This window comes from Ruditapes philippinarum, unplaced genomic scaffold (assembly GCF_026571515.1).
Source record: "Ruditapes philippinarum isolate M1 unplaced genomic scaffold, ASM2657151v2 ctg3754_1_1_1_1, whole genome shotgun sequence".
NCBI lineage: Eukaryota > Metazoa > Mollusca > Bivalvia > Venerida > Veneridae > Ruditapes > Ruditapes philippinarum.
This window is the reverse complement of record NW_026852601.1, coordinates 82,905-152,654: the sequence shown is the minus strand read 5'-3', so window position 1 is coordinate 152,654 and position 69,750 is coordinate 82,905. Positions and strand designations below refer to the sequence as shown.

The 69,750-nt window shown below is 30.6% G+C and overlaps 2 protein-coding genes across 3 annotated transcripts; one reads left to right on the top strand and one right to left on the bottom strand.

Annotated features, from left to right (window-relative positions):
• Positions 1–30,037: 30,037 nt before the first annotated feature.
• LOC132718787 (adenylate cyclase type 10-like) lies at positions 30,038–51,214 on the bottom strand. 2 transcript variants are annotated; one of them, XM_060702519.1, is made up of 32 exons: positions 51,075–51,214; positions 50,399–50,569; positions 49,915–50,052; positions 49,176–49,322; positions 48,656–48,861; positions 48,256–48,331; positions 46,629–46,889; positions 46,225–46,307; positions 45,485–45,650; positions 44,958–44,989; positions 44,540–44,658; positions 43,593–43,669; positions 43,012–43,248; positions 42,377–42,533; positions 41,677–41,863; positions 41,235–41,318; positions 40,445–40,725; positions 39,681–39,909; positions 38,995–39,211; positions 38,127–38,639; positions 37,742–37,874; positions 37,156–37,351; positions 36,637–36,753; positions 36,161–36,324; positions 34,998–35,148; positions 34,791–34,882; positions 34,374–34,492; positions 33,915–34,011; positions 32,893–33,011; positions 31,845–31,962; positions 31,465–31,645; positions 30,038–31,290 (listed from the first exon to the last, which is right to left on the bottom strand). In XM_060702519.1, exons 1-32 carry the CDS (start codon positions 51,097–51,099, stop codon positions 30,955–30,957), a joined length of 5,229 nt encoding a protein of 1,742 aa, XP_060558502.1. In that variant the 5' UTR covers positions 51,100–51,214; the 3' UTR covers positions 30,038–30,954. The 2 variants fall into 2 exon arrangements, 1 of the variants encoding a protein (XP_060558502.1); XR_009624143.1 differs by lacking the exons at positions 30,038–31,290; positions 31,465–31,645 and having other exon boundaries at positions 34,381–34,492.
• On the top strand, positions 51,171–68,969 carry LOC132718798 (ubiquitin thioesterase OTUB1-like). Its single transcript, XM_060702535.1, has 8 exons — positions 51,171–51,257; positions 53,701–53,753; positions 54,416–54,517; positions 56,915–57,033; positions 58,780–58,864; positions 59,292–59,395; positions 62,008–62,098; positions 65,087–68,969. The coding sequence occupies exons 1-8, from the start codon at positions 51,191–51,193 to the stop codon at positions 65,282–65,284; spliced, it is 819 nt and encodes a 272-aa protein (XP_060558518.1). The 5' UTR covers positions 51,171–51,190; the 3' UTR covers positions 65,285–68,969.
• Positions 68,970–69,750: the final 781 nt, after the last annotated feature.

The following is a 69,750-nucleotide window of genomic DNA, read 5'->3' as shown; positions in this document are numbered from 1 at the left end:
GTTTTTCAACTATTAACAAGTGATTGCAATTACCGTCCATACATTTTTGCACGAATCCAAAATATATATTTATCTTGATGTTTATGGTTCACGTTCGAATAAATATATAAAAAGCCTTCCAGAAATAGAACATTGAAAAAATTATATTTTTTCTTATACTCGATATTACCTTTTTTATTAGAATTACATTGTTGTTAATGTAATACGTTTTAAGAGCTACTTTGACAAGACCTTAATGTTGTTTTTTGTTTAATTATTTCTATGGCATAAAGATTCTGATATATAATGAACATGAATTTGTTAAATGTTCTTTGGAATTTTATGCCAAAGAAGGAATGTCTTTCTTTCTAAGACTTAAGGATGAATAAGTATATAGTTAGAGGGGATAGGTAACGACCAATTAGCAAAGGAAATGACCTGCTTATGTACTTCTATCCGTTTAAAGTCGAATAAACACAGAAAAGAAATTTCGATAATGTATTATATTCGTTTTTGCTTGGTTCTAGATTAATAAATAAATTGTCCCAATATTACGGATCCTGGAAATTAACATTGATACATCTGTGTTAAAACTATTTCTTACTCTTATAACTTCATAAAACTTTTTCAAAGAATGCAATATTAGATAATCAGCAGAACATTGATTCTGATGAAAGACACGTTTTATTGTGTATTTAAAGTTAAACTGATAATGTTGACAAGATGAATGCTGAGATAATGAACGCACCAGAAATCGATCGAGAGGACAAACGATAATTAATTCCAAGATTTCTTTGTGGTGATTGAACATGATGAAATAAACAGAACTTGTTTAATCCTGGGATAAAATGTAAAAAGGGACTGTGGAGTCACAACATGAGGTTTACAATTTTTTTTCTCTTGATTGCTAAATAAAATGCAAGAAAGAGAAACAAACATACATAGAATTTATGTTCTTCGAGATGAAAACATAGAAATTTAGGAATTGAATTTGAACAAGCTAGATATATAATTTTGTATATATGATCAAGAAAAGAAATTGGATGTCAGAACTTTTTTAAATATAAAAATCTGGAACTCAAGTGATCCTCGGAAGCATTGATCACAATAAAATTACAAGAGAATTGCAGACTTGGTTTAATTGAGTCTGTACATGAGTGATACTGAAAACGTGCAACATCCCTCACGCCCCCTAACACCGGCTTAAGTTGTACTCAATTCTCAACACTTAATAGTGCTGGCATCAATGATCCCGAAGAACCAGAATGATATAAGAGCAAACTACCTTACATTGCCGATACTGATTGGTAGGTAGGAGTCATGTTCTGTATACATCCCTTGTACAAAAAAGATAACTTTCTTCCCTTCTATTTAAAGAAGCCAATTTTAGCCGGAACATTTATTAAGGAAGCTGAAGAGATGAGGCACGTGTAGGTCAAACACAGTGAATTGACAGGTCGAAAACTGAGCAGACAATCTTTCTCAAGAAGATTTTTTCTCATAATGTTGAAGCTATTAAAGCATATTTTACAGCAGAAGGGATGTCCTATGCGATTCGTTTGTAATGTTAATTCAATTGCATATGTGCTAACAGTTTAAACATAATGTTAGGCGGTAGCAGATTAGTGTCTCAATGTACGACCGTGTCTTTAGATTTGAACAGGGAAGAAGAACATAATATTTAACAAACGTGTTGAAAATAACGATCATAGAACTTTATTCTACCGTAACTAATGTTTTATATATATACCTTTTATTTGGACACATATTCACTATTGATGCATGTTTTGCATTTAATAATGTACATATATATCAAATATTACTGGCGTTACCTTCTTCTAATGTAACGATTTGCATGTTGGATCAAGCACCGTTATGTTTGAAACTTTGAAAATAATATTATTTCTCCAAGAAAGTAATGATGGTTTTAAATATGCGCAAATATATTGTTAGAGTAAAACAACTAGTTCTATTTATCTATTTGATATTTACAGTAAACCTCAGCAAAATATATGAATTTTATATTGAACTAAATGTTTATTGCCGTTTGGTTCCGTTTGGTTCATTTTAGTTTATTTATAGATAAATATAAGGCAAACAATTTTTCAATTCACTCGTTTAGAGTAATTGTGATCTATAATAAATATAAGTGATATATGAACCATGAAAGTAAATTTCCATTTCCAATTATTAGACCCTTAATAAAAACACCTTTTTGCTACTATAATAAACGATATATTAAATTTGAATATATGTACATGTATGTTGATTATAGCTTTTTCTATTTCGAAAGTTAAAGCTAATTGTAAAAGATTCAGTTTTAATATATTTTGGTACATCGAGATCGTATCGCAGGGTGTTTTTCATACCGCTACTGCAATATTTGAACTTATATATTTTAGCAATTTACTCACTTCAATAGTAAGCAATATCTAAATTGTTAAAGCAACACTATGCAAGAGTCATTGTTTGTTACTAAGGCAGTAACTGGTAGTTAATGCAAAAATAGACAAGAGAAAGTGCGTATAGATAAGACAAAATAGTTAAATCAAGAATATGCTGAAGCAATTGTTTATCGTTTATTTGTACTTTGATAATTTTAATTAAAATAAGAATATGCAAGAGTGATTGTAAGATAATAATCAATTGCAGGAGCAGAGCTAGATTTCATCAAACGCAATTCGTGTATCAATGCAATGTATAAGTTTGGGTGTTGAAGTATTATTTTTATAATACAGAAGAAATCGTATTTTCTCTTTTAAGGATAAACATGTTCTATTGTTTTAACGAGGGACTTTGTTGTTATTATGTGCCACATAACGTTCATTCCGAACACTACTTATCTGTTGTGGTTTTTTATGAAAAGAAAAATTAATCCCCTTTTTACAAGCAATATGGCAATAAACGTTTGTTTACAATGTCAGTAAATATATCAACGTTGTTATGAATTCAAATGCAAATAGGGTACAAAAAGTGAATGTCCATATAGTAATTATTGTTTTACCCTATATGGTCATTATTTTATCATATTTGACACTAATGAAATGATCAGTAATTAAAAAGTTAATTCATTTATGCCCAAGTATCATTAGAATAACTTTTTTCATCCCTCATTACTGTTATTTTTCTCAATACATAATGTAATCATCTAATGTCATCTACCGTACAAATGCTTTAACTTTGCCAAGGTTTGTATTGTTCATTGTTACATGAGGACAATAAGATGATTTTCGATAAAGTTTTGTTTTTATTGGATGACGTATTGCAAGTATTTGCAATTATGACGTAGATGATTGCAAGGAATTTTCGAAGGTCACCACACGTTTGCTTCTTTTTAGTAGACTCGGACTGAATTTATCCTTCGCCTTGCGGGCTCTGACTTGATACCTCTTATCCTCAGTAGAATGACAATTCATAGGATTGTTATCCATCGCTGTTTTGTTATCAGCATTTAATGGCCTGTGTAAAAGGCGTATTGTTTCGGTAGATTTCACAAAGAGGATACAGATGTCGTATGAGTATGCCGATAGGAATATGTACTCTGATATATATCATAGTACTTCTGCATATATTAATACAAGGAAAAGGAATTCTATTTTCAACATGGTTATTTTCAGCTCAATTTAATATGATGTTATATTGAACTGAACAAAAAGTATATCTATTCCTGTTAAATATGGATGTATTCTGCATATATTAATACAACGAAAAGGAACTCTATTTTCAACATGGTTATTTTCAGCTCAATTTAATATGATGTTATATTGAACTGAACAAAAAGTATATCTATTCCTGTTAAATATGGATGTATTCGAATAGCGATAATAACTGGAATTTATTAATTGTTAGTGTAATGTTTAAGCTCTGAAATGAGAATCTTCTTTAATTGCAAATGGTGCGCTTCTTTTTATTGAATGACTTGTTACATTAAAAATTTCTATCATCATCGCCGTACTTATTTACTTATCTCTTATCTGAGGACTGTTAAAGGAAATTTACTTTCATGTTTCATAGATCACTTATATTTACTATAGATCACAATTATTCTTAAAGGAATTTGGTGCTCTTTCTATGAAAGCCGTGCATTTTAGCAACCCTTGCTAGTGGAAGATGTATGCTTTATAAATAATTCGATAATACAAATGTGCATCAAATATCACTTATTACATTAATATCACAGTGTCATTTTTCTAAAACTTGTACATACACATGTATAATGCAAAAATTGCAAGAATCGGATAAAAAATTATATTAAAAAAGATATATTTTATATAGGTAATGACTAAGAAAATAACTTTTGCTAACAGTATTTGTTACTCTTAAAATGTATTTCTTTAACAATTATGTAACGTAATTATATTATAGAAAATATTCGAAACGAATATTTGCTTTAAGGAAATACATATATATCAGAACTGCTCCAAATGAGAACTTTAAAAAAATCGTAAAAAATTGGTTAATACTGTGTCGTTATAGTAACTTTTCAGTAGTTGTATCCTTTTTGTTTACAGTTGATTACTGTCATATAATTTCCTGTCCTTTTAATATTCAAGACATTAATATTTCGAATCATTCTTGGAATATTCTTTGAGGACAAATACAATTGTTGTTTTTTATTATCCCTCATGAACATCAGTATAACAAGAATTTGACACTTGCGTCAATTTATTACTTTGTTACAAATGCACCGCGGTTATTACCACGTATTATAGTATGCAGGAATACACGTAACGTTGCAGAGTTTTTAAAGTCATACTGACAGCATTAATGGAGTAAAAAATAAAATGCTTTTAGTGAAAAGCACAACCAAGAATGATTGAAAGGTTGAGCGAGAATTAATTCCAAAAGACTTCCTAAAGCATGCTGAGCCTGTCAGTATAGAATGTCTGTATATATAGGAGATATTGTCTACTTTCATTGATTGATCAAATTTAATTAGAGAATATGTACAATGTTGGACTTTGGGTTTGTAATGATTTGTGTAAATTCTCGAAAGAGGACTAAAGAATGAAAGTTAGTGTTTTTCATGAAATTGTGTTGGAATGGAAATATTTTATAAAAATGAAATATGTCAGTACAGGCTTTTTAAATAGTTAATGTGATTAAGTTGAAGCTATATCACCGTGAAATGTGAATATATATATTTCAACAAAGAATGTCTATTGCGGAGATTTCAACTATGGACGACAATTTAAGTAATCGCGACAAATTTAATACTGATAGTAGCGGATTAAATTACATAAGCGATGCTGAACACGACCAAACATGTTCGGACATATTTACACATACAGACTGTAATAAGACTTTCAAGGTACCACTGAAAAGAAGACATTGTACTGGAACTTTTATCATGGAAACAGAATCAAACAGTTGCAAAGATGGAGAACAATTTAGTCAAAATTATAGTAAGAAAATATTGCAAACTGAGCAGACAATTTTTCTCACGAAAATTTTTAATACAGAATATAGAAGCTATAAAAATGCAGTAGATTTTAACAGCAGAAGAAATGCCCTGTGTGATCCGTTTAGAATGTTGATTCCACAGTATATGACGTGAACAGTTGGAGCATGAATGTTAAGCGGCGACAAACGTCGGTAACAACAAGAGTGGTTCAGTTCATTACAGTATCACTAGATCTGGATAGAGAAGAGGAGCTTATTTTAAACAAAAGTATTGAAAATAAGAGAGTCTAATTTAAGATATAAATTAAAAATATAAATGCATTGAAAACACACGTGATATATTTAAGCAACAAATTAGAAAAAAAGTGTGCCTTAGTAAAGCAACGCATTGAGAATATGAGGAGCTTATCTAAGCATGCAACGTATTCAAGAGGTATTTCTTAAAGCAACGTATTGAAAAGAAGTTATTGAAGCAACATAGTAAAAATAAAAGAAACTGATTGATAGTATCTATTGATGATAAAAACATACTAAATGTCAACTGGTATTCGATAAATGGTTCCGGAATTCTTGCGATTGGTAAAATATATATAAAAAAAACATTCAAAATAACATTTTTCATGTTTTATTCTTTTTTACAAGGCCTTGTTTAAAATCATTTGTTACCCTAATGATAATTAGGATGATTTTAGAATGCATGTATTGACGGCTGTTGCAACAGCATACGGCATGATGTTTTGAGCAAAGATCATTTTACATGTAGTTTATTTATATCATTTGGTGTATTTGCTGTGTGTCAAGAATGAGTGCTTCCTTTAACAAGTGTCACATAATCAAAATGATAATAAAATTAACAATAAACAGGATGATACTGTCATGCACGACCTGGCATACGACAAAAATACCCCATCACTCATGCAAATAATAATATCAGGTGTATGAATAATGTGAAGTATATTTACATATGAAAGACAAAAAACTACTAATCAATAGGTTGCTTCACAATACACTATTGCTTTGCTGCACTTTACATACTATTGGTTAATTAAATACAATTGAATTTTCAATTAATATGTCAGCCTGTTTTTTCTTTCATGTGTAAATATATTTCATCAACACATGAAAGGAACGCATTATAGTTCTGCTCGCTCATATTGGTAGAATCACGACAATTATTACAATCGTTTGTTGTGTTGATGTCACATCAGATTAACTTGATCAGTTATGATAATTTGCCCAACCCTTTACGCAATATTCAATCTAACGTTTTTATCATTAACATAATAAAGTATTTATTTTAGCTTTCAAAAAAACCCCAAAAAGTCTTTTTAAAAAATAACGGGCTTTATTGTCTCTAAAAAGCAGGGGGTTTAAAAAAAAAGTTTCCCAAAGAAAACACATTGCAAATTTTCGTAGATGTTTGAACACATAGAAAGGGGTGATTTTTTTGTTTGTTTTTTAAGCAACAAGTTAAAAAAAAAGGGTGTTTTAGTAAAGAAACGCTTTGGAATATTTTATTTGGGATTTTTAATATGGGGTCCCTAAAAGAAAAATGAAAAACCCAAAATTAAATTTTTGTTTCGGGGTTGGGGGGGGTTACCCACCCTTTACAAAAGGAAATTTTGACCCCCATTGTTCGCTTTTCCTAACTACAAAAAAAGCGAATTAAACCCAATTTAACGTTCTTAAAAAAAATTTACTTTTCCATCATATTCAGAGTTTGTAAAGACAAAATTAATTTATTTTATGTTCGTTCGCAATTTTATTTACATTCTAACCTCGTTAGTGCTTAATAGGAAATTTTTTGTTTTTATTTTTTTTTTTTAGCTATTAAGGCAGTGTTAAGTTTCAAATCATTATCTAGCTACAGAAAAAGTCCGGTTTAATCTATCTTACCTTACATTGGCATAATTATTGTTTCGACAAAAGTTTAACTGACTACATGTTGTTACTATGGTGACATAGTACCAAATGTTGCTACAATAAAACAATCAATTTTGAATTGAACTTGAACGTATGACTAATGTAATTGACTGTCTATTTTATATAACAGCATCAGTTTTCATTTTGATCTTAGCTTCAAAGCATTATTTATAATTATGCAATCAGCAAGTTTTTTGTGTTTATTTTTTACTATAATCATTAATATTCAAAATAAAGCAGCAAATATATTCTTTAAATTTTGAAGCGACTATTGATGATTTAAGGTATTCTGATATAAACAGGATAGACTTCAGCAGCTATCAGTCTAGCTGATGGCATGGACAAATGATAATCGCCGTGGTATAAATCATATAAGCTTTTATGAAATAATTTTCATCCTTAAGTTCAATTTGGTATTAATACAATGAATTTGTATACATTTTATCATGAAAGTACCATTAAATATTAATAAAATGGACATGTGATGTCATTTTATCATTAAAGTTTCATAGGGTACTAAAGCAATAGATTTGTTACATACAAATTTGATTATACAATATTATAGGTACACTATTGATTTGCTGCATTGTTCATAGTTAATTTATTACAAATCAATGTTTATTTAATATGCCACTCTGTTTTTCCTTTCATGTGTAGATATATTTTATCAACACATGAAAGGAACGCATTATAGTTCTGCTCGCTCATATAGCGAGAGTGAATACTTAAGAACATTAATGACGTTGCTTAATTGATCACCTTACAATCAGTTGCAGATCAGTTTTGATAATTTGTCTATTCCCTTAAGCAATATTCAATTTAACTTTTTATCATTGACATAAAAGTCTTCGCAATAACAAAAAGGTCGTTTCTGAATAACAGCATATTGGCTTTAACGAAGAAGTGGTACATATATAGTTTGCTAAGAAAAAACATACGAAAAGTTAATGTTTGCACACATAAGCTAAATATGCAAATATGCAAAGTAGATGTTAAATGGATTTAAAGTCCTATGGTGCCGTAAAAATAGATGTAATTTGTGTGTATTGGGGAGGGTTGGGGGTGCAGCCAGCCATACAAAAGGACTACACTTAACACGTTCGCATAACATATTCCTAGGTGAGAATTAACAGCAGTAATTTTTCATAAATAGAAATTTGCAAATATTTTACATATAAGCGCTTGTAAAGATAAATTTATTAATTTCAAGAAGATAAATTTACTTTAATATGTTCGTGGCAATGTTATTTACATTCTCAGTTCATTTGTGTTAGGAAACTATCTAGGCAGTGTTAAATTCCAAATCATTATCTGGCTACGAAAAGACGATTATCTATCTTACCTTACATGGCAGTAATTATTGTTCGACAAAAGTTTAACTGACTATATGTTGTAACTATGGTGACAAAGTACCAAATGTTTCTACAAAAAAAAAAACAACAATCAATTTGAATTGAACTTGAACGTATGAATAATGTAACTGAATTTCATTTTTGTATAACAACATCAGTTTTCATTTTGATCTTCATAGCTTTATTTATAATTATGCAAACAGCCAGTTTTTTATTTTTTTATTTTTTTTAATGTAATCATTGATATTCAAAATAAAGCAGCAAATATATTCTTTCAATATTGAAACGTCTATTGATGATTATAAACAGGAAAGACCTCAGCAACTACCAGTTTAGCTGATGGCATGGACAAATGATAATCGCCGTGGTATAAATCATGCGAGCTTAAGGACTTCCAGACCAAATAGAGTATAAGCATTGCCAAGAAGCTCTTTGGAGATCTCGTTTTTTTAAAGAACACGTATTTGTTTACCACATTATTTAATCTAATTGTGACAACTCATTGTTTTGATGAAATATTTTCAAAGCCACGTCCTTCGTTGTCTTTCTTTTTTTATTTGTTTTCAAAATAAAAGTGATTCATAAATTTAACTTACATATGATTTTACTACTACTGGATACTAGTCAAAAATCTTGGAAACAGTGTGACAAGTTTTTGGGCGATTTTTATATTATTGGTTTCAAATAAAAAAAAACAACAAATATAACAGGTAGTTAAAAGTAACAATATGATAATGCCCTATTCTTTCTTAATCGTATAACAGATATTCCTACTTCATTTTCGACAAATGTATACTTCATTACTAACAAACCCGACTGTTTTCAATAACAATCATCACAATTTTGATATAAAGTAACCGACAAAAATTTATAGTTTAACTATTTTAGCTTTATATTTGATTTGATCACACAATAAAATCTTAATTTCGGACACATCCATTGCTAATAAACGTAAAAGAGTTTATTATTTTTTACCATAAAAATTACAAAAGACCACATACTTGAGTACAGATACAGGATATGTAACTGGGCATTACTTCCAAGATGTTTCATTTTATATTACAGCTTTAAATTATAATATATACCATATGACTTTAAACGTATGCATAAAACTGAAGTTTCTTATACTTTACTTAAAATAATATGTTAATCAAATAAGGCGATTTTCGTCGATTTTCTTATTTAATAATGCAATTAATAACGTTTCAATTATAAATGTAAAATTACATATACCAATCTTTGTAAATTGATTGAAAAAAATATTAGACATTTACATGTACAATGATAGCATTGATTTTTTCTGGCGGGTGGGGGGGTATAAATTAAAATGAATGCATTTTGTGGAATGAAAAGACATTACAGTTTTATTAAACTAGCAGAAGCAAGCAAAAAAATCATTCACTTGTTATTTGAATAATTCTAAGTTCAACTTATATACAAAGATAGTTTTTTTTGAACTTCAGTAGGAAGAACTTCAATATTTAGACTGTTAGTACCAAAGTTCATTTCATGTGCATGTTTCAAAGCAACTGCATCAGAATCGATAACATGGCTGATGATAAAAACAGTAACATTGTTCTTTCACTCTTGCTTATACTTGCTTTCAGAAAACTAATGACGCAGAAAAGTGTAAAACACGAAAAAATAAAGTATTAATTCTGTTCGCATGCACATTTCAATATGAACAAATAATGTTAACAAAATGAAGTGCTTTGAATAAAAATCGATTGACTCTGTATAGCAGCACGTATTGTATATCAATATGTAGTAAACGTTGTCACAGTCAAATCTAATTAGACTATGTAAACTTCTCTACAGAGATTTGTAATGAGTCGTGTCTATCTTAAATATTTGACAGAAAGAAATACATGTTAATCGGTTATGCATCTTGATGAGTGAACAAAAGTATTAAGTAAAGCAATATATTGGCATTTTAACATTTGTGAGACTATGTTTCATAAAAGTTCGTAATTTAGGTAGAACACTTGCAATTTTGTTACCTACGTAACGTTAATAAGTCTATGTCTGAGCTTTCTTCGATGGATTTGACGGGGATAGAAAAATTAAACAAGTACAACACAGATGGAGGCGAGGCACAATCTGTAGTGGATACGTATACAGAACACGACAAAGATGGCTCCGATAAGACGTTACCTTCATCAAGAAGACATTCAACTGGAACATTTATCATGGAAGCAGAATTGAAATGTTGCAAAGATGAAGAACATGAACCAATCATGCAAACGCGAAAAATTAGCAGGCAATTCTCTCGCGAAAATTTTATACAGGATGTTGAAGCTGTTAAATGCAGCAGATTTTACAGTAGAAGAAATGCCCTATGTGATCCGTTTAGATTGTTGATTCCAAGGCAAATGCGTGAACAGTTGGGACTAAATTAGAACATAGCTATGTTGAGTAGCGAAAACTATCAGTGAGAAAAAAAGTGTGTAAGATTGAAAAATAATTTTTCTTTACTTTGTTGGACCAGGAAGACAAACTTTTACTTTTTTGAAAAAGTGGTGAAAATGACTACAACAACATATATTTATCTTTGGGATAAAATAATTGCTAAGAAACGAACAAATGTTTCGGGTGTTAAGGTCAAGAAAATAGTTTGTAATAATGGATTTATTTAAATCTTTTTCATCATTACCGTGACAAACTTTATATTTTTAAGATAACGCTATTCAATCATAAATAGAGGTTAGTCTTTTTCTGTTCCACTTGTCTAAATATATGCATATCTATAAACTATAAGCTATCTTATTACAAATAAAGTTTTGTTCTTCAATGACACCTTGACTATGAATTGAAACTTTTCAGAGATTCGGTTAAAATTAAATGCGTTGATCACAGTTTAGAACACCGCCTGCTTGGTCGAGGGGTTAGAGTCGATGAATTCTAATCCAGTTACCTCTCTGGCGTTGGTTCGATCCCCGGGAGATGCTTTGGTAGTTTAGCAGGAGGAATGTAGTCTAGTACTGGTAACTCTCCAGGAACGATGGTTAGGAAACTATCCGCCTATATGGCTGAAATACTGTTGGAAAAAGGCATTAAATGAAACAAACATACAATACCAATGCTCTTCAATGAACATCGTTAACACACACATTAAGGGTTTTGCCTTTGTAAAATGAACTTAAAACAGACACAAAACTTAAAAAAAATCTATTGTTCATCAATAAATAAATGAAAGTGTCATAATAACCATGAAGATTACATTTCGATCTGAAAGAAATTCACCGCAAGACACTGAATTCAGTGAGAATTTTAATGCAACTTCACAATAAAATGCATTTATACATTTAATTAACCAATATTACATGTTGATATTTGTACGATGAATATTTCCTTTATATTATTATATTATAGCCGCCAGTGAATATTTCCAATTATTTGCATTGTTTATTTATATGTGATAAAGAGCCCGGTTTTGAAAAAAAAATCGTTTATCAGTGAAAACAATCTCATTTTATTAGCATTTAATTTGATTGACTTGGTTCTGTTAGATTGAGCTGTTAATTGCAAGGTATCGTCCAGGCCCTAAGCAACGGCCTAAGCAGATTTTCAGCATTTAAACACAACATATTAGGAACTACAAACCAAAAAAAGAATGTTTCTCATAAATATTTGACATTGGAAATATCAGCAAGATTATCATAATAATTTTGAAGCTCATTTATTATTCCTTTCGGAAACATATTCTCTAATTTTCAGTACAATTGTACAAATACAGCTCAGATTATGGATTTATTCCCTAATGGCATACAACTTGACAAATTATTTTCCTGTACATATCACCAAAACTGTTAACAACAAATTTTGTTATTCATGTTTATAAATTTTATTTCATTTAAATTAATTTGCAAGGTATATTTATATATATAAGTTATTTAAATAATAGTAATAATAAAATTTAGAAAACGACAAATTCACAAAATTCTGGAAACAAAGTGATCCCTCGGAAGCATCAATCACAACAAAATAACATAAGAATTGCAGACTCGGTTTGATTGAGTCTGTACATGAGGAATAATGTATAAGTGCAACATCCCTCACGCCCCTTAGCACCGGCTTGAGCGGTACTCAATTCTCAACACTTTATAGTGTTGGCATCAATGATCCCGAATGACCAGAAAATATAACAACACTGAAGTGAAGTACGGGGCAACTTTTTACGGCTGCCACACGGCACTTGACACCTGCTGTTGTGAAGTACAAAATTCTGGAAACAAAGTGATCCCTCGGAAGCATCAATCACAACAAAATAACATAAGAATTGCAGACTCGGTTTGATTGAATCTGTACATGAGGAATAATGTATAAGTGCAACATTCATCACGCCCCCTAGCACCGGCTTGAGCGGTACTCAATTCTCAACACTTTATACTGTTGACATCAATGATCCCGAAGGACCAGAAAATATAACAACACTGAAGTGAAATACGGGGCAACTTTTTACGGCTGCCACGCGACACTTGACACCTGCTGTTGTGAAGTACAAAATTCTGGAAACAAAGTGACCCCTTTGGAAGCATCAATCACAACAAAATAACATAAGAATTGCAGACTCGGTTTGATTGAGTGTGTACATGAGGAATTATGTATAAGTGCAACATCCCTCACGCCCCCTAGCACCGGCTTGAGCGGTACTCAATTATCAACACTTTATAGTGTTGGCATCAATGATCAAGTATATATAGACACAAAGGTAACAAGCTTTATTGATTATATAAACGTACTTTAGATAAGCAGCTACGAACACTCATTTGAAAAACTGATTTGAAATTCAAAGATAATCGTGAATACGAAACATGTTGACAGATTTTTTTTATGATTCTAGCCTTATCTGAGTTCAAAATTCAATAAACCGCTTGTAAACTCTTAACCTTTAAATAACTATAACAAAAGTTGATAACATAAAAGTATCCAGCATAACTGAGGATGAAAACACAACACATTGTTCTTTCATCCTTGCTTATATTGGCATTCTGAAAACTAATGATGCGGAAAAATATTAAACACGAAATCGTATGTAAAATATGGTCTGTTCTAAGTCACGTACATTTCACAGTGGTTTTTAAATCAAATAATGTTAACAAATTGAAGTGCTTAGAAAATGACAATGCAAATCGATGTACTCTGTTTACCACATATTGTATATTAATACGTAGTAAACGTTGTCTACTCTCATAGAACAGTCAAATTTAATTAGACTATGTAAACTTCTCTACAGAGATTTGTAATGAGTCTTGATTATTGCTTTATTTTAATATAAACATCTGAAAGAGAGAAATGCAATTTTGTAAATCGGCTATGCATCTTGATGAGTAAACAAATGAATTGAGGAAAACAAGGTAATACAAAATGTAGCATGAAAACATTAGGATATGTGACCATGTTTCACAGAAATAAGTAATCTGGATAGAACAATTTGTAAATTTATGTAAAGTTAAAGAGTCTTTAACTGAACTATCTATGATGAATTTGATGGGAATAGAAAATTTAAACAAATTTAGTGCAGGTGGAGGAAAGGTACCATTTGTAGTGGATACAAAACATGACAAAGCATTTTCTGATATACCTGCTTGCATAGACAAAACGTCTTCTCTTACAAGAAGACATTCAACTAGAACATTTATTACGGAAGCAGAATTAAAATGTTGCAAAGATGAAAAACATGAAGGTCAAAATTATAATACAATAATGCAATTGAGAAAAGTGAGCCGGCAATTCTCTCGCGAAAATTTTATACAGGATGTTGAAGCTGCTAAATGCAGTAGATTTTACAGAAGAAGAAATGCTCTATGTGATCCGTTTAGATTGTTGATTCCACAGCATATGCGTGAACAGTTGGGACTTGGAACATACGAGGAAAGTGTCTAAGATTGAAACTATTTTTTCTTTACTTTGCTGGACAAGGTAGACAAACTCTTACTTTTTTATCAAAGTGGCGTAATCAGTGGACTTTAATTGAAATAATGGATTTATTTTTAATTTATTTCATATTAAAAATTGGCATAATTTTTATCTTTGATATATATGTTATTTAATTGTAAATAAAGTTCAAACTTCTACGATTTGCTTGACTTAATATACACATATCTGACAACTAAAAGCAATTTCATTTAATTACAAATACAGTTTTGTACATCTTCACTTAATCAACTGCAACTTTTTCAGGATTTGGTGAAATTAAAACTCACAGTTCACAATACCCCAAAAATCATCTTTTTAAAACATTTTCATGGGACTTGACTTTGTGAAAATTTAAATTTTACAGAAAATTTTGCTTAAAGCACAAAAAATTTCTTAAAAACCCCTTTTTTTTTGAATGGAAAAAAGAAATAAAAAGAAAGTGTTTTTTAAATGCAAAACGCGTGTTTTTAAATTTTAGTATGTTGGAATATACAAATTCACAAAAAATTAAAGCATTCATACCCCGTTTTGAAGCTACTTAAATTTCAAATTTTTTTAGAAAAATATTTTCCATCTGTATATTGTATATTTCATATTTTTTTTAAAGTATGATAAAAAGACCCGGGTTTTTTAACAAGTTGATCCCGTGGGACAAAACTTTATTCTTTTTTAAAATTAATTGATTTGGTTTAAAAATTTTTGGGTTTTGTTTCTTTGCTTTTCCTGCGGGTTTTTTTCTGTATAATTTGGGGCAATTTGGCATTTTCTATTTAAACCCCCACATTTTTAAAAAATTTATTTTTATTTATTTCCGCCGATTAAAAGTTTTTAAAGTTTTGTGGAATGTGCTTTTAAAAAATGCATTTTTTACCCGGGTAAAATTTTTTCAAGACTGAAATATGGGGATTTAAAAAACCCCTTTGGGTTTTGGTTTTTTTTCCCAAACATTTTGGATTAAATTTTCCGTTTAAAGGCCCCTTTTCTATATTGAAAAAAACCAAAAGTTTCTGGGAATTTAAAAAAATATATGAATGGAAGCCTTTTTTTACAAAAAAATAAAATTTTATTTAAAAAAGTACATTTTAAACTATAAACAATGTTAAAAATTTAAAAAGGGGAAAATTAAATATAAAGGGAAATTTTTTGTTTTTAAAAAAAAAATTTTTAAAAAAAACAGAAAAACCCCCTTAAAGAAACGCCCAAAACAGAAACCCAAATTTTTAAAAAATTTTTTGATGGGGCCTAGGGGAATTTGCCGGGGTTTTAAAAATTTTTGGGGAAAACCAAAAAAAACAAAATGTACAAATTTTGTTATTTAAATATTTTTAGATTTAACTTAAGTTTTAAAAAAACTATGTTTTTAAAAAAAATAAGAGCAACGGGTTTTTTAACCCTACAAAATTTTCCATATTAAAGTTGCTAGCCAAAGGGATCATAAACTTGAAACGTAAATTTTTTTTTGTGCTTATTTATTATTCCCAAGAGCAAACATTTCTCCAATTTTTCAGAATAACCCACCCCAAAAATAGTTTAGGAAACATGGAATTTTTCCCCTTTTTTGGGGATACCAAAACCCTGAAAATTTTTTTTTTCCCTGTAATTAATTTTTCATAAAACTATCAACAATCAAAAAGATAATAAAATTCGGCGGAAAATAAAGAAAACAAGGGGCCCTTTATAAGAATATTAAGAAAAATATTAATATTTTTTTGAAACCCAAATGATCTTTAGGTAAAAGGAACAAAATTTACAGAAAATACCTTTGGGCACCTTTGGAAAACCAACGTTTTTATTAAATTGAAAATGGTATTTTGAAAAATTCATTTGGGATAAACATAATTTTTTTTTTTTTTTTTTTTAAAAATTTAATATCCATCTTTTACCTTAACCCGAAAAAAATTAAATGTTAAAAAGGCCCCTTAAAGTGACAATTTGAACCAACAAAAAACAAAAATTTTATTGTGGGGTTCCGGAAAAAAATTTTCACAAAAATTTCTTTAAAACCGAATCCCCCCCTTCAAATTAAAATTTTACCCGAAAAATTTTAACAACCCTTAACGTAAATTTTTATTATATTTTTTTCCCTCTAGAAAAAATCAAAATTTAAGGGGCCATTTTAAAACGTTTTTAAAAAATGAAAAATTTATTTTTCGCCTTTTTAAAATCCCATTGTTTTAGGGTTTAAATATGTGAAAGGGAAATTTGCCCCAGCTTTTAAATTTGGGGGGACAGCGCCCTAAAAGGGTTTGGGGGGATTTTAGTATAAAAAAAAAACCCAAAACCCATAGACCCAAATTTTTTAAAATGGTTTTAAAATTTTTTGGGTTTAAAACCCCCAAAGCTCACATACTTAAGCCTTTTTTTATCAAAAATCCCCCTTTAAAATTTAAAAAAATTTAAAAAAAAAAAATAACATTTTTTGAAAATTCTAGACCCTAAAATTCCCTTGTTTGAAAACGAACTTTTTGGCAAAAACTTTTTAAATTTCAAAATTTTTAAAAAGGGAAAACCAAAACTTTCCAGTCTTTTTTCCCTTAAAAAAGCCGTTTTCTATACTTTTCTTTTTAAATGTTTTTGATTTTTCTTTTGGTGTAAAAAATTGTTTAACCTTTAAATAAGATTTTTAAAATTTTTACGATTCATTTAAATAAAAACCTTTTAAACTTTTGTCTGATGCAAAGAATTTTTTTAAATTTGAAAAAAATTAAAAAAAAATTGTTTTTTATACATTTTTTATTTTAAAATTATTTGTTTAATAAAAGTTAGTTGAGTACGCAAATTTTTGGGGGCAAGCATAATTTTTTGGGGTGTTTTTTTAAAGGTAAAAACAAGCTTTTGCCCTTTTTAACCATAATTTAAAATTACAAAAAAGGGTTTTTTTTAAAATGTTAGTCCCTTAAAACCCTGCGGGAAATTGGGTAACCTTTTAAATGGGGCCTTCCCATTATAATTTATAAAAAAGCCAGGAGGACGGGGAAAAACAATCCTTCTTTTTCTGCCCTAAAAAAACAGCCCTTTTTTTTAAGGGGTCCTTGCCCAGTTTTTAATTACTGTTATTTCCCCCAAATTTTTGTTTTTAAAAAGGGATTATGTTTTGTTTTTCCCTTAATTTTTGAAGAAAAATGGACTGTTTAAAATTTCCCCCACACAGGACGGGGAATTCCACACAAAATTTTACGGGATCAAGGGTTTGGGTTTCCTATTTTAGAATTTAAAAATGGGCAATAAAAATTTAAGGGTTTAAAAAAAAAAAAAAAAAAATATTTTTTTAAAAAAATTTTTTTGCAAAAAAAAAATTTCCCAATGCAATTATTTAAAGGAACTTCAAAGGGAAAAAAATAAACACAGAAAATATGAGGACTTTTTTGGGGGGTTTATTTCGACGGGGCCTTTTCTTAAAACAATGAGCTCCCAAGAAAATAATTAAAATTTGTTTTTGCAAAAACCGGGAGTTCCCACTTAAAATTTGATTTTTAAGGGTATTTACGGGAAATATACAGCACGAAACATTTTTTTTGATTTTCAATAAAAAAGACTCTAAAGCTAAAAAATTTTTTGGCAAAAAAATGTCTTTTTTTATGTAAATTATTAGAGGGCTAATCCCAGAAAAAAAAAAAAACGTTTTAAAAGCATTTTTAAAGGAGAAAAAACGTAAAAAATTTTTAAATTAAAACGTTTTTAAAAAAGCTTTTAAAACCCCTTTTAAAATTTTTTATTTTTAAAATTATAAGAAAAAATTTAAAAGTACTCTAAAATTAAAAATAAAATTTTTAAAAAGGTTTAAATTTAAATGTTTGGATTCCTTGTTTTAAAAATATATAAATGTAACAATTTTTTAAAGTGTTTTTAAAATTTAAATTTTAATCTCCCTGAAAAAAATTTCCCCCTTTTAAATTTTAAAATTAAATGGGGTGAAAATTGCCAAAAAAAGCGAATACGCATGCACAAAACATTGCAAACGGATAAAAAACCCTTCTTAAAATAGCGGAATAATGTTTTGTTCCGGAACTTTTTATTAAATTAACGTGCAATATTCATGTGTGTTAAATAACAAAGACATTCTTTGTTAAAACTCTTTCGAGAATAATACGTTAAATTGGTGAACCAATATAATTACAGTGTTGATAAATCTTATAAAAATTATGTTATAACATATAGCTTTATACACCTTTTTACTGACTAGGTGATTGTTAATCAACTTTTTTAAAACTTGCACCATAGGTGTTCGGGAAACAAATTAATGGCAAAATCTTACAAGATGCATACGGCGGGTAAAAATATTTCCTGATTTTCAAGCGAGAAACAAAATCGTTTTGAGACAACAAATCAAAAAAAAAAAAAAAAAAAAAAAAAAAAAAAAAAATAAAAATTACACGTAGTTTTAATATATACTCTTGTCGATCTTATTTTGAGATTTAAGGTTAATAAAATTTGCCAACTTTTAATAATCAGAACAGAACGGAACATTTATCTTTGTTATTTGATATTTCTAAATGAACATCATCATATTCAATGCAATTTTATTATTAAAAGTTATCAACCTATCTTTTTATAAAAGTATAAGAAACAATTTATACTTCATTTATCAACTAATGTGTATAATCATTTAAAAATTCACTGTTGTTCATTCTGCAGTATTTCAGTTACATTACCTGATAATTATAAATAACAATAAAATATGTTCATTTTGTAAGACTAATAATTATATCGTTATTTGTCCAATATTATCAATTTAGTCCGTCTCCATTTCCAGAGTCCAAATAATCCATATCAAAAGCATATCAACCCATATAGCCTCGTTTTCATTTTCAGAATCCAATATGTCTATATTTAATGCATATCATAATCTAACAGAAAAACAGAGAGAGAAAAATCATATGAAAATCCCTTTTGTACAAAGTTCTGTCTAAAATGTGGTATGAAATGATAGGTTGTGAACAATCATTCCACTCGACTGATACACAGCTGCAAAATCTATACCAAACTCGTCTAGCGCTTGATTCGTCCAATATAGTTTTGACATCTGTGGATTCGTTAAAAAAATTCAGTATTGCATGCACTTAGCTATGTATATCTATGTATAAGCAATTAGTAGAATGAAGAATGAGCGCAATCCTTACATTTTATAAAGTTATTATATCGTGGATACGTTTCTCATTTAGCAATTGGCAATTTCAATATTTTTTAATTAATTGAAAATTAGTATTCCAAATACTGCTAACCGGTCAATCATTGTTGTCTCTGTACTTTCTCATAAAAATGTGTCTATACATATGGTTTCTCATACATATTTTTCATTATTTCAAATATGAGGAATTAGTACATTTATATTAAAATCAGGAGGCAAACCTGACAATAACAGTAAGTGGCATTTTTAACGTTCAGTAATAGGCGTCCTTTTAGGTTCCATTTTTGGTCATTTTGTTCTAAGAATATGTATAACGAATAGATTTTTGCATTCTTACGAATCTAAAGAAATCTACGATTCTCTGAAACAGTTCGCGACTCATAATCTGTATTAACAGACAAGACATTATTAACAAATAATTACTTTCATTTAATGTTTGTTAAAGCTCTTAAAAGTGGAATGACAGGACTAATGAGACTGTTACCTACTTTTTATATCAAAACATCGGCGGGAAGAATCAATGGATTCCATTTATAAGAAATTAGATAAATACAAGGAGGTTTGCGATTTGTGATAATTTTTTTATTTTCCTCATATAATAAAAGATACGTTAAATGTGCATATTTTTTTCATATAAGAAATCAACTTAAAAGAAACTTAAAATACAATCAACGTCAGTAATATTAATAATAAATTTGTAATGAAAGTGAACTGGTCTATAATGGAAGGTCTGTAGTACATCGAATAATTACGTTGAGAGTATTTAGTATTAGTCCAGACAAATTATCCACAGAAGTTGTTGGCAAGTGTGAGATACATACTCTGAGATTACATATATTTACATAGCAAATAATAAATTGTTCTGGAACAAAAAAATATTATTATTATTATTCAATTCATCAGATAAATGGTAAAATCTAAATCACTGAGAACTTTTTCTTTTGAAGCAGTATTTTATAGGAAAATCTAAATGATGCACTTCTATCGTTTTTATCAACATGTGAAATACTACTGTAAAATGTGCCTATTGTAGACATATCCTCTTGAATAAAAATAAACCAAGTCTAAATCTACCTTTACTGTATGATATAATTATGTATCTAGTATTGGTTCAGTTAAGGCTATACCGATGTCATACATGCCCAATATATCAATATCCAATGAACTTGAATGTCAAAAAATAATGCCTAGTTAAAAATAATAAACCATAGATGTTATTTTCAAGTTTTTTAAAAATATGTATCCGGAACCGTTTATCGTATACCAGTTGACATTGACTTTGTTATTTATTATCAATATATACTATCCATCAGTTTCTTTTATTTTGACTATGTTGCTTGAATAACTTTTTAGTTAATTCTTTTTGAATTCGTTGCATGCTTAAATTTCTATCATTCTCAAAATATTGTTCCTCTTTTCTTCATGCTTTGTCATCAATGCATTGTTTAAATTAGACTCTCTTATTTTCAATACGTTGCTTAAATAAGCTCCTCTTCTCTGTCCAGATCTAGTGATACTGTAAAGAACTGAACCACTTTTCTTGTTACCGATGTTTTCCGCTGCTCAACATTATGTTCCAACTGTTCACGCATATGCTGTGGAATCAACATTCTAAACGGATCACACAGGGCATTTCTTCTGCTGTAAAATCTACTGCATTTTATAGCTTCTAAATTCTGTATAAAATTTTCGTGAGAAAATTGTCTGCTCAGTTTGTATATTTTCGTACTATAATTTTGACTAAAATGTTCTCTATCTTTGCAACTATTTGATTCTGTTTCCATGATAAATGCTCCCGTAGAATGTCTTCTTTTCAGTGGTGCATTGAAAGTCTTATTTTGTATAAATATGTCCGAACATGTTTGGTCGTGTTCAGCATCGCTAATGTAATTTAATTCGCTACTATCAGTATCAAATTTGTCGCGATTACTTAAAGTGTCGTTTCCTTTAAAGTCCATAGTTGAAATCTCCACCATAGACATTCTTTGTTGGTAAATATATTCACATTTCACGGTGTTATAGCTTCAACTAAATCACATTAACTACTTAAAAAGCCAGTACTGACATATTTGATTGTTATAAAATATTTCCATTTCAACACAATTTCATGAAAAACACTAACTTTCATTCTTAAGTCCTCTTTCAAGAATTTACACAAATCATTACAAACCCAAAGTCCAATATTGTATATATTCTCTAATTAAATTTGATCAATCAATGAAAGTAGACAATATCTCCTATATACAGACATTCTATACTGATAGGCTCAGCGTGCTTTAGGAAGTCTTGGAATTAATTCTCGCTTAACCTTTCAATCGATTCTTGGTTGTGCTTTATCATAAAAGCATTTTATTTTTACCTCGTTAATGCTGTCAGTATGACTTTTAAAACTCCTGTAACGGTACGTGTATTCCTGCATACTATATACGTGGTAATAACTGCGGTGCACAAAGTATTAAATTCTGTGAAAACTACTTAAGTCAGGTTGTACACAAGTGTTAAGTTCTTGTTTTTCTGTTGTTTTTTTTCCTCTCAAAATATAGTATTATGGTTTTTTTGTTTGTTTTAGGAAAATGGTAAAACGTTCAAGTTTAATTCCATTTGTCGGAAGCAATACTACGAGGTCTGCACCATTAAGTCATGGACAACTTCGTTTAAAATACAAAATACTTAACGGACTTATAAAAAAAAATATTAATGATATTTTTTTAATAAGTCACTGCTGAGTGGACCTGGAAAAACATGCACGATATCATTTTATTTGATTACGCAGAACACATTATTAGACTTCCTGGTAACGTAATGCTGCACAGGCATCAACTTTATGATAAAGTTTAATTTCATTAAATAAGTATTTCCCCCTTTTAAATGGCCTCCTTTGTGTACATTTTTGATGTTAAGCCACATACCTATACCAGACATGCACAAATAGTTTTTAAAAAAAATTCTCAGCACAGTCATTTATTTTACGATCTAAAATTTCTGAGATGCCACTAACTGTTTGTTGCCTACATGTCTTCATTAATAATGATTTCAAACATTTTAGATTTTACACGTTTGCTTTACTACAAGCATCCCATTTATGCCATTTTGTTTTCGTCAGTTAATTGTTACATTTTTCTTTAGACACTTGTATACTAACGATCTCAAAACATGCTGGTACTTTTTCTCAATTTATTAACTTCTTATCACGGTCATAGAATAAAAAAAAATACTGTATACGTTGTTACAAAAAGATAATTGTGTAATTTATTATGTATACTATCTATGTTGAATAAGCACAAATACAGAATACCCCCAGAAATGTTGTACAAAAAAGAATTCAGAATTAATTTGAAGAAGAATATTGACTTAATTCTTGAAAAATTTAATGAGATATTTAGTTTTTTTCATATTGTATGGAAATTATTAACATGGAGCTAGATTTAAAGGAACAACTAATAAGGTTTTATTGTTGAGAACAATACTGATTCCATTGGGCTCAACCACATCTACAAAACATATACATGTACCATACTCGGCTAGTGCATTGGTCGAATGAAGGTTTTGCATCTTATATTCGTCCAATAAAATTCCGTATTGCACTCAATAATGTATACCAATGTATAATCATAATGTATAATGAATAAATAGAAAGATAAAGATAACAATTTTTACATTTTATAAGGTATTCCAAATGCTGCTCACCGATCAATCATTTTGTCTCTATACATCCTCATACAAATGTGTCAACATATGGTTTCACACATTGCACGTTCTTCATTATTTCAAATACGAGGAATTAGTACTTTTATAGGCGTTCTTAAATGTTCCATTTTTGACCATTTTGTTCTAAGAACATGTACGAGTATAACGAATAAATTTATGCATGCTTAAGAATCTAAAGAAATGTACGATTTTCAGAAACAGTTCGCGACTCATAATCTATATTAACAGACAGTATTAACAAATAATTGCTTTCATTTAATGTTTGTTATAGTTCTTAAAAGTGGATTGACAGGACTAATGTGACTGTAACCTACTTTTTATATCAAAACATCGGCGGGAAGAATCAATGGATTCAATTTATAAGAAATAAGATAAAAAATAAGATTTGCGATGTGTGGTAAATTTTGTTTTTCTTCATATAAAAGATATGTTAAATGGGCATATATTTTCATATTAGAAATCAACTTAAAATACAATCAACGCCAATACTATTAATTATAAGTTTATAATGAAAGTGAACTGGTCTATAATGGAATGTCTGTAATACAACGAATAATTACGTTGTTAGACCAGAAAACAAACCACGAAAGAATTATCCACGGAAGTTGTTGGCAAATGTGAGATACATGATGTGATATTACATATTTAAGATCTTAACCAATGCACTTTCAACATTTGCACCACATGCACCAACAGAAATCATCATTGTTATCAGTGTAGCCTCGTTTCTCAGAGTCTGAAAATTCCATATCAAATCCATATTACACTCCTTAAAGCCCCGTTTTCATGTAAAAGGGTCGGAAGATTCACCGTTTTCATTTGTTTTGAGAATGTCCAAATTCAATATCAAACCGTTATTGTAAATGAAGTAACATAGTTTTGTCAAAGTGTCAAAAATGATGGTGTGAAATTAACAGGTCTCTTAACATGGTTGAGAAAAATACTGATTCAATTGGACTCGTAACAGCTGCAAACTCGACTAGCGCCTCGTATACACACATATGTATATACAATATACATGTAACATTTTAATGATAAAAATGGTATGTTACAAATATATTGTTATGGAAATTTAATAATAAAATGACATCACATATCCATTTATTAAAATTTAATGGTACTTAAAATTATGATATGAAATAATGATTCAAATTCATTGCATAAATACCAAAGGATCTTAAACGATTAAAATCATTTCATAAAAGCTCGCATTATAGACCACTTATGGCGAAAAGCACTTGTTCATGCCATCAGTATGAAGCAAAGCTAGACCGATGGATATTTAAAGTCTCTCCTGATTATAACAAAATACCCGAAATTATTAATAGACGTTTCAAAATTTAAAGCATATTTGCTGCTTTGTTTTGAATAATGATGATAGTAAATATAAACGTGAAAAAATAATACTTGCTGATTACATAATTATAAATAATGCTTTAAAGACCGAAATGAAAAATGTGTGATGTTATATAAAGTAGACAACCTATTGATAATTATAAATAATGCTTTGAATATCAAAATGAAAACAGAGGCCGTTATATAAAAAATACTTTCGATAACATTGTTCATACGTTCAAGTTCAATTCAAAATTGATTGTTTTATTGTAGAAACATTTGGTACTTTGTCACCATAGTAACAACGTGTAGTCAGTTAAACTTTTGTCGAGCAATAATTACTGCCATGTAAGGTAAGATAGGTAATCGTCTTTCTGTAGCTAGATAATGATTTGAAATTTAACACTGCCTGGATAGTTTCCTAACACAAACGAGGTAAGAATGTAAATAGCATTGCCACGAACATATTAAAGAAAATTTATCTTCTTGAAATAAATAAGTTTATCTTTACAAGCTCTTATATGTAAAATATTTGCAAATTTCTATTTATGAAAAATAACTGCTGTTAATTCTCAGCTAGGAATAAGTAATGCGAAAATGTTAAGTGTAGACCTTTTGTATGGCTTGCTGCACCCCACCCCTCCCAAACACACACAAATTACATCTAATTTAACGGCATCGTAGGACTTTAAATCCATTTTACATCTACGTTGCATCTTTGCATATTTAGCTTATGTGTGCAGACATTTACTTTGCATATGTGTTTTCTTAGCAAACAATGTACCACTTCTTCGTTAAAACCAATATGCTGTTATTCAGAAACGACCTTTTTGTTATTGCGAAGACATTGATTAAGACTTTATTATGTCAATGATAAAAAAGTTAAATTGAATATTGCTTAAGGGATTGGACAAATTATCAAAACTTATCAAGTTAATCGTAGGCTATATCAGTATAGCAATCGATTGTAATGACAAAATTAATGTGTTCGGTGATCGATTAACACTAATTAAGCAACGTCATTAAAGTTCTTAAGTGTTCACTCTCGCTGCTGATCCTAACCATATGAGCGAGCAGAATTATAATGTGTTCCTTTCATTTGTTGATAAAATATATCTACACATGAAAGGAAAAAAAGTGTGGCATATTAAATAAACATTCATTTGTATTAAATTAACTATGAAAAATGCAGCAAAGCAATAGTGAATTTTCAAGCAACCTATTGCATGATTAGGAGTTTTTTTTTTATCTTTCATATGTAAATGCACTTCACTGTTATGATTATTTTGCAAGAGTGATATGGTTTTACTCTTGTATGCCAGGTCATGCATGATAGTATCATCCTGCTATTTGTTCATTTATTATCATTTTGTTGATGATACGCTTGTTAAAGGAAGTACCCATTCTTGACACACAAGGAATACATGAAATGATAATAAATAAACTGAAATTGGTCTTGGCCCAAAATATCATACAGTATGCTGTTGCAATAGCCGTCAATACATGCATTCTAACAGAAGTATATCATTAGGTTTACAAATGAATTTTAACAATGCCTAGTTAAAAAGAATAACCATAAAAGATGTTATTTTCAATGATTTTTATATATAATCTATCGCAAGAATCTGGAACCGTCTATCGAATATCATGTTATTTATCATCAATAGATACTACCCATCAGTTCCTTTTATTTGACTATGTTGCTTCGATATTTTTTCCAATATGTTGCTTTAGTAAAATCTTCTCAAATACGTTGCATGCTTAAATACGTTTCTGTTATTTCCTCCAATTCTTAACGCGTTGCTTAAATAAGCTATCATATTCTCAATTTTTTTGCGTCGCTTTGTTTTCAAGGCATTGTTTAAATAAGACTCTTATTTTCAATACATTTAAATAAGTTCCTCTTCTCTATCCAGATCTAGTGATACTGTAATAAACTGAACCACTTTTCTTGTTACAGACGTTTTCCGCCGTTCAACATTATGTTCCAACTGTTCACGCAATTGCTGTGGAATCAACATTCTAAACGGATCACACAGGGCATTTCTTCTGCTGTAAAATCTACTGCATTTTATAGCTTCTATATTTTGTATAAAATTTTCGTGAGAAAATTGTCTGCTCAGTTTGTATATTTTCTTACTATAATTTTGAATAAATTGTTCTCCATTTTTACAACTGTCTGATTCTGTTTCCATGATAAATGCTCCCGTAGAATGCCTTCTTTTCAGTGGTACCTTGAAAGACTTATTTTGTGTACATTTGTCCAAACATGCTTTGTTGTTTTCAGCATCGCTAACGCAATTTAATCCGCTGCTATCAGTGTCGTCGCGATTACTTCAATTGTCGTTCTTTTTCAAGTCCATAGTTGAAATTTCCGCCATAGACATTCTTTGTTGGTATATAAACATTCACATTCCACGATGATGTAGCTTCAACTAGTTCACATAAACTATTTAAAAAGCCTGTACTGACATATTTGATTGTTATAAAATATTTCCATTTCAACATAATTTCATGACAAACACTAACTTTTATTCTTTAGTCCTCTTTCAAAAAATTACACAAGTCATTACAAACCAAATTCCAATATTGTATATTTTCCTCTAATTAAATTTGATCAATCAATGAAGGTAGACAATATCTCCTATATACATACATTCTATACTTATAGGCTCAGCGTGCTTTAGGAAGTCTTGGAATTAATTCTCGCTTAACCTTTCAATCGATTCTTGGTTGTGCTTTATCATAAAAGCATTTTATTTTTACCTCGTTAATGCTGTCAGTATGACTTTAAAACTCCTGCAACGTTACGAGTATTCCTGCATACTATATACGTGGTAATTACTGCGTTGCATTTGTTTTACAGTAATAAATTCTGTGAAAATTAAAGTCAGGTTGTACGCAAGTTTTAAGTTCTTGTTTTTCTGGGGTTTTTTTTCTCCTATCAAAATATATATTGTTGTTGTTTTTTTCTTTCTTCTTAACATTGAAATAGGAAAATGTTAAAACGTTCACGTTTATTTCCATTTCTCGAAAGAAATACTACAAGGGCACAACAGCGTTTAAATACAAAATACTCAACGGACTTCTAAATTTTTTTACTGATATTATTTAATACGTCACTGTTGAGTGGGCATGCAATAATATGCATGATATCATTTTATTTGAATACACAGAACAAATTATAAAATTCTGGAAACAAAGTGATCCCTCGGAAGCATTTATCACAACAAAATTACATAAGAATTGCAGACTCGGTTTGATTGAGTCTGTACATGAGAGATAATAAATAAGTGCAACATCCCTAACGCCCCCTAGCACCGGCTTGAGCGGTACTAAATTCCCAACACTTAATAGTGCTGGCATCAATGATCCCGAAGGACCAGAAAATATAACAACACTGAAGTGAAGTACGGGACAACTTTTTACAGCTGCCACACGGCACTTGACACCTATTAGACTTCCTAGTAACGTATGCGGCCCTGGCTTCAACGTCATAATTACATGTACGTTTAATTTTATGAATTTTTTTATAGTGTCTCCTCTTTGTAGGATACACTTTTGATGTTAAGCCACATACCTATACCAGACATACACAAATAGTCTTTTAATAATTCTCAGCACTGTCATTTTTTTTACAATCTAAAATTTCTGAGATGTTACTGACTGTTTGATGTAATGATTACAACTTTCTACATTCTACATGTTTGCTTGACTTACCGTGGGTAAGCAGCTTTGGTCACGTGACCACAAAAGTCAACGTACACGGCCAAAATAGCTCGGCTGAGGTAAGTTTTTAGTGATTATTTTTCATCGAGCCGATTTAAATTATGCTACATAGCCTACTGACCGCGGCATTTCCGATGCTTTCTAAAAATGCATTTGGTGTTAGACGTTTTGTATTTCATGAGAACATTCAAACAATATTTACAGTTTGTCGATGACAACGTACACACTATTGTTTAAGTGTTGATAATAACTTAATAAACGATACGCATGTCAGTTCTAAGTAAAATCTCACGTTTTAAAATGTATAAAAGAATGTTTTCATGAACAAAATTGTTGTACAAAAAAAATGAATTCAGCATTATTTTGAAAAAGCATTTTGATTTAAATTTGTGAAAAATGCATTGTGAGATTAAGTATTTTCATATTGTAGGGAAATGATGAACAGTGTATTATAGTTTAAGGGTCGTAGGACAGGGCGGACCGTGAGACAAGCAGGGCGGACCTTATGTTTGGACGGGGCGGACCATATTTTGGGACAGGGCAGACCGTGACTCGGGACGAGGCGGACCGTGCTTAATTTCAAATTTAACATTGCTTTTTTTATCTTTTGATAACAATTTAGTCCTAAACATGTCATATATTTAAGCATTTTCATATTTAACAGATTATTAACATTTAGCCATACAATTATAAAAATAAGATAAGTAGCGTAAGATAGTGGGAATGGATTAAAACAAATTTCATCTGTAAAATATATTTTCCTTTTGCGATGTTATTAAAAAAACTCGACACAATTACTTTAATTTTATTTTTTTATATAAACAATTTATAACACTTAAGCTGTTTAGAGGAATAATGATTATTTATATTACTTAAGTCGTTATTATAGAAAGACTAAGAAATGTATACACGTATAACATCAATTTGCTAAACAAACAGCATCTTAATTAAGACAAATCACAAAAACCCATTTCTTACATAAATTAACATGTCTTGAGAAGTCAATTCGTAATTATGTTTTAGTATATCTGTAAAATAATAAATAAGTCACCTTTTCTGTGTACGATGTAAATTTTGTTTACCTTTTGTGTTCATTTTTGTAATGTCACTCATCATCATTTTACGCTATTGTTTTGTATTGTGTTTCAAATGTTCAGACGTGAACAACAAGCCTTTCTGTATCGTATTGTTACCGTGAATAAAGCCTTTTACCCCCCCATCAATGACATGTAATATCCCAATAATTGGTCAATTATCACCTGCATAATGTCAAACTCGATACTGTTTTTTTTATATAATTTCATTAAACAAATTTATTCTAAATCAAATAACTGAATTAATATATGTATATGTTTAAAACTATAATAAAAGAAAAAAAAGAAAAGACATTACTTAATATTTTTATTACTTTAAACCACGGTCCGCCTCGTCTCGAGTCACAGTCCGCCCTGTCGCAAAATATGGTCCGCCCCATCCAAACATACGGTCCAACCTGGTACGGTCCCGTCCGCCCTGTCCCACGGTCCGCCCTGTCCGTAAATCGATTTTAAGAAACTATCAATAGGCTTTTATATTTATTATTTGTATGAGTTCATACTTGTATGCAAATAAACAAAAACGTCTTATGCGTAATTAAATATTAACATATAAAATGCAAAATAAGACTCATTCTTTCACACTGAGTTTGATTAAAAACATTCTTTTAATTGTGTGACATTACACCTGGATTCTTTTTACATAAACAATCAATTTCATTTTCACAATTTTTGACAGGTTAATTTAATTTGAATCATATTTACAACATTACCCCATTCAGACATTATCACATACAGTAGCACATGTAAATTATGAACATAAGATATTGTACAATCACTATGTTTTAAACCACATTTTACTTTATATGCGGTACTATTAAAATTATATTGATTTACTTGGACGGCTTTGTTGCACAACCTACACATACAATTTTAGCAATCATTCATTACAGAAGAAACCATTTTCATAGCTGCCTTGAAAATCTAATTGATATCATGGTTAATATACTTCAAATACAGCATTCCAGTACATAATAACATTGGTACACAATTCTTGATGAACAACCACCATGTGTTACAGAAACAGCAACTTTGCACAATACACAAATAAAGAATAAGAAAATGCAGGTCTGAACATAAACAAATGCAAACAAATACTAGAAATATACCTGGAAACTAAATTCCAATAAGATCATTACATAATATTTAATCTCAGAATATCTTCAAATAATGTCTGATTGACCGGCGGGGAACTTTTACTTTTACAGACTTCCCCTTACATTGCGCAAGCCCAGTCATTTCTAATATTTTGATACCTGATTGAATAAACGTTACATGCAAAATTTCAACTGAAAACCTTTAGAGCTGTTCATACAGGCACCTCTACCTGAGCGAGGTCATATTGCAGTTATTACCTGATGCCGATCAGACACCAATTCAAGTTTCACCTCCTTACAATTGGAAGGGGGTACATGGTAGGTTCCTGAGTCACACTTTCTTGGTTCCAACGTCCGCCACAGCTTACAGAGCGTTCTTTCCATTTTTCATTGATGTTTTTGTTTCCATCAGTTTCTCTTTCAAACCAAGTATTAAGATTAGAATGTAGCCATCTTGCCTCAAACACATTTCCCTGATTTTTACACAGTTTAAGTGCCTTATTGGCCAATTTCCTGGCTTTAGTCCTTCGCCCAAGCACCATATTGAAGTATGCCTTTAAGTGGAGCAATCTTGGTTTCAGTACTGGTATATCTTCTACTTGTTTGCAACATGATTTAAATATCTGAAGAAATAAAAAAATACAGTAAGGCATTTCTGCAACTAATATTAGATGCATCTTTATTGTTCTCTAAATTATTCTACTATCTCAAAATCTATACCGAAATCTAAACATTGACAGAATTTGTACCTTAATATTTGACTTTAAATAAGCGATTATTTATGCACTCTGTCTTACCTTCTTTGCGTTCTTTACATGAGAACCTCTTAATTCTCCATTTATTGACATCGTTATTAGAACAGACTCCAAGCGATTGACATTTCCCATACACATATAGTACGAAGATTCACGCATTTCATACACAATACCATTGTCCAACCAGTCTTGACACTCCGTCCATTTCTCAAATCGAGCAAACCTAAACAGAAGCTTCACATGATAAGCAAAGACTGAAACGTAACACATACAGTCGGATAATAGATGTAATAACGATTAACATGGTCAATTTTAATAAAAGGAATGTGTTTATAAAAATGCCAAAATATTTATTTCATAACAATTGAGTGGACAAAATTTGCACTTTTTAATGATTAAGAAGGTAGACATAGAAGTAATACCATAGTGAAATTGTCATAGCAATGTAGTACTTTTCTGCAGATTTTTGTACTGTCTTGTCAACATACAGGTAATTCTTTAGACACGAGATACATGTCTGAACGTTTTCTGGTGGAGTTCCTGAAATAGAATGCCAGTTGTCATGTTCATATAACTGCAACAGGTAAATAAAACTTTTTTCTCAAAGACGTTTAAGGCTTTATTCAACTTTGAATGCCAAACTATTATAGTCATGCCATGTAATAATAGACGGTGATATTTCTCTTGATAATATGACTATTACATGTAATATTATTTTGATTTGTTACACATTACAAATGTTTTTACATACCTAAATGGCTTTGATTCTTCTGTCTTACATATAAATACTTGTAAACAAAACTTATGATACTATAAAATAAAAAGCGAAACGTTTACAATTACAATTTTTTTAAATCTTACAAACACAACTACTGCTATTTCAAGGGGCAGGACGTGAAGTGGTTGCACACTTGGTTCAAGCGAGGAAAAAATCGTTGCAGATTTGCCAAAATGGCTACCGAGTCATGAATATTCAAAACACCGACACATATTTCCTACAGGTAAGTGGGTTTGTATGTTAGTTTGAAATTTTTCAATATGCCAATTCCTTAAGGCAATATTTGTAACACACATGCTTTTAAGTTTCAGATTTATAGCTTCTGATTTGTCGAAGTTATTGAAGATATAAACTGGTCAAGTACATATTTGGCGAATAGACACGTGACAATTCTGGTCGGATTTTCTACTCATTTACTCACATCTTTAAGTTTTAAAGTTCACCAAACAAGACAAAGTATATTTCTGTCAGTTGTGCAAATGTTTTAATATTCATGTTCCAAATAAAGATTTTATACACAAAAATATCTTATTCAAGTGCATTTTGGTTGCAAACTTATATACTTTGTCTTGTTTTTGTCTTGAATTTTTCTCTCTTGAACCAAATGCGCAACCATTTCACGTCCTGCCCCTTATATAAAATGATGGACATAAATAAAGCATGTTATCTTAGAAACCTTATGGGAAATTTACCTCCGACCAAAGCAATTTCAGTGCAAGCAACCTGGTACAATGCACGAATGTCAAGTTTATCTGACTGTTTTACAGCATTGCCTTTCATTACCTCCAATAATCCAATGCTTTCATGGTAACTAGAAAGTGAAAACAATTTTATCATCACTAGATATAAGCTTTTCATCCCTTAACCCTTTCTTTCACGAGCATATTGTGAAAAATGGCCTTTTTAATTGAAAAGCCTCCTGTTACAAGTTCAAACTGCTATGAAACTATGAAAAATAATTTAATACTCATGAAACTTTGCACAAATCTTGTCTAGACCATAGCCTCTGTAACAGCATGCTCAATCGTAAATTCTCTGTTACCATGGCAACGGAGGGACCTATCAAAATTGCGAAAAATCACTATTTTGAATTGTTTTTTTTTCAATCAAAACTGATTTCAAAGTGCTGTAACTTCTCAATGGATTGAGATAGAGTAAAAGGCTTTTCAGCGTTGGTTACTAGTTACCCTAAGATCGACCTGAGGCCATTTTAGCCTGTCCAAAATTTTCTTGGCCAGCAGCGCCGAAAAAATGATCACTTAAATTTCTTTTTTAACAACATTTCTCAAACGAAGACCAGTGTTTGGGGCCAAAAAGAGCATTTTTTTTCACTGTTTGAGGCCTCAAAAGGGGGGGGGGGGCGGGCAAAAAGCCGTCAAAACATTATTATACCCATGCGGCTATTTTAGATCAAGATAAATATTTATGCCAAAGATTGAAAGATGAATAGGGCATTTAAGATATTAAGCACGTTAAAGGTTAATTATTTTCATATACATTCACATTGGTTTTTGAATTAAACATTGACGTTCTTTCTTTCTATTGCACGTCCACAACTTTTTGTTGAACAAAAAATAACATAACAACTAGAGCACATATTTATGAAAAAGCGCAAGCAAATGATAAACTGGTGATTCCAAGTTATTGCTTTCAGTATCAAATCTCTTTTTGATAGTAACCATACAATGAAAAATCTGAGGGAATCCAAACTTACACATTCCTGAACAAGCACAAGTAGAAATAAAAAGGGCAGAAGACATTCGTTGTTTGAACATCTCGAATACACACGCATATGTCTGCAGCTGCTTTACCTAGAGAAAGAAGAACACGAAAGAGAAATTATGACAGCATATATCAAGAAGTTAATTCTTAATACAGAGCATCATATATTAACATATGAGTAAATATGGATGATCTTTGACAAAATGAAGTAGGAAAACTTATTAGAATCAAATTTCGTTTTCTTTTGAATGATCTACAAGCAAAAACACAGTATTTCAATCAATTAGGAAAAGTAATCCACATTTTTCTTTCAAAACAAAGAGCTGAATAAACAAAATCTCTGAACAAATCGTAAAAGTATAATGGTGTAAAGCAAAAACCCTGGTTATAATCATAACATACTGTTTTAAGAAGAATTAAACATTCTTTATATTATTTCATCTTCACATACCAACTACCTTGGCCTTCTCCAGGTTCGCATGCAAGAAGAACTCAATGCAGCTGGTTGCATATATCTCACACAATATATTTCTGTCATAAGTTGAAAGTTCTTCACTTCTTTTTGCACATCTGTATAATGTCATGTTTTCTGAGTTAATTAATTTTATTGAAAAAAAAACTCACACAAAAAACAAACTTATGTAAATATACATAAACTATCTTTCCCGTCATGAATCTATTATAAAAGATATATTCATGCGTTTCAAACAAGTCACCCACCCCTTTTTATTTTTTAATTAAAAAAATTAAATTAAATTTTCAAAAACATACCACTGACAAGAAAAATTAGTCTATTTTTAAGAATAAACTCAATCATATACTTAAAAGCGTCGTTCAGTTAATAAAGCAAAACTGTAGAACTACAAACATGTGAAGTAGATCCCACTGAAGACCTTCGCATGTTGATATCCATCTCTTTTCTCGGCTACACTCTATCATTCCAGAATAGGCGTCAACTATCTATAAATAAAAATATAAAACAAAGGTATGTCTTTCCGTCAATGTTATTGATTGATATACAAAGAAATCAAAACGTAATTACCCGTTTTTATATCAAAAGAAAACTAATACAAACCTGGTGTATATGTGCTCCTCCCGACAAAATTGTTGTAAACAATTTAATGGCATGTGCTAACTTTGGGTTTATATGTCCTTGTTCTTTATCCATTTTATATAGATCAGCAAAGAGGTAACATTGTTCCAGAACAGACACATCAAGAGGCTCACTGGTTGACACAAAAGAAATTATATGATTATGTTTAAATGTATAAAATTGTTAAATAATCGTTCCTTTAGAAACTATTTGACAAGAAATTATGACCAAAATGTTCTTGTTACAATTGTAGCAACAAAAGTAGCAGAAAAATAAATACTATATTAACCCTTTCCCCCATGAGCATATTGTGAAAAATGGCCATTTTCACTGAAAAGCCTCCTCTTACAAGTTCAAACTGCTATGAAACTATGAAAAATGCTTCAATACTAATCAAACTTGGCACAAATGTTGACTGGACCATTGCCTTTGTAACGACATGCTCAGTCTTAAATTTCCTGTAACCATGGCAACGACGGGACATCTCAAAATTGCCAAAAATCACTTTTTTGCCTCGATTTTTTCCATCAAAATTTATTTCAAAGTGCTGCAACTTCTCAAGGGATTGAGATAGAGTCAAAGGCTTTTCAGCGTTGGTTACACGTTACCTTATGATCAACCTGGGGTCATTTTAAGCCTCTCACAAGTCCAAAATTTTCTTGGCGATGAGGGGGACTCCGCCCCCCTTCAAACCCCCCAAACAGAAGGGGGCAACCCCCTGATGTATTATTTGAATGGGGGACGGCGCCGAAAAAATGGTCACTTTTTTCAACAACATTTCTCAAACGAAAAACAGTGTTTGGGGTCTAAATAGGACATTTTCGTTTTCACTGTTTGAGGCCTCAAAAAGGGGGGGAGGGGTCAAAAAGCCGTCGAAACACGCTTATATAAGGGAAAAGGTTAAATGACAATTTTTACAGAAAACAAATGTAATTCTTCACAGAACATAAGTTCAATACTTTACATATACAAAATACATTATAAAAGCTAACAGATATGCGTATGAATGTTGCAAAGACTCAATAAGACAAATAAGACAAAGTATATCCTTTTTTTAAAAAACAATCCTTAATACATTAATTGAATCAATACTAACACAAATTGTTTCTATTAAAAAAATTAATCCAAGTATTAAGTGAACCTACCTTTTATGTGAAGGAAATCTTAAACAGTAGTTAAATTTGATGATAAGCCATAAATTTCTAAAAAGTGAGGAGGTAGGTTGCTTAGATTCTCTGAGTCCTAAGAATGCAGCAGCAACTGGGATTTGTCTGTAAGCGTTCTTTACATCTCCTAGATGATACAGAATCTGCATCAAATAAAAATCATAATTATTTTTCTTTACCTATATAGGCAAAACTTAAAATGATCTGTTGAAAAATCTTCCTACAAAGTCTTTAGAATATTTGATTTTAGCATTTCTCTTTTTGTATTTAAAGCTTGTGGGAATATTAATATCTAATTGGCAATTTATGTAAATCAAATACAAAACCTAGAAAACTGCTTTGATTGTAGTATCTTGGGTGTCTTATCATTTTTCTACGCTTGTGAAAACCAATGTTTACGTTAAGTTGTATTTAAATTGAATCAATTCATTCAAAACAGTACAAGAGCTACTTGCTTTTGCATGAAGTCTGTTTATCCTTGCAAAAATCATTTTTTGGTTCTTGTCAAGTCGTGGAGTGTCTTTCTTGATCATATCCAGCATGTCAAGAGCAATATGAACAAACTCTACAGCCTAAAATAGAAAATTATGAAGTGGGTTTCATTAAACTTAATAGCAGTTCCACAAAACTTGTATGTTTTATTTCATATACTCTAAAAAAATTGTTTTCAGATTTTTACTTCTTCTATGGTTGCAAAGAATATGAATCACTTATTGCATTTGTATCGAAAAGTTTCATTTCCTTCTTACTTAATCTAGCTTCTTTAAAATAAAATGCAATGCAAGTTGATTTTAACATGTGAAAATATTACAATATTTACTTTTACCTCTGATTTAAAATGATCATGGGATATTTTAAACCATTATGGATCTACATTTATAATACTTAAAGAAAATAAAAAAAACTTCAGTCTTTTTAATATCTAAAACACATATTAATATCTAAGTTAACTTTTTTGATAGATAATGTAATACCTGATCCGTACAATCAATAACCAGGGCTGCAGCAATAGCTTCAGCTAGTATGAACAGAGCCTTCTTTGTCTTGTTGATACATCTCAAATGATGAATCAAAGATTCATAGATTGGCATCAACTTTCGGATATATACATGTATGGGCTCAAGAGGTGTGCCACCCTCTGCAATCTCACCTATAAGCTGAAAAGCTTCCCTGAACAAGAGAAAATTAAATTTGATAACTTATAGACATAGTATGTGGATCTTTTAATGAAATATGAATTGTTTCTTTGAAAATATGTTTCTATTTGTGAAATCTCTAGCATATATGAATAGTTATTGAATATAAATTACAGGTTTAGTGAACAAAAGAATATAAAAACAGGGATATATCATATAACAGTATCTATTGGTAGAAAAAAATACATCCAATCTTCAAAAATTTTTGTAAATAAAAAATGTTGAACATTATAAATTAACAATTAACCATAAATATGATTTGAGTGGAAAAGACATAAAACATATCAATGGAACAGCAACCGTTAGCATTTATTTTGTAAACACATATACAGAAGCTATACAAATGTAATATCATATCTCTTACTTAGATGATACAAATACTGCCTGCCTACGCCCTCGCTTTGACTTTGATTGAATAGCATCATATGTAAAAGTTCTAGTTTCCGTTTCCATTTCTTGAAGGCCTTTTCTTCTTACAGATATTACAGCGTCAACATCTAAGAACAGTTGGATAAAATTAAATAGAAAGAGGACACTTTATGTTAATCTGTTCAAATAGTATAGTTGTGATAGCCTCTAGTCAATATGCAGCACATATCATTATAGTCTGATGATACCGAAACCCTCTTAAAGAAACAACGAATAAAACCAAATCTAAAACAAAATAAGCCAAATGCATCACACAAATATTGTACTTTTTTGTGATGGCATTGAATAAAAGATATAAGTATAAAGAGAATACTACAAACCAGCAAGTTTAAGTTCAATCATTTTTGCTTGCTCTTCAAGGTCATCTGCTGGTGGTCTAAATAACACATAGTATGGTATATGTCCCCTCAGCTCATCGGCTGAAAGTTCTAGATACTGTGCTGCCTTTGTATGCAACTCATTTCTCTGTGATTCCATCAGCACTTCGTATGCAGTTTCTTGCAATAACGGGTGTGTGAACATTGGTTCATAGCATGAGTTTGTTTCCATTGTAGACATTTCTGATGCACTTCTATGGCAAAAACATTTGTTCTGTTGTACTTTGAGTTCATCCTGTACACCTCGGACTGCCATTTGAGATGTTGGAGATTTGGAGCAGGTAAAAATACCGCTTTCCATAAGTCTGTGAATGGTCCCAGCAAGTTTAGGGCGATGGGCCTTTGGTAATAGGATTTCAAGAATATCACGGCGTACAACTTTACCAAGAACTGCAGCACACTTGATCATCAACTGATCTGTTGCTCTCATTGAATCAATCCGTGCTACAATAAGTTCTACCAATAGACACAATAGTTAACATTTAATAATAAATCCTGATTTATTTATAAAGCTGAACTCTTATCAAATAATCAATAAAAAATAATTGGAAATTTTATGCTTAAACTTATCACTTATATTATACGAGTTACGATGGTGGCTAATTTATGTTAGTTTTACCATTATACCTTTGTCAGCTTCAGTGTTTAGTACAGTTTTTAAAACTGTGAAATGTAAAACATGTTATTGAACAGCTGTATGAAAAACAAAGAAACTTGAAAAGAGAAAAAATAATGACAAGATTTCTAAATAGGTGTAATTATATCCTAAAAAACAACTGTTTAATGACAAATATTTAAACTTGGTCCATACCTTTCATGGAAACAGGTACAGGTAAATTACTAGAATCAATATTTTTAGCAAAACGGGCTATCCTAGTCATTGCTGTTTGGCTGCTTTGTCTACTGCTGAGGAGTTCTATGGATGGTACCCTTAGTGAACCCCTTCGTTTAGGCTGAGGTACACTATCAATGTCTAGATGTGGTAAAATAGCTTTTTCAGGAGGTGGTGGATTATCATCATCTGTTAACTAGAGGATGAGAAAATGAAAGCATTTGTAACCATGATTGTTTTTTCTTAAGAAGAAAATCTGAAACATGTTGTACATGTTTCTGCAAATACATCATCAATGTTTTCTTACTCTTCATTTTTGATATTTAAAATAAAACATACCATAGCATATAAAGCATTAAAAAACTATTTCAAAACACAACAATAAAAGTGGAATGATAAATCAAAGACTCTTAAAGAAACTTCTGTTATAAAAATGATAAAAGGACAAGAAAAAGAAGGTTCATCTTAAAGTCATAATACATTTTTTGAAATAAATTAACAATACAAAGTTTTGAACTAAGCTATTATTTATTATAATATATGAAGAAAAATACTTTTTTTTAATTTTGGGAGTTCATTTCAGCTAAGAAAATTTAATTTAATTCTAAATTCATTGTAATAAGTCACTCAAACTGACTCAATCTGTCTAAATGAAATAAGTTTACCTCTGTAACAGAGAAAGTTTGTAGCTGATGAATCCTTGCCTCACTAGGAACATTCAACATGTGCATCGCTGCTGATGTTGTAATAAGTGACCTATGTGGAGCAATGACATCATGTTTGTATTCTGAACTTCCGTCATCATTTACTATGATTAACTGATAATTTTCAAGCATGTCTCTCAATATCTCTAGGCACCATGATGGCACTCCATGACTTTGTTCTCGTAAAATTCTAAAAAACACAAAACACATGTCATATATAGTATCAAAGCACCGAAGCAAAAAATATATATGTTTGTAACAAGTAACAGTAATAGAGTAACAGTAACTGAATATCAAAGAATGTTAAACAAAGGTCAACACTTAAAATGGGTTAAAGGCTTGCTTGAAGATAACTGAACACAAACTAAAAATCATGTTACTTTATTTTAACCATGTATTTAGCTTGTTTGAAGATAACTGAACACAAACTAAAAATCATGTTACTTTATTTTAACCATGTATTTAGCTTGTTTGAAGATAACTGAACACAAACTAAAAATCATGTTACTTTATTTTAACCATGTATTTAGCTTGTTTGAAGATAACTGAACACAAACTAAAAATCATGTTACTTTATTTTAACCATGTATTTATTTATAAACGTGTAGGTTACAAAAAAGTAAACCTCACACAATCATCTTGAAAAAATAATCCAATGGTAATATGGAACAATTGGTGAAATTTAAATGCTTACTTGATAGTTAATTCAAAATCACATTGCCTACCTATCTAGATCCCTTGGTATACTGCAAACATTCATCATTTGGCAAGCTAGTGGGGCTACATATTTCGGATCCAGTGCACGCATGTCAAGAAGTTTCACCTCAGAATGTTCAAAGAAATACAGTGCTTCCGGACATGAAGGAACATCCAGAATATTTGGCCTTATACTCATAACTATAAGGCAATTTTTTAAAGGCAGTAGCTCACATATTAATGCCCATGAAAATGTGTCAATGTTGTGTGCATCATCTATGACAACTACAGTCCCATCAGTATCAAAACACTATAATCATACAAACATATTATAAGGTAATATAGTTCAGCAATATAGAATTCAATAATTCACTTAAACAATTTTCTTACTATTGCTGTGTTTCACATACATACAACAATTAGGAAAATACAAGCTGTTTTTTTAAAGGGCCTTTTGAGAAAAAATCAAATTAAACAAATGGGTGTCACAGCATAATTAAAACCCAAATAATCATCACCAAACAAAAGCAGGAAAAAAAAGAAATAGACTTAAAGACTAACATATTTTTAAATATTTAAGACCGTCAACTTGTTGTTATTTCTACCTTTTTAAATGGCAATACAATAATTAAATTTGACTAGCTTTGAGCATAATACAAATGTAATACAAGGAAATGTTTATGACAATGAAATTTCTAGGTTCAAAATCTATCTTAAAGCTCTATCTATAAAGCACCTGATCAATTAAAATTAAGGAAATATTCAATATTAATTAAAGCAATCAGTAGTTTTTAGCACTAAATACAGGAAATGTTATACCTCATGTGCAATTCTTTTAAAAAGTGAACGCCGTTTTGCTTTTTCATCTACCTTTTCACCAACTAGGGAAACAGGTTTCTCAATCTAAAATAAACACATTTTGTTTAGAAGAGCATAATGTATTTTATATGTTATATATGATTTAGTCACACAAATATCATCTTCTGGATTAAGTTGAAAGTGTGTTTTCATTCAATTTAATATTTTGCTAATTTGTCTAGTTTAGTTTTTAACAAATACTAGATATGATTAATTTATGATTACAGTATAAAAAAATAGTTCCTGATGCAATTGAAAATTAAATGTTATGTTGAATATACAGTCAAAAGCAGATTTTTCCATGCATTTGCACAAGTTTAAATGCCATTACTTTAGAATATACATATATACATGCACATGTATATTTTATTCTTATTACAGAAATTAAAACAAAAGTCTGCACCTGTGTCCCAAGTACATCATTTAAGACATAGAGATAAACACTTTCATCTCCAATAGCATCTAGCAGATATGGTTCTTTTTCAATTTTGTCTGAGTAACCTCTGTTACTCAGCAAACTTCGTAATATGTGGTTTGACACAAAGTGTGGGTAACTGCTGTCTTCCAACTCAACACGACATGATACTGTACTGGAATTGAAAAATATATTATCTTATATACATGTACTGGCATGGATTTATAATTAGCATAATAATGCTGTAATATATTGAGAGGTGTATCAAGTAATAAAATGCCTGAATAGATGTATTGTTAGCAAGAAAGGGATAAAAGCAAGTTATTCAGACATGAATACATTATAAATTTTTGCATGATTTTTTGTAATCATCAGAGACTATTTTGGTGTACAAACTGAATTTTAAGCTCCAGATTCAAATGAAATTACCATGTTTACTCATTAACAACCCTTTAAAGAATATTCTTGACGTGTATACCAATGTTTATAAAATATTGCATTTCTTTTCTTTCACATAAGTACTCATTATACATTTCTTCACCTTATAATTTCAATGCTCTATGATATAATAAACTGTGAGACCATAGTGCAACAACATATAAACAACAATTTTATAGTAGGATTGTATAAATTTCAAATTTGTTTACTTACACAACTCATTACTTATAAACAAATAAAAATTTCATACTTAAATGCTTCTTGAAGAGCTGTAAGAAGTGCTTGATCTAGAATTTTTGTTTTGCCTATACCAGATGGTCCACTGAAGACCAAATGACGCCTCTTATTCTCATCTTTTTGCATAACCTTCAACTGTTCTCTAAATATGAATTCTTCCATTTGCCTACCTGAATAAAATGGTAAATGACATTAAATGACCTTTAGAAGAAACATCTTAAGCTTTTACAGTTTAAGCACTAGCCAATGACATGGTTGCAACAAAAATATAAGAAAACTTTTGTTTTACAATTGCGTGTATTAACCAATTAAAAAAACTTACATGAAATTAAATTATAAAAAAGAAAAATGTTTATTAACCCTTTTCCTATTGGCAGCACTTCATACAATTTAATTCATATATTAACACTTTGTGTTATCATTACCCATACAACCAGCTGGTGCAGGCTAGTATCAGTCAGCACAGCACATTCTTGCTGTTTGATCATCATCTGCACTAATTTCACCTTGAAATTGTGCCTTAAAATTATTAATGGATTCATCCAGATTCAAAGATATTTAGCAAGGTATAGATTACTTCTATATTTTTGTATATCTTAAAATTTGTGCTACAGACACTATAAAGAATTAAATTTGTTAAAATTTTACCTAGAATGGGATAATCTGTATGCATGACACTTTTTGCAACCATCTTTTCATCCTTTGAATAACCAATAAACTGTCTTATAACTCCAATATTCCGAAGGCCCTTCATTCTCTTTGTCATTAAAACTTCAAAAAATGATGGTGGTAATCTACATGTTTGGTATGTATCTGTGTCACAGGTTATTTTGTCTGGATAATGCATCATCAATCGTGCAGCCATGTTTACCTTACGTCCAATCACTGAATTTTGACCCAAAAAAATACAAAGAAAACACAAAAATAAAACACAAATCATTTTTTCATTTTCAAATAAATTGTTAACAAAGTAACAGCTAATTAAGCTGTCTATAAAAACAAAATTCTATTGTATACACTATTACGAATTTTCTAAGTAGTAAAGGAAATTAAAATAAATTATGATACAATGTATAAAACGTAATGTGTCTGTGACAAATATCAATTAGCATTTTTATTCATAAAATGTTATTCTACTAAGGCATGCATAGGATCTAGACAGAATTCCTTAGTTTATATATCTTGACAGCAAAGGCAATACAATTGAAACCATTTCTATATTTACTAACCAGAATATTCATGTCTTTGATTATGTCCAACTACTCCGCAAAATGTTGTTCCAGTGGTCACACCTATTGAAACTCTTCTGAAAATATAAAAAAAATATATAAAAGGCAAAGCAAAACAACTAGATAACTTATCTGACATCATATTTTTGTCAGTCTAACCTGAATTGTAAATCAGACTGAATAAAATTTGTCACACCAAATTTGTTCACTAGTTGTTCGAATCTTTGGGGTTTTTTTTAGACAAAACGTAGGTACTCAATTAAAAGTTAAAAGATTGTATACCCAATCATACCTATCATATTTTCAGGCAAGGCATGTTTTACAATAGGAAATATAGGTGAAATAAATGTAACAGTTATATCCTTTAACAATTCAGCAATATCTTAGATTTGTAAGAAAGTTTTGAATATTTGGTTGCATTTTCTTAAATTTGTGTGCAACATTTTTAACATAAAGTTATTAATAATCTTTGCAGGGCCTTTTCCAGCTATTTTGGGGAAAGGTCCCTGGCATAAATTGGATTTTTTTAGGCATATTGGGAAATTTGAGACAGTTTAAGAAGTTGAAAATCTACCTTACACATGAGTTTTTTTAGCATGTGTATGATCACATTTCTGTCACATCTTTCAAGACAGAAATCAAAACAGTTTCAAGTTTAAATAGTTTGATCTTTTTGGCTGCTATTGGGATTTTACTCTTTTTTTAATTGAAATTTTGAAGAAAAAAAGAAACCAATTTGGATTGCGAATTTGGCCTTTACTTTTGCCCCTGATGATAAGGTGAAAATACCCTGTTTTGTCCAAAATACATCTCACATCAAACAAAGTTTAACAAATAATGAAATAATAATGAAAATGGATTAAAAATGTGTCCACATGTGCACAAGATTTTGAACATAGAGGCTGGCCTTCAAAATGGTAACTAAATGTTTCAAACATGCAACTTACTCTACACCTTCTGTATTGTCAAGCTGGCATTTCATTCTTCCTGAGCAAGTAAGAGCATGGGCACAGTCATTTTCATGTTTGTACCCAGGTAATCCAAATATTACCAAAAATGTACAACCCTACATAAAAAAGAGTTTGTGCTTTAAAGAACCTATCTAAAATGAGTTCCAGAAAAGAAAACATAGCACTTCCATAATTATTTGACTAACTGGTTCATTCCAAAACTTTTAATATGTTTTAATCTATTTTTTAAGTTTTGCATTTGAACATAACCAGTACAAATATGTGAGTTTCAAATATGCATGAATATCATGGAATATATTTGTGCATGGATGGCTGTTCACTAAATAAAAGGCAAGTAAGGTACAGAATAATTTATTAAAGTGTTATTTTGCAAACACATAAAATTGTACATTACCTTGTCAAACAGGAAAACTTTGTTTAGTGCTCCTGTAAATAAATAATCATAATGTTCAAACTGAATTAAAATGATGAAAGAGATAGCAAACCTTCACTAACAGGAAAACATTAAATTTGCATGCATTTGCATAATATAAATACACTAGCACCTTTTTATGCTGAAATTAAACCTGCACAGCATTGCCACTAATATAGATCTAGGCCAGCTTGTGCATCCATGCAGTCTGACCAGGCTCTATACTGCTGGCTGAACAACTTGCAAATTTTTATTTTTATGTCCTAATAATTGACATTAAACAGGTTCCTATTGAAAGATAAACTAATCAATTCTGGAAATTCAGGGCAGAGGTAACAGGAGAAGATTTAATTAAATAGCATTAATATCAAAATTCAACAGCTATAATTTAAAAGGAAAAGATTAGAAAATTTTGAATATTTACATAATTTAAATTGAGTTGAATAATGCAAAAATATAGAGAATGCATTTGTTTATTGGTTCACAATATTTAAAAATATTATTTATACCATGCATGGCCTTTGTTTTCATGTACACCAGCTCAAATATCTTTTGCAGCAAGTGTTCATTTTGCTCAGTATCTTTTTGCACATTTTCATCTAGGACAAGGTTCATAAATAAGATGGACACTTGTCTCATCTCTGATAAATACTCCAACGGCTGATTATCATCAATCTGTAATAATGATAAAGTATGCTTTAACCTTTTCCCTTATATAAGCGTGTTTGGCCATTTTTCGCAATATGCTCATGAGGTAAAAGGTTAAACTATAAATAGCATTAATACTGTTGGAATTTTTTGAAAAAGTATTCACTAAAAATTAATTTACAAATTACTACAATTTTTTTTTCAATCTCCCCTTTGTCTTTGAAAATGCAAAACTCAAACTTATGTGTCACTGAACAATAAACTTCTAAACTTAAAATAAAGTTTTAAATTATTATGCAAATCAAGTGCTAACTTAAATAATATTATACATATTTTCTGAGGATGAAGAGCTATCCCTGGGAAACTTATTTTCTTTCAATACAATGTAGAAGATATACACGTACATTATAGTGGAAAAAAAGAATAAAAAAAGAAATTATAAAAATTTAAAGATGCATGGAAAGTATAATTTGTACCAAATTTCAATTTCAAAAATGTCCATGTTTTTTAAAATTATCAGTGGTCGTCATCAGAAAATTATTGTCAATGATGTTGTGTTCTGAAAACTGTCAATTTTTTTTAATTAAAATAAAACTTATACCTTTTTTAGAACTGGACTAAGAATGTATAACCTTAAAGCTATATCTAGCTTCATCTCTGTAACTGTGGTGACAAGCTTCTTTACTACAAAATCAAACACACTTGTATATGTATTATGTATTATTAGTCATGTGTAATTGTCATAGCTGCAATAAGCAAAAATTTGTAAAACAGTATAATATGAAGTTAAGTATTTTCCATTTAACGCTTTTTGAAATTATTTTTTATTTTTCTAAAAGCATGAATATAAGTCATGTAATTTTCAATTAGATTTCAATCTATTTTGAAATTTAAATGAGATTTTGCTGACTTCACTTTACATGGTAACATAACAATGTAGCGCTTACATGAATGTCTTAAGATAATATATAATACATTGTATTTTTATAAGCATTTAAGACTTACATTTCCCAAACTTTGATCCAACTTGCATTTTAGTTTGCACCAAAGATTTCATATCTTTCTGTGGTCTGAATGTGTCACTTTCTTCACTTTGATTATTTTCTTCCACTTCAGTCAGTTTTATGGAGGGTATAGGTTTCAGGGGCAATGAGGACATGTTAGATTCAATTGTAGGTAATTTCTCCAATCTCTCCATGTGAACTTTTCTTATAGTTTTTAAATCATCAACAGTAAGTTCATCAGATTGCCGTCTTTGTGTCATATCTTTGTGAAAGAAAAAGAACTAGATTTCATCATTTAGTGCAGTAATGGGTTAACTTCTTATATAATTTAATAGGAAATAACATGTAACTGCACTAAGATGGCGAATTGATTATTCAATATCTACATTTTTTAATTTTAGTATATTATTGAAATGTAGGTAATAGTACTTTTTATTGAATTTGAAAATATCTAAACAATCCATGTCCTAATAATTTTACTTGAGCATAAACAGAGAGTATGGTGCTGTTGATTTATGCCAGCATTTAAGTCAGGTGTTTGGAACTTCAATAAATTAAAAGTTAACATTAAACAATGGTATAAAAAAAGATCAATTTTACTCTTTAACTTTTTTACATCCTGTGTACATTTTGTATTCATATCACGCACATGTCCAGATTTCAATTCTGAACTGTCTGTTGTAAATGTGTGAGATCTTAAGGTAGTACACCCCTAATGCACTGTCTCCACTTTGAAGAGTATTCAAATAGGCTAAAATCACTGTAAAGTGTATTGAAACTGAGGGGGCGTGGGTTCAAGCCCCAGAAGGGGCAATTTTTTTTCTTTCTTTTTTTTCTTTTTAACATTTTTTATTAATCTCTCAGACCCCCTATGGAAGAAAAAAGTGTTTCATTTTAATTATATAATTATTGTAGGTATTTATTTACTAAATAATGCCAAATTTAATTGCAAGTATGATACCAGATATTTTCAAAGTTTAATAAAATAAAAACTAAACGGTAAAAGTATTTTAAATTTTGCAAGACCAACCAATATACATTAAAGAAAATTTAGGCAAACTTTGAAAATAGCCCCTCATTTTGGAAAATTTTAGGGATATTTTAAATAAGGCTTTTTACATAGGGAAATGGTCAAATTAGTGTTAAAAGTGGGTGGGGTAGGGTTACATTTTTATACATATTAAAAACATTTCGTTTAAAAACAATCATTTTGCTTGTTTAATTTGTTACCTATATGTCATTGTTTATTTCTTAACAATGAGCGAAAGGAAAACACTTTTCATAATGATGATATTATAGATTATTAAGAGTTTCCTCATTTCTGAAAAAATCCCTTCTAATGGCAAAGTTTTAGTTCATAAAAATGTCCATAACTCATAAACCACACGGTAAATTTTATTTAAATTTTGCATACAGGTGACATTTAAGGCATGTAACTGTCCTATGTTGTCAAATTTACAATTCCTTATAGTGCCCATTAGGGGTGTACTACCTTAAAATAAAAAAGCTAAAATTCAGCAAAAAAAAAGAAAGAAAAAAATAAGACAGTCTTGTCTGATTGCTAAGGCAAGCATTCTCCCATTGGTGGCATAAGCAACTCATTTTTTCTGCTAACAATATAACAATACCTTCAAATTGTTGATGCAGTTGTGGGGCTGGTAAACTATAGCTTCTAATTTGCTTTGCTTTAGCAACTCCTGTAACCTTCGTAAAAAAAATATAATAAAAAGTCCTAGTCAATAGCAGACAAAAAAGAAAACAGTTTGACTGAAAAGAAAAATCATTCATAAAACCTTAATAAATGCATTTTGTTTAATATAAAATATGAGTTCAAAAAGAATCCTTGAAAACAGATACAACAAAAAAAGGGAAAAAAGCAACAAGAACAAAAACCCACACATCTGATTTATAACATTTTGATAATTCATTGATACACATATCATTATATGTATTAAAAATCAAAGTTAAATTCATTAAGTCTTAAATTAAAGAAAAATAGTAAATGTTAAAAGCCAAAACTGTACTTACTCTCATATGCTTCAAATCCTCCATTGGCTCTAGCTGAAAGTTAGCTTGGTTACAATGTTCCCATGTATCAGGTGATATGACAATCATTCCAGACTGACAGAAATGTTCAGCTGTGTTTACTGCAGAAATAGCTGGCCCTAACTCAACATAGTGTCTATATTCACGATTGCCAAGAAATGTGATGGACATCTCACCAGCAGCAACACCTGGTAGAAAGGTAAGATTCTATCAGCTAATTTATTGGTAAGTGAAGATCTTATCAAAATTGTGTTTAATTTTTTTTATTCAGACTTTAATTTCGTAAGCAAAACTTCATAAGCTTTTATAAATCTTTTACACTATCAATTTATATAATTGGCTTGTCCTGCTTTAAGTCTTAATTGTTGATTGTAAGGTAACATCATTTCAAAATGCTTAAATAATAAAGTCTAATGAGATTGAATGAAAGTGCAGGATGGTGTATAGGCCATAGGCCTGTCATTATTTCTGCTGGGGCACCTGAGGTTTGAGACACACTTACCTATTTTGACAGTTAGTTTCACACCAATATCGGTGTCCCATTCTCCACACTTATCTTGTATTTCAAGACAACATCTTACTACTTTCTCTACTTCAGCTTCAAGCTCTTCAACTCTCCCAACTCTCCATATAGCAAGAATAGCATCACCTTTAAAGTATAAAGTCTTTTTTAATTTATTAAGACAGATGCAATCAAATTCAAAATTATATCTATTTCTTTTAGTAAAATGTTTGTTATGAAAATTTACATCACTTTCATCAAAATTCATCTTTCTCAAGCGTTTTGAGTAAATGTACAACGTTTTAGAAGATATTAAAAAGGAAATTATATTGTGTTGCATCTTCTTTCAGGTTTTACAATATTTTACAACTGAATACGTGTAACAAGTTACAACTACAATTTGTGATTTTTATACCAGAAATTAAGAATGAATATATGTGCAATGGTTGCACAATTAACAACTTATTATTCAGGATTTAGCAGACATTGAAAAGGAACATGTTGCACTCAGTAGAATTACTTGAGTAAATGTATGCAACACCTACTAGCCAGGATTTATCTAAAATACAAATGGAATATATGCTGCACCTTTTAGTCATAATTATGTAGAAATAGCAAAAGGAAATATATGTAGTGCCTACTAAAATTCAGTTTAAATTAAAAGACTTTTAAGGAAATCAAAATCTAGCAAAATTAATTATAAGTACATTGTATGTGCTAATTTAAAATTAAGCATTACCTGCAAACTTTAGAATGTCACCATCTGACCCTAATATGCCTTCCACAAGAACACTTAAATATTCATTCAATGTTCTTGTCAACTGATCCACACCTGACTGTCCCATTGTACTATATTTTTCACACAATGCAGTAAATCCTTCAAATAAAATAACTTATGTCATCAATTTCAAAACAAATGTAATCTTTAGTTTATTCTAATTAAACAGAATAAATTTTAGTTTCATTACATACAAGTTTCTTGCTCAAGGAAACAACAGCTTTCATCCTTTAGCAGGGGCTCTTTATAGGCTGCTTCCCTTAAAATGTTCTCTTCCCTTTTTCAGGCTTTTGCAAAAATACTGTGTTATTTTCTCCAGATTTAAAGTAGGACTAGGACCCCATCCCACACTTGTGAAAAAGCCCTGATTTACAATGTAGAATGGTAAATAAGTTTTTGTTCTTCCTGAACCAAAAATAACATTTAGCTGAAATTTGGAAAATACCTGAAATATCTGCAAACAGGGTGACAGCGTGATAAGTGACAGACCATGGCAGAGGGCGATTATGATCAGCAAATATTACAATACCAGGTACATGAGGCTTCATCTTCTTGAGCTTCGATGTCTCATCATTGTCACTGCTGCCTGTTGTAGACACAGATCCTGCTCCAGATACTGAGTTTAAAAATAAATAGTCAAATTGATTGACATTAATTTGTTTTATGTTCAGACAGTTGTAGTATCCTTTGACCTTTCATGTTAAGTAATAATATCAACAATCTGTTCATAAAAATTTGGAGTAATTACAAAAAAATCAGACAATGCAAATCATGTGTTAAGATGAAGGAGTTTTTTTAGACTTCTTTTCTTTTAGATTCTACTTGTCTTTTCTTTTACTTGTCTGGGATTCAAAAACTCCAAAAAATTCACCGATATCATTTTCATCAATTCATTCGGGTTTTGAAACAAAAAAAAACGATACACCTTTTAAAGATCTAAATTATCATTTCCCACTTTCATTACAATATATATCGAGCAAGATTTGCTATCAATTAGGGGAAATATTCATGTTACTTTCTGAGTTTCTCATTCACTTTTCCAATAGAAAACATTGATTTTGCATCCTTAAAATTATGGCATTATAAATATTTTGTAACCTTCATTGTCTTTACTGACTTACCCTGTATCGGTTGGAGACTTAACATGTTTTATACTCTAGCATATTTATGACATGTTGTTTTTTTTGTCTATTTTTTGGTTTGTGTTGACATCCATATTGATAAGTCAGACGAATTTATGACGTCATTTCGCGCGTGCGCAAACTCTAATAGAAAAATGGCTGAAGAGTTCGTGTTCGACCCAAGTAAGATTGAATTATAAAATTACTGATTGAGTACAAAATTGAATCGTTACGCATTATATCAAAAGGGATTCGGATTAAAGTTTGTATGAGAACGATAACAGAACTATGTGATTAAGTCATCCGTCGTGACACATTGTGAAATTATTAAAGTTTTATTCGTACCAGTTATTTTTCGAACCACAACAAATCAACGAAATACTTTTATTTATTTTTTATTTATACATTTTAGGAACATAGCACATGATACAAAATATAAAATCATACAGTTAAGAGATAACATATATAAATCATATAAATAAAATGAGATCATAAAATTGCATAAAAGAGCACACTTTTGTCATAAAAAATAAAATAAGAGGTACTCTTACACAAGTCACAATTTTTTATCTCTAGGTAAAGGGTCTGAATGATACATTGTTACTTATGGATTTTTACGAACATGTATCAAACTTGTGGTTGGATTCAGTAACACTTCTATGCTTTTTAGCAACTTTCAGATTATTGTTATTAACCTTTCCTCGTTTCCAAAAATAGTTATTTTTATATCAAATCATACACCCTTGTGGTGATTCCAGGTAAAGTCTAGATTCACCAGTGCCTCTATTCTACTTTTAAAATAAGTTGCTTGTATTTAATTGAAATACAAGATATACAGTAATATATTTCAATGGCTTAGATTCCACGAGATGGCTCAGAATTATCTATCTATCTATTATTATTAGAAAATGCCCCTGGTATATCAATTTAGTTTGAAAAACAGTTGAGAGGGACGAGTCAGTGGCCGTGTGTTTTATTTAAAGTCGTTGACTTCAAACTATTTGCCCTCACCGCTGTGGGTCTAGCTCATAATCCAGCTAGCTTACGGAACGTTGGTGGTTCTACTTAGGTTGATTTGTGCCTGAAAAAATATAGAAGGGCATCTGATGTCTCAATCCTCCACCAATAAAGCTGGAACATAATAAATGCCATATATATATTACTTTTACTGTGTCAATGTGATGTACAAACTAAATAAAAAAAAAGGAACAAACAGTCGAGAACACTTATAAGTTTGAAAAACAATAAAAATTAAATTAATTAAAAAATATTGTTTGCCCTAAATTCTCCCAGTTATACAGGCAACACCATTTTTGTTAACCTGCATGCCACAAAGTCTTGTCAAATGTTTTTATTTAAAATCAGTGGGTCTTGCAGTCAAAATATTGCGACTTAATATCACTTAAGAAGTTAAGTAGCAAACTAGCACTGCAAGAGTGAAAATGCTTCTAAAGTATCATGGCCATTCGTGGATATATCACATATATAAAGTAATAGAAACAAGATGATATTAGCCGTGTCACGACAAAACCAACATAATGGGTTTGCGACCAGCATGGATCCAGACCAGCCTGTGCATCTGCGCAGTCTGATCAGGATCCATGCTGTTCGCTATCAGTTTCTCTACTTGTAATAGAGTTGGTAAGCTAACAGCATGGATCCTGATCAGACTGCGCGGATGCGCAGGCTGGTCTGGATCCATGCTGGTCGCAAACCCATTATGTTGGTTTTGTCATGACACAGCTCATATATCTTTTTTAAGTCTATATAATGTATGGAGAAAAGCATGCAGTTGAAATTTATGTAAATACTTCTTCTGTTTATTCATATTAATCTGGCATGGATGATGGATGATGTTTCCATAACATGTCAATAAACTTTATGTACATGTAAAATTTTATAGACTAGTATTTTTTGGCTTGATACACAGCAAATTGCCAAAATACCCATTTAAGACATAATGAACAAAGAATACATGGTAACTCTAAACTGTAAACAGTACAAAGATAATTTTTAATTATAAATACTGACCTTTGAATTCAGGATGAGCTAGCTAGGTGCCGGCAGATATTATTGGGGACTTAAATTAATTGCATATCACTAGGTGAACAGTTAAAATTACTCTACATAATTATATATCACTTAAAATCATTTTGTACAACTTAGATAAATCTTCATAGATTGTTTAAAATGCACTCTCATAGAAGATATATGGCTTTATGAACTGATATTTTAAAGAAACTGATATTTTAAAGACAATTTTTTTATCCGCTTTTGTCTCAATTTGAATTATAATCTTCAGACGTAAATAAAATGGTAAATCAATGCTACAATGTAGATATGTTTATCGGTGCAAGCAGCAATCTCTGATACAGTCATGCCATTCTAATATATGAGAAACATTTAGGATAGTCATTAGAGTTTAAAAAAAAAACATATTTGGATGAACTTTTCATCAGTGATTTGTTAATAAGAACAGACTTTTTCATAAACATGAAACCAACTATGATTTAGAAACATTAATTTACAATTAAAATCAACATATTGATATTGAAATTTAGTTATGCTTGGTGCTATAGGCTGTTAAATATGAGAAAAGGGCAAATTTTGAATTTTTTTTTTTCAGATAAAAATTATGATGAGGCCACTATGGCACAGTTACGGGAGATGGAAAAAGAGGTAATATCATTTATAAATAAAGTTTAACTATAACGGATATTAAATAATTAATTATTAAAATACATTTTGTGTAATGCTCTTACTTGATTGATGGTAAATACTTAATTTGGAATGTAAATGTACATTGAGCAGTTAATCAAATTGGAATGCATTTGTTTTCAATAGATAAGAAAATTTCTGCTATGCATAATCTTCAAATGAACTGTTTTAAATAGCTAGGCAAATCAATTATAGAAATGGAGCTCCACTGTGATAAAAGAAAAAAACACCAAAAACATAAAATTTGAAAATCTTACAAAACAGAAAGATTAAAGTTAACAGAAAAATATGAAAAAGATAATGAATTTATTACGAATTTGTTAAAAATCAATATTAATAGGTATAATAATTTTAGCCAGATTTTAGTTAAAGGCATAAATAGTTGTTGATTTTTTGGTGATTTTGCACAGTAAAAGTGATGATATTGGAATAAGGCGTGAGCAAATTATATGAAATTTTGCACACAAAAATAGTATTAGCCTACATGTACATCAATTCATTCAATTGGTATAAAAGTTTTGAAAAATAATTTCCAGTCCTGACTTGGCAAAAAACCTATGTGCAGTCCTTTATGTAGGTTAAGTGTTACTACTGTTTACAGTTGAGTAATTCTTATATTGCAGATAGTGGACAATCAGAAATTGATCAGTGATAGAGTAAGTTTTGATGCACTTAGTGAAGAATATGCTAAGGAAGATGAAATCTACCGGACAAAAATACAGCAGGTACTTTAAAAATTTAAATGTTGTAACTTAATGCAGTTACATTTCATTTCATGAAATTATATTTTTTTAACATTATTCAGGGTTGTCATTAATATTTTTTGCAGAAGGTTTGTTTTGAACTTGAGGCGGTCATTTCTGTCTTTATCATGCATAACAAAGAGTGTTTTCTTAATTTTGAGGCGGCCCATAATGCATTTGAGACAGGCATTTTGGCCTCCTGCCGCCTCTTAATGACAACCCTGAATTATTAGATGTTTTTAAAACACCTAAATGAATTATGTAGCCTACAATACATTGTTAATATTCAAATTGTTCATAGCAAGTTAAGCTCAATGGAATAAATTCAACTTAATAATAACAGAAACTTACTACGAGTACTTCTTTTAACATCCATTAACCCTCGCTAGCAGATTAATATAAAATTAATCTAGAACCACTTAATCATGACTTATTGCTATGTTGTCATTTCTGTCAATACAAACAAGATCTTTTTTACAATAAACTTAAGTTAATAATCATTTATTGCTTTAAAGGTAGTCTCCCTAAAGACAGGTTGTTCTTACTACACTGTGAGGGATTCATGTCTGATTTTCATCAGCTTTTTCATCAGTTTTATGCTTTAATGTTTGCTTGCTGTTTTGTTGATAAACAAGATTCCCCATTTGTTGCATCAGGGCTTCCAATAAATTTGGAAGTCAGAAACTGCAAAATCTGTGATATTGGAAGTCATATTATATAAAATTAGATTTTGGAAGTCACAAGCCGAAATCAAGGAGTAAATGACTCCCAAACTTCCATTAAAGGAAGCCCTGTTGCATCATTACCTTTTCACATTCGTCACTCAATTTATATAATGGACTTGAAATCAGAATTGTCCTATATTCATTATTGTAGTTTTTGGATTGAAAAGAAAAAAAAAATGCCTTTTTTACATGTTGATATATAAATAAGTTAAGCTCTTAAATAAGACTTATTGAAAATTGGAAAAAAACAATTACTTAGCTCTTATTGAAAATAACAATTACTTCATGCAATTGATCTGTAAAGAAAATTGACAAGTTGATGGCATTTACAAGTTCTTGTATTTTATCAGGCTCTACTTATGTAACATGTCAGCTACATTATATTTCTTACTATCGTAGCTCAGACAAATGTAGAAACATTTATTTTTGTCAAGGCCTTGTAGACCAATGGCTCATAGCTTATTAGCCTTTCATAAGTTTCCTTCTATCTTTTAATACCACGAATCTTCTTAAGAGAATGATATTCACTCATATGGCCATTTCTGGTGTGGGGTGGTAACATAAAGTTGCATTTTGGGTCAGTCCAACTTTATTGAGACATTGTTTTGTTATTGCCTGTATTCTATATAAATCTGCATGCTTATACTGTAAAACAAATCTACCAATCAAATCACCTCTGTGATTATTCATAATAATCTTGGACTAAATATCATTTAAGGTAGTTCTGTTACATGGTTTCAGATGTAAATGTGAACATTAACTCAGGAATATTTAAATAAAGCTAGTCAATAATTCCCTCCATTTACTTACAATACTATTTGTTAACATGTTAAGTTTCTGAGCATAGCTTAGACCAAAATACCTTGTCCATTCTTTGTGTTCTTACTATTGTGTTCGGGGACCTTATTCGAAGTTTGACAGAAAAAGTGGAGAAGATGCAATTGAGTAAACATATCTACACACAAATCTACTTTTACAGAGAACTTATCCTTTTTAATAAAACAGTTGCCATAATTTTATGTACATGTGAAGGAAAAAAGTTTTCTTATATAAAATTAACAAACTGAATCCGTAAAAATGTTAAGTCATCATAAGAAACAAGATTTGAGCAAGCACCTTTAATAATAATGAACTTGTGTCCAGATTTTTAAGCTAATTACTATCACAGGTTTCATATCCTCTGTCACTGACCTTACAGTGTTAAAACTATTGACCATAGTATACTGAGGTAATAAAGGTTGTTATTGTAATGAATAACAATTATAATTCCGAGTGTTTTGTGTAAGTCTTATACATGTATATGACAAGTCTTTACTTTGCAATGATCACATTTACAATTTTTTTTCAAATATATTTTTGTATTATATCAAATGAAAAACTGCAGTTTAATCATTAATTTCTCACTTCTGTGTGTATAAAAGCTTTAAAGGGGTAAAAAAATTCATGTGAAAATACTAAATACTTAATACTTTTGATTAAGATTATGCAGGTAGGAACAGTGTGGTCTTTTTCCTTTAATCCAAATGATAAATTAACAATTGAATATAGTATCCTTGTTTAAATTAAAACCAACCAAAACAAAACATTAAATGATAAATGAAAATAGAATTGATTTTAAACATATTTCATATTTCTATTTTATTTTATGTTTTAGGACTTGAAAAATAGATATCAATGTGTGAGGAAAACAAGGGGTGATGGTAACTGTTTCTTTAGAGCATTTGGCTTTGCTTACCTTGAAAAACTTCTTAATGACAGGACAGATTTAGAAAGGTATGTTCTTTAACTCTAACCCTACTATCAGCAAATGATTCTACCAATGCAACCAGTGCTGTTTAGATAGGCCGGCACGTTTTTACCGTCTAATCATGGTCTGCTCTGTTCAGAAAATCATTTAAAAATTTTCCTAAAAAATTAAAAGTGATGAATGGTTTTGTCTAGTAGAAAGGTGGGCAAGTTCATTGAATTAAGAGTTAATGTACCTATTGTACTAAGTTAGGCCTTAAAAGTCAACTGAATTTATTCTAATTTGGTTAAATTTAAAAAAACAACAACAAAAAATACATTTAAAGAATATAGAACCCTTTTGTCAAGTACATGTATGTGTTTTATATAATTGTAATGTTCATGTAATTACAAGCCATGACTGTCCATCTTTGTGTTTAAATTTTATATCTTACTCAAATAATTTCCTTGATGAGGATGGCCTTAGCTTAATTTTTGTCTGAAGTTATGTAGCGATCAAACTTAAAGATCCTGTAATGCATTTTTTTATGGTTTTATATCATAAATATAATGCTCAAATGAAGATTTATCAATACTGTTGGTTCCAAAAAACATTATATGTAAAGATATTACCAAATTTACATTTTTATGTTAATAAAGGGAGGTAATAAGAAATTTATTTTCTATAAAGTTTAAGTCAAATTTTTCAATAAGAAATGAATGCATATATATGTTAATGATTACATATAATGTGGACAAATATTTGCAGTACATATTTTACATATTTTTCGATGTTTGAAAATTGTTTTAGAAGAATAATTATATACATATATAAAATTTCTCTTGTATGTGGTAACAACCTTAATTACAAGTCAACATACAGGATCTTAAAACGTTAATGATTATTTAAGTTTGGTTAATATCTGGCACATATATCTTGCAAGAATGTACTTTCTACTTTTTAGTGAAAGATAGTGAAACTGCAGCTGAATTTAACACTTACCATATTGAATTTATATAAAGAACTCTTGTCCTTTGAGTTTAGAAAGGTCTTTTGACAGCCTGTACCTATACTGATATTCAACTCATTTTCAAAACAGATTTAAAAAGAAGGGAAGCATAAAGCTTTAAAGAACTGTGGTCATTAAGAATAGCAAGTTAAATACTGAATTATCTCTTGTTGTTCATTCTTTATCCACTAACAGATTACTGTTTGATGTCTTTTTTTAAGACACATATTGAAATTGTTTCTGTCTGTCGTATTTACTGTGAGTTTCTTTTACAATTTTTTTATTCAGTTTCTAACTTCACTACATATGTAGTAAGGGGCGTCTGTGGCCGAGTGGTTAAGGTCGTTGACTTCAAACCACTTGCCCCTCACCGCTGTGGGTTCGAATCCCTACAGGGACTTTGGATTCTTTCATGTGAGGAAGCTATCCAGCTAGTTTACTGAACGTCGGTGGTTCTACTCAGGTGCCCGTTCGTGCCTGAAATAATGCACGGAAGGGCACCTGGGGTCTTCCTCCACTAGTAAAGCTGGAACGTCGCGATATGACCTATACTGTGTCTATGTGACGTAAAACCCAAAACAAACAAAAAATATATGTTGTATTTATATAATGGGAGAGCAATCCTACAGATTTGTTCTCTATTTTTCTTAAATCCTGACTTTACTCTGTTAAGCACATTGTTTTATTTACAGCTATTGTTTTCCTTTCAATAAAAAGGCGATTCATACTTAATTAAGTTTTTATGTGTTTTACAGTTTGTTTATAATGTTGTCACTGGTTTTAGGTTCAGAGATGTTGCAAAACAGAGTAAAGCTGAGCTGGTCTCACTAGGCTTCCCAGAGTTTACAATAGAAGACTTCCATGAAACTGTAAGATCTCTCTCTCTTTGCTTTGTCATCATTATGTCTTACATATACATGTTCTGCTTGTCTAATTGTACATAGCAAGTACATATTATATACACAGCAAATGTTTTTCATTTTCTGGGATTATCTACATGTACATTGTATGTCATTATGTTGAAGATAAAAATGCATATTGTTTGTATGTATTATATGGGTAATGAAATAATACTTATTACAAGAACAGCTGGAAAGTTGCCAAACGATATTTACTGTGTGAGTGTAATTTGCCATCTATAACCAAAATACAATAGAAACAAAGACATAGCATCTTTAAAAAGCAACTTAAAAACACACACATAGTTATTTTGAATTCCTGTATACCTGTGCACATTAAAGATACATTGTTAATATACATATAAAGAACACTGGGTAATATGTCTTTTTATTTCAGTTTATGGATGTTGTAACTAAAGTGGAAAACAGGTGTTCACTAGATGAATTATTAGAAACCTATAATGACCAAGGACTTTCAGATTATATTGTTGTTTATTTGAGGTAAGCAGTTGATTACTTTAAAGTGGCTGATGATATAAATTATGTAGAAATAGTTTTATTAATGGTGAATGATGTTGTACATTCTCATGTAATAGTCAAAGTTGTCTTATTAGCTCCACTATTCGATAAGAATAAGTAGAACTATTGCAGTCACCCGAGCGTCGGCGTCAGTGTCGGCGTCTGCATCGGCGTAACCACTTATGTTAAAGTTTTTGTAATAGTTCAAATATTTTCAAAGTCCATTGACATATGGCTTTGAAACTTTGCACACTTGTTCACCATCATGACCTCAACCTGTAGACAAGAGGAGGTAACTCTATCAAGCATTTTGACAGAATTATGCCCCTTTTTCGACTTAGAATTTATGTTAAAGTTTTTGTAATACCTTAAATATTTTCCAAGTCCATTGACATATGGCTTTGAAACTTTGCACACTTGTTCACCATCATGACCCCAACTTGTAGACAGGAGGAAGTAACTCTATCAAGCATTTTGACAGAAATATGCCCCTTTTTTGACTTAGATTTTATGTTAAAGTTTTTGTAATACCTCAAATATTTTCAAAGTCCATTGACATATGGCTTTGAAACATTGCACACTTGTTCACCATCATTACCCCAACCTGTAAACAGGAGGAGGTAACTGTATCAAGCATTTTTTTTTACTATCAAGCACTAAGAATAGTCGAGCGTTGCTGTCCTACCGACAGCTCTTGTATTATATAAATATTTATTTTCAAGAAATGACAAAAGATATATATATATTAGATATATATTGTTGGGGGTGGGGTCTATGTGAAAATGGTTATGGTCGCTGATATTGAATGATTTAACGTTCATTGCTGCTAGGCCAAATCCTGTATGTGACACAGGAGTATTTCAAGCAAGGAAGCTATCCAATTAGCTCTTTGATTTATTATGTTTCTACCCAGATACCTGCTTGTACCTTAAAGTTACATTTAATAAATTTCATAAAAAACTAAGTAGCGACATTTCATTAATAAATTGGGTTTTATATCGACTCCAGGTCTTATTTTGGTGTACAAACAACAAAAATGAGTTTTATTAGCATGAAAATAGGTAACCTCATTGTGGCGAAATGGGAAGTACAATTTCTGTTTGCATGAGAAACTCCGCCTTCGGATCATCCGTACATCAATATTAAATCAACAAACATGACTATAAGTGGCAGTCCTAATTTAACGGTATATTTCCGCATTGTAACGGATGTTTTCATACAAATTTAATCTTTTTACGAGATGATTATTTTAACTGAACCCCAGGTTTAGTGCATCGTGAAGCTTAAACGGTAAAACTGTGTTTGCACAAGAAAATATCACATTTGCTGTGTACCGGATAGCAACTATAAAACTGTGTCGTAGCGCATACACGAGCTCATTATAGTCTTCATTTGCATGTTAAAATTCGTATTCGAACTTTAGTGTTACCGTGGGGTTTCCCGTTTAAAATCCTAATTTATGAACAATATTTGATGAGGTTTACAACAACACTATTAAACAGGTTAATAAAACTGTAGAATGTTTGATTTTTAGGCCGACGGCAAAATATTTTTACATATTTATTTAATGTAACTTTAAATAATGTATAAAGTAGCCCCTGATGTTATCTTTCAGTGGTAAATCTTAAAAGTTGCCATGGCCTTGACCAAACCTTCTTCTTTCCATCCCCACCATCTGTCTTAAATTTGACCTGAGTTGCAAAGTGATTTTTCAAAACTTATGCTTTTGCACTGCTATTGTTTAAGAAATAACATCGGCCTGAGAGGTGTATATCGGCTATTTAACACCAGTTTGGAGTTTTAATGCGTAGGAATTTACAACAAAGGCTGTAGGCCTGAGTGGTTAATTTTTTCGCATCAAAACGACAAAACTGGTGTAAAACAGCCGATATACATGTTATTTCGATTCTAACACGATAAAATAAGGAAGATGTTATTTTTTCAAGTGGAAATAACTTCTGTTGCTTATTTTTGTATAACGCTGTTCGATTTTCGCACCCTACTGTTGCTAAGATAAAGAAATTATTGAACAAAAGATATAATAAGAAAAAACGTTATTTTATCAAGTTTTCAACAATAAAAACTTACTTCGTATTGTCTTAACATGCCCCATTTATCATTCCTGTATATATAAATTGTTTATGAATGAGTTGTTTACTTACGATGACGTCATTACGCTGCTTACGAATTGGCGCCGTTTTGTCAAAATATTTATTTACTGATATGGATCAAATATGTGGCGTTACTGTATTTAAGATATTGTTTCAATATTGTATGAAAAGAAAACATTATAAGAATTGAAAATATAAATAAAAAAGCTTTTTATTGTTGCTTTAAAAGGCTTTGTAAACTATATAATCATGAAAACATAACAGCCGCATATACAAGTAGTCCCTAACCAGTGTTTATTGGCAGTTTAACACCGGTTTTTTTCCTTCTTTGTCTATAGTGACAAAATAACGTGGAGTGTGAGAATAAAAAAGGAACGTAATGATGACCATCAATGGCAGTTGTAATATGTCTGAATGAAAGTATTTTTAAGAACAGATGTTTCTTTGTTTGAGTTCAATATTGTAAATATTGTTCATTTTCAGATTACTTGTCTCTGGCTACCTTCAAAAAGAGGCAGATTTCTTTGGTAGTTTTGTTGAAGGGGGGAGAACAATGAAAGAATTCTGTAACCAGGTAATGTGACAAAGTTGTAGGAGTTTTTAGCTCACCTGTCACAAAGTGACAGGGTGAGCTTTTGTGATCGCTTTTCGTCCGGCCTTCCATCCGGCGTCCGTAAACTTTTACTTTAAATGACATCCTCATAAACCACTTAGCCAATTTCATCCAATTTCATCCAAACTTCACAGGAATGTTCCTTTGGTGGTCACCTTTGAAAATTGTTCAAAGAATTTAATTCCATGCAGAACACTGGTTGCCATGGCAACCAAAAGAAAAAACTTTAAATATCTTCTTCTAAAAAACCCAAAGAGCTAGAGCTTAGATATTTGGCATGAAACATCTTCTAGTGAGTGTCTACCACGTTTGTTCAAATAAAAGGCCTGGGGTCAAAATTGGCCCCGCCCCAGGGGGTCATTGATTTTCCCTATATGCATATACAGTTAAAACTTAAAAAATCTTCTTTTAAAGAACCCAAAGAGCTAGAGCTAAGATATTTAGCATGAAACATGTTCCAATGGATGTCTACCAAGTTTGTTCAAATAAGAGCCCTGGGGTCAAAATTGGGCCCGCCCCGGGGTCATTTTTTTTCTTTATATGTGTATAGCAAAAACTTAAAAAATCTTCTTTGAAAAAAACCAAATAGCTAGAGTTTAGATACTAAGCATGAAACATCTTCTAGTGAGTGTCTACCAAGTTTGTTCAAATAAAAGCCCTGGGGTCAAAATTGGCCCCGCCCCGGAGGTCATTGATTTTCCTTATATGTGTATAACAAAAACTTAAAAAATCTTCTTTGAAAAAACACAAATAGCTAGAGTTTAGATATTAAGCACAAAGCAGCTTCTAGTGAGTGTCTACAAAGTTTGTTCAAATAAAAACCCTGGCGTCAAAATTGGCCCCGCCCCAGGGGACATTGATTTTCCTTATACAGTGAAAGTTGAGAAAACCGGACGGCTTTCGGACCGAGGGTTTTGTCCCATTTCTCAGCGGTCTGGTATTTTCAATGTCCCCTTCAGCTGTTCAGGATCATATAAACAGACTAATGACTTACAAAGGATGCTGAACGTATATTTGCATTTTCATGATTATAAGTAAGTGTATTGCTTAATAAAGAAATGATAAAAATGCTATGCAATATGTTTTAATTGTTTTTGTCCCATTATTGCATATAAATACAATAAAATTTTGGATTTAAACGAACAGCAGATACCTCATAACGATGAAGTCCGATTACACCCCCATATGTTTACATTTAGGTAATGGATAATGATTTAACGAACATACATATAGTTTACTTTGTTTGTTTATAATAATGCCCCAACTATACCATATTTGTCAGGTAAAGATTTTTAAAGTAGGTCTCAGCAAAGTTTCACTGTCTTTAAATAATTTAAATTTATCTCTTATAGACAGCTGTCGTCAACTGATTTTAACTTATCAATTCCTCGTGCATTTTAGCATTTATATAAAACGGTTACATCTATACCTTGAAATAAAATCAAACTGTGAAATGTGACATTATTAAAAAAACCAGACAATCATTGTTCCGTTACCGCTCAGTTAGCGTATTAGACTCAACCAATTGATAAGTACACAAGGTTATTCACACCTTCGTCGTCCGGTATTGTCAGGGTAATTGTCTATATAATTCACTTTGTAGTCCCCTATCAACCGTCCGATATTCGGTTTTTACAGATTCCGGTATTGTCAATGTTTAATACAATAGTTTAAAGAAGGGAAAATTTGGGACTGAATTATTTGTCCGGTATTGAGAGAGTTCCGATTTTCTCAGCGTCTGGTTTTCTCAAATTTCACTGTATGTGTATAGCAAAAACTTAAAAATCTTCTTTGAAAAAACCCAAATAGCTAGAGTTTAGATATTAAGGATGAAACATCTTCTAGTAAGTGTCTACAAAGTTTGTCCAAATAAAAGCCCTGGGGTCAAAATTGGCCCCACCCCGGGGGTCATTGATTTCCTTATATGTGTATAGCAAAAACTTAAAAATCTTCTTCGAAAAATCCGAATAGCTAGAGTTCAGATATTAAGCATGAAACATTTTCTAGTAAGTGTCTACAAAGATTGTTCAAATAAAAGCCCTGGGGTCCAAACTGGCCCTGCCCCAGGTGTGTCATTGTTTTTCACTATATGTGTAAAGAAAAAACTTGACCAGCTAGACCTTAGATGTTTAGCATGAAACATCTTCTTATGGGTGTCTACCAAGTTTGTTCAAATAAAAGCCCTGGGTTTAAACTGGCCCCGCTACGGGGGCCTATATACAGGTGAGCGACTTCAGGGCCATCATGTCCCTCTTGTTAATTATTAAATTTGCAAATAAGTAAATTAGTTACTCTGCAATTTTCATTTAGTAAGCAGTATTCTGAGCTTTTGTTTTATTGTGCAAAAATGGCTATAATTGGCGTATTTTAAATGTTTTGAAATAAAGTTCATCATTAAGTACTAGTTGAAAAAAACATTACAATAAAAAACAGTGGTATATATATCATACCACCTTTGAATTTGTTTGAAAGGATAATAGATATAACATTTCAGGGACATGTTGAATGCAATTTTATATGAAGTGATAACAAATAAGAAAATTTGTGTAATCACATGATATTTTAAATTCTGCTAAAGTATAACAGCAAATACAATGTGTTACATGCCATTTTATGATTTTTAATGTTAACAATATTAAACATGTGTAGTAAAAAATGAAATAATGGTTAAATGAAGCCTTGTTCTACTGGAACTGAAAATGACTAGTGTTTTGCCACCAGTATAAAGCCAGGCCAGCCTGCACTAACACTGCATTAAACAGGCACTATACTGTTAGTTGACCAGCTTCGAATTTTCATCTTAATATTCTTAAAATTGATAATGGACAATTCCAAAATCAGCATGTTAAGGTGATATTATGCAATGCTGAGTGAAAACAATAAATTTTGAGACATGTACAGATTTAATCATAATTCATTTACCAATATATGTATATCTTTTACATTTAGGAAGTTGAACCAATGGGTAAAGAATCGGACCACATTCACATCATAGCCCTGACATCAAGTCTGGGTGTTCCGGTTAGAGTGGAGTACATGGATAGAGCCGGCACAGACAAATGTAACAGTCATCACTTTCCTGAAGATTCTACACCATTGATAACACTGCTGTATCGACCTGGACATTATGATATATTGTATTCTTGATGTCTGTGATGATACCATTGTAGTTAATGTATGGGTTATTTATAGTGTTAAAGCAGTGTATGGGTGGTGATTCTTGTGTAGGTGCTGTAACTAATTTGTAATATCCTTATAAAGGAATAATGATTAAATTTTGTTTCTTTCTGGAATGGGTCCATATAATCAGAAATTGATAACTTATAAAATTTAGGTAAATTTGGTAAAAGAAAACAAGTTGTGGCAGTCAAACTTGTAATTTTAGTTACATTTTTGAAAGGAAATTAGCAATGTTTTATCAATTGGAAAGGATCCAGTTAACAAGAAAAATACATTTTATTTACAACAAAATATTGATTTTCAACTGACAAGAAAATATTGTTTTTCAACTTGATTGTACATGTTTATTGTTGTATGAAATTGTACATTAGTAAATGATGATAAACAGATGTTTATCAGTGAAATATAAATATTTATCACCCATGCCGCTTTCCGACTCTGTCAAAATGATATTGCAAGGCAGTGCATATGTTTTGACGTAACATCATTTACATTATGCAAACAACATAAATACGCCCTAATGTAAAGTGTTACACTAAAGGTGCTGCGGTAACAAAATGATTATTTTTCACTGTAAACATTTATTTTCTAGGTATGTGAATTTTAGAATGTTATATTTGTGTATATTCATCAAATAGTTTATTGAACTTGTTGAGTAAAATGAATTGCTGCATAATATTATTTTATGCATGAAGTTGTTCAATAAAGTCAGTATTGAATCTACACTCATTTAATATCCTCTCTATATATATATTTCATTTACTAAACAATATTTTTTTTCATTGGAAATCAAAACTAAGTCAGTGAGTTATATTTAGTATTCTAAATTGTGGTTATTGTTTGTTTAAGACTTTTTCAAAACAAAGATTAAAGGTACACACTTCGTTTTTGCACTAAGTGTTGATATGCCATTAGCAAGTGATGGAAAGAAAGTATAATATACACGCATATTGTATCCAACAACCAGTATGCCTGTAAAAAAGCTGATAAATGTTTTTGCTAAGTGATAGAAACGTCTAGAGTAAATATGTATGTTTAAATGTAACATTTAACAAATTATTTCATTGATTTGATGTTTTATAATACATCCACCAGTAACAAAGTTGCATAGGAAAATTTCTGACTTTCACCACAACTGATTGTAATTCTTTCCATTTTGATTCTTTCCACATTTTTAGCTCACCTGTCACAAAGTGACAGGGTGAGCTTTTGTGATCGCTTTTCGTCCGTCTGTCCGTAAACTTTTGCTTTAAATGACATCTCCTCATAAACCACTGAGCCAATTTCATCCAAACTTCACAGGAATGTTCCTTTGGTGGTCACCTTTAAAGATTGTTCAAAGAATTTAATTCCATGCAGAATTCTGGTTGCCATGGCAACCGAAAGTAAAATCTTTAAATATCTTCTTTTAAACAACCCTAAGAGCTAGAGCTTAGATATTTGACATGAAACATCTTCTAGTGAGTGTCTACCAAGTTTGTTTAAATAAAAGCCCTGGGGTCAAAATTGGCCCTGCCCCAGGGGGTCATTGATTTTCCCTATATGCATATAGTAAAAACTTAAAAAAATCTTCTTTTAAAGAACCCAAAGAGCTAGAGCTAAGATATTTGGCATGAAACATCTTCTAGTGAGTGTCTACCAAGTTTGTTCAAATAAAAGCCCTGGGGTCAAAATTGGCCCACGCCCCAGGAGGTCATAGATTTTCCCTATATGCATATACAGTCCGACCCCGGTTATTCGACAACCCTTTATTCGAATACCCGGCATTATTCGAAGTAGATCGGCGGTCCCGTTTTTATCTCTATATAAATCAATATAAATACGAGCGTATTATTCGAAATGCATTATTCGAATACCTCCTATTTTTCGAGGTAAAATTCCGGTCCCGATTATACAATTATGAAAGAATTTCACACCTATTATTCGAAGCCAGTCTAATTATTATTCGAAGCCAGACTAATTGGCGCAGATCCACTCGCTGACCGGTCGACATGTGAAAAATATCAACAGTCATGCGTGCATTTAGACAGTCATGATAATAACTCTTTGTGTGTTGTTTAATCAACTTTAATTACCGATAATGAAAAGCAATGCAACGTGTCCGATTTTGTTACTGTTATTGCTTGAAGATGACGGCAATTATTTTCATACATACCGTATATGTAAATTTGTCAAAACATCCAACACATTTTTTTCATATATTGTAACGCTACATGAGAGCCTTTTTTCTAAGTTTAGCTGTAAATACCGTAGTGACAAGGCTTTGCGCGAAGCGAAACGATACATCATGTAGAATAAAATGCAAGTATTTATGTCTTCAATGTCAATACAACAATTTTTACGCATCTTTTCTTTAATATTTATTTTCCTCAATTGATTACAGGAAGTAAGTGTGTTGTAAACGGTAGTTTTGCTATGATTGGTCAAAGTGGAGTAGTTTTCGTCTATCATAATATTCCAATTTCGATTATTCGAACCCATCGATAACTCGAAGTAAATATTCAGTCCCAGGCACTTCGAATAAACGGGGTTGGACTGTAGTAAAAACTTAAAAAATCTTCTTTTAAAGAACCCAAAGAGCTAGAGCTAAGATATTTGACATGAAACATCTTCTTGTGAGTGTCTACCAAGTTTGTTCAAATAAAAACCCTGGGGTCAAAATTGGCCCCGCCCCAGTGGGTCATTGATTTTCCCTATATGCATATAGTGAAAACTTAAAATATCTTCTTTTAAAGAACCCAAAGAGCTAGAGCTAAGATATTTAGCATGAAACATGTTCTAATGGGTGTCTACCAAATTTGTTCAAATAAAAGCCCTGGGGTCAAAATTGGCCCCGCCCCGGGGGTCATTGATTTTCCTTATGTATGGCAAAAACTGAAAAATCTTCTTTGAAAAAACCCATATAGCTAGAGTTTAGACATTAAGCATGAAACATCTTCTAATCAGTGTCTACAAAGTTTGTTCAAATAAAAGCCCCGGGGTCAAAATTTGGCCCTGCCCTGGGGGTCATTGATTTTCCTTTTTTGTGTATAGCAAATACTTAAAAATCTTCTTTGAAAAAACCCAAATAGCTAGAGTTTAGATATTAAGCATGAAACATCTTTTAGTAAATATCTACAAAATTTGTTCAAATAAAAGCCCGGAGGTCAAAACTGGCCCTGCCCCAAGGGTGTCATTGTTTTTAACTATATGTGTATAGTAAAAACTTAAAAAATGTTCTTTTAAAAAACCCAATGAGCTAGAACTTAGATGTTTAGCATGAAACATCTTCTTATGGGTGTCTACCAAGTCTGTTCAAATAAACAAATAAAAGCCCTTGGGTAAAAATTGGCCCGGGGGGGGGGGGCTATATACAGGTGAGCGACCTCAGGGCCATCATATGAGGAATCATGACCTTGACCTCAGAATTGTTTTTATTGTCGGTAAATGACCTAAATATTCATGCACTTGTTTAATCATGATCATGTATAAAATGTGAAGCTTAGATCTATTTACATTGTTTAAAATTGACTGTTTTATTAGAAAATTCAATATATTCAAAAAGTTGTAAGGTTTTTATGACATGCATGTAAATATTTCTGCCCCACAAAAATATACTATACTGTACTTTGCTTTGTTGATCAATATAACACTAATAAATACAGACATTTAACATGACTTGTGTAATATTTTATGTTAATAAATTTAAACACAGGTCAAATAGATAGACAAATAACGTCATTTGGTGAATATATGCAGGCAGAACAATTTATGTTTAAATGAGAGTTTAACCAAAAGCTGCAAAATTGCATAATTTTACCATTTATCCCTTAACAAGCGATTTTCCATAGCCTCCCTTTGAACATTATTTTTTAATAAAAAAAACAAACGTTTTGAAACATTTTTGTATTGTATATGTTTTTCCTTCAATGGTAAAAAGAAAGGCAAACTAAAATTTATTGACAAGTATATGCAATGATGTTATGTCATGAATAAGTATAGCGAACACTTCTGTCCGGCATTTTTGTTTTAAGTAACTTGAAAAAGTATTTAAAATAATTATCAACTTAAAAATTCATAGGTACGTAGATTCTATTGAGGAGGAGTGTACTGAACAAGAGTGATAACTCTACCCAATATAATTTTTGAGTTACTTCCCTTTCATAGTTTACATGCTAATTTTTGTCGGGAGTTGTTTTTGATATATCAAATTAAAACTTCATTTCCTGAACAATTTGTGTCTAGACCATAAGTCATAAAGTGTTAAGGATATTAATTTGAATATTCAATGAATTTTCAAAATTGTTTGGTCCTGGCTATAATTATAAAACTGTTTTGTGGTTTTAATTTGAAATTCATGGATGAACACTTCCTTTTTAAGTACCTAACACAAAATAATGTGGTAAAATTTAATTGGGGTTTAGTTTTCCTTGGTTACCACCCAAGTTATCCAA

Excerpts from the sequence above, each read along its gene's own strand:
- LOC132718798 (XM_060702535.1), top strand. The coding sequence starts at position 51,191 with ATGACGTCATTTCGCGCGTGCGCAAACTCTAATAGAAAAATGGCTGAA. Across the intron at positions 51,258-53,700 it reads AGAGTTCGTGTTCGACCCAA|ATAAAAATTATGATGAGGCC; the intron begins GTAAGATTGAAT and ends TTTTTTTTTCAG. Across the intron at positions 58,865-59,291 it reads TAGAAGACTTCCATGAAACT|TTTATGGATGTTGTAACTAA; the intron begins GTAAGATCTCTC and ends TTTTTATTTCAG.
- LOC132718787 (XM_060702519.1), bottom strand. The coding sequence starts at position 51,099 with ATGTTAAGTCTCCAACCGATACAGG. Across the intron at positions 38,640-38,994 it reads TGTACCTGTTTCCATGAAAG|AACTTATTGTAGCACGGATT; the intron begins GTATGGACCAAG and ends GTCTATTGGTAG. Across the intron at positions 36,754-37,155 it reads TTATTGATTGTACGGATCAG|GCTGTAGAGTTTGTTCATAT; the intron begins GTATTACATTAT and ends TTTCTATTTTAG.